This window comes from Strongylocentrotus purpuratus, unplaced genomic scaffold (assembly GCF_000002235.5).
Source record: "Strongylocentrotus purpuratus isolate Spur 01 unplaced genomic scaffold, Spur_5.0 spur5_scaffold_16, whole genome shotgun sequence".
Lineage (NCBI taxonomy): Eukaryota > Metazoa > Echinodermata > Echinoidea > Camarodonta > Strongylocentrotidae > Strongylocentrotus > Strongylocentrotus purpuratus.
Window position 1 is genome coordinate 4,000,946 of NW_022145601.1, and position 66,641 is coordinate 4,067,586.

General features: G+C 38.2%; 1 protein-coding gene across 2 annotated transcripts; it reads right to left on the reverse strand.

Annotated features, from left to right (window-relative positions):
- Positions 1 to 5,124: 5,124 nt before the first annotated feature.
- On the reverse strand, positions 5,125 to 52,546 carry LOC575956 (neprilysin-1). 2 transcript variants are annotated; one of them, XM_003725993.3, is made up of 21 exons: positions 52,255 to 52,546; positions 30,100 to 30,266; positions 28,511 to 28,627; positions 24,558 to 24,719; positions 24,048 to 24,131; positions 23,053 to 23,270; positions 20,705 to 20,770; positions 19,897 to 20,013; positions 19,279 to 19,365; positions 18,691 to 18,824; positions 16,754 to 16,976; positions 13,206 to 13,304; positions 12,630 to 12,707; positions 12,036 to 12,139; positions 11,636 to 11,688; positions 10,831 to 10,950; positions 10,382 to 10,512; positions 9,542 to 9,607; positions 8,811 to 8,909; positions 8,109 to 8,185; positions 5,125 to 7,558 (listed from the first exon to the last, which is right to left on the reverse strand). In XM_003725993.3, the coding sequence occupies exons 2-21, from the start codon at positions 30,254 to 30,256 to the stop codon at positions 7,459 to 7,461; spliced, it is 2,292 nt and encodes a 763-aa protein (XP_003726041.2). In that variant the 5' UTR covers positions 30,257 to 30,266; positions 52,255 to 52,546; the 3' UTR covers positions 5,125 to 7,458. The 2 variants fall into 2 exon arrangements, with proteins under 2 accessions (XP_003726041.2, XP_781407.3); XM_776314.5 differs by lacking the exon at positions 52,255 to 52,546 and adding an exon at positions 38,098 to 38,240.
- Between the last annotated feature and the right edge of the window lie 14,095 nt (positions 52,547 to 66,641).

Here is a 66,641-nt window from a genome sequence, read left to right on the forward strand (position 1 = left end):
CTCTCTCTATCACTCATTTGCCTACTCTTTCTCCTGTCTCTCTTTCTCTCCCACCTCTATTCTGTATGTATGGGTGGGTGGTTGTGTGTGTGAGAGAGTGTGGGCGAGTGTGTGTCTCCACCTTTTCTCTCTCTCTCTCTCTCTCTCTCTCTCTCTCTATTCATTCTCGTCTTCCTCCATATCTCTTTTATTTCCTCTTTATCTTACAAACCGATCTACTTTCCATGTACAGTATCACCATGTTTTATTAGGGTTTTGTGATTTCCTCTTCTTATTTTCATTTGTCATCCTATTTGCATGGATCCGGATATTTTCTAGGCACTCGCATGCAGCTTTATCGCATGACTTCTACTTATCCATGTTATCATCACCTCGTAGATTTACACCCTTTCTTCATTCTTTCTCTCGCACACACACACACACACACACACACCCACGCATACTCACACGCGCAAACGCACACATGCAACCAAACACGCACACATACAAATACACATCACTCACCCCTCTCACCCCCTCTCTTTCTCTGTCTCTCAGTCTCTCTCTCTCTCTCTCTCTCTCTCTCTCTCTCTCTCTCTAATAACATATATCATTTTAATTGTAACTTCACGTAATATGCAATTTTAAATTTTATTTTTCCCAAACCCCAACCACAGTTACACCCCACCATTATCATAATTAGTTACACTCTTACCTTCACCTATCTGCTTCCGTTTCCCCTCGATAGGAACGTAATGATGTTCTCCTGTTTCCCCCAACACAAGATACCTTTTTGATGGCTTTTATTCACATTCCATGGGAAATTAACAAAGCATGGTACATTTTTACAATTACTTGTTGTTGTTGTTTGTCACACCCCCCCCCCCCCCCCCCCCATCCCCTCATCATAGATTCAACCATATCACACCAGTTTATTTATTGTTTGTTTCTTACATATTATTGGGTTTTTTTCTTCACAATACTCCTCCCAAAACTACAAATATGCCCCAATCACATCATAATTAGTCACCCCTGCATCTAGCTGTCTGCTTCCGTTTTCCTTCCATGAAAATCTAATTGCATTCTCATGTTTTCTCCTCCACAATATCTCCGTTTTACAACTGCTATCTTGATTAGATCGTAACGTAGTGATAAGAGAGTTTAAGGTCAAATGATTTAGTAGAGATAGAATTTTGTAGCAATCATGGTAGATGTATAAGTGGTTATTACGTGGCTGTAATAGTGGTACTGGTACCAGTAATAATGAATGAATAGGCATATAGTTCTTAATAGAATGTACCGTTGATTGATCAAAGCTTCATGGATATTTAATGGAGGGAATCGTGTGGTGGGGGTGGTGGTGATGACCGTGGTGGGGCAGTAAAAAAAAAGGTATATACATATGGGGATAATGCTGTGAAAACAAAATAAAGAGTGAGGGAGGGGGGAATTCTTAAGGAGCTGATATCTAAGGTTAAGTCTTTGAAATATGTTTCAAAGTTTGACTTGCTCTGAATAACTCAACCACGGACAAATAAAATAGAGCATACCTTTAATCTTGAATCTATCGTGAACGGTTGGGTGGGACTACGCCACGCTTTTGATGTATATGTCACATAACTGTTCAAGCTTATCGATAATTCCCCTAGAACAGATGGCTTGACTACTACCACGGAGATACAATCTCCGTTAACTCGCTTATTACCATAATTTAAAAATACAGTTCACCTTATACATGGCTGGTGCACCGACGGTTAAAAACGGTTAAGGATACAGGAATGGTTGACATGTGGCGACATTCTAACCCAAGACAGGAGATGGATGGGATAAGGCAATGTGTTATCATCAGAAGTGACGTCGATAGATTGGGAGGGGTACATGTTTATGAGGATGTAATGCCCCCATTCAAATTGTTTCCCTCCCTCTCTCTCTCTCTCTCTCTCTCTCTCTCTCTCTCTCTCTCTTTTTTTTTTTTTTTTTTTTTTCTCTCTCTCTCTCTCTCTATCTCTCTCTCTCTCCCTATCTCTCTCTATCTCTATATCTCTCTTTCTTTCTCTCTCCCTCTCCCTCTCTCTCTCTCTCTATCTCTCTTTCTTTCTCTCTCCCTCTCTCTCTCTCTCTCTCTCTCTGTTTCTCGCTATCTCTCCTCCTCCTTTCTCGTTATGATTTCGTAACACCTGCGGTAAATTCAAGAATATAAAACGAATGTTCCCATTTTTTTCATTTTGGAAATATGAGGACTATTGTTTATATATTATGTTTGTCTTGCTTGTTGGTTTAATAGTTTGAGAGTTGTATAGCTAAATTGCAGAACATATTTGGTCCTACGTACCTATTTAAAATGGTCTTGGAACGGTCCTTCGCCTGATCCACAATTGGTCTAGATGAGGGGACACCATCCACTTGCTGGATGAAATGCGAAATAACAAGGCCGTTGATTAGGGGGAATGTTCTTGGAGAGAGGTCGTAATCATCTTCTTTTCGAATTTCCCTGCACCATCCTTCTTTATTCTCTATATCCTATTGTCCCCATCTACATTGTACACCAGTTTATATTGTAAAGCACGTGCCCTTTGATGGCCCTGCCATGTAGCTACGTCATTGACCTACGATGTGACATATTGGCGGCTAATTACACCTAAATCTGGTAGGACCATTAAACTGGTCACTGCACATTAGGGCAAAGACCGTTTCATCTTCTTCCAAAACGTTTACCTTTCACCTGCGCAGTGATTCGAAATCGTTAAGACTAGCGAACTAATAACCTATTCACGGATGTCAGGAAAGGAGATCAACCTACCACAGGACAGCTCAATCAACGTCAAACAAGACATTGATAATTATCTTCATGTTTATTCATTTTGTGATATATTGACGGGGGTAATCCACATACCAGATATTTTATTTATGACTCCCATCTTGGATAAGACGGAGCCGCTTGGGTGGTGCCGGAGGCAGGGGCGGATCAAGGGAAGGTGGAAGCACAATGTCAAGATATCTCTGACAAAAATATGAAAAATGACAAAGTGAAGCGGGTGCAAAATAAAAAATAAAAGGTCACAATCCCATTTCCCCACATCCTAAAAAAGTAAACAGGTCGTACTTTTACAGAGATGCTGCTCTTATAACAATTAATTTGTATGCGATTAGTTTTGTGCAAGTAAGCCATCTATTATTTTAATAAATATTTCCCTGTCTCTCTCTCTCTCTCTCTGCCTCTCTGTCACACACACACACACACACACACACACATACACACACACACACACACACACACACTCTCTCTCTCTCTCTCTCTCTCTCTCCAGTTTGTCTATATAAATATCTGTATCTCCCTCTTTCGTGCCGCTTGACTGTTGACTGTCCGCAGATAAAACTGTATCTTTAATCCTTTGATGCCAAATACACGAGATTTATACGGCGCCATTGTATTCACACACTACCCCCTTTCCTCTTCACCAGGAGCGGAGTATTAACGGGGAAGGGTGGGGAGGGGGTGCACCACAGTCTCCCATGGCGGAAAAGAGGGAAATACAAAAAGGAAATACATGTCGTGGATACGTAACCGGACTTTATTTTATTACATGATTTGCGGTTCGAGTCCCGCCCGATAAAATGGCGCCTGGACGGAATACTCTCCAGATAGTGGGGCGTGTGCACTATGATCTGCTGATTAGCAATCTAATGACCTTGATAATAATGATAACAACCATTTATGAACTAAGTATTCAAGCGCTATTTAAAGGTGACTTTTATTTCCATTGTCGAAATGGAGAAATGAGAAGTAGAAAAGGGAAGAATAGAATTTAAAGGGAAAAGCAAAGCTTAAAGGGGGTAACGCAATAAAAAAAGGATGATAGGACACCTAACCGCACCCTCTTAGTTAATCATTTTCATTGTAACATCCCATTTCATTCAACGAGTATACGGCCGCCATCTCCCCCCCCCCCCCCCATCATGACACCCAATTCAAGGCATGACCTACGCCACTACTCTTAATTACGATCAGTTCCTTCACCCCTCCCCCCCCCCCCCCACACACACACACACACACACCCTTTCATCTTTAACACCTCACACATCCCTGCCCTTATGCTCCCCCTTCGGAGTGTGGACCCACTGCTTTTAATTACTCTCACATCCTCTGACTCCCCCCCCCCCCCCCTCCCTTTCTTATCGTGCTCCATTATCATCCAGGTGCCCCCCCCCCTTATGGTCTGAACCCACGCTACACCACTGCTTTAAATACTTAGTTTACTAACCCCTCCTTCTCATATCCTCTACCCCCTTCATCCTCTCATATTTACCCTCTTTCACACGCCCATGCCCTTGTTGCCCTCCAATTGGTACCCCTTAAAGTCCTCCAGAACAAGATTCAAGCTATGTGATCTGTAATTCATTAGTCGTAACGTTGAAGTGGCATGTTAAATCATGCAACCCGCCATCGCTAAATCAAATCCACGATGTCTCGGCCGTGTCAGTAAACGGATATCCGAAAGGTCAAGCTAATCTCCAAGCATGTTCATCCTAGTTTGGATCATTCCCCACGGTATAGTAGTCTTTTTTGCAAGCGGCTTGTCATTTTTATATCTCCCAGAGCTCGATTGCTGTTGAAATATTTCCTTGCTTACAAAGTTAATTTGTACGTGAGAGATATTACATGTTAGCGCCTTGCGCGGTACTTATTAAACAAATGTGCAGTAGAAATACTTCTTTTATAGTCATATAATTTTTGCCTTTTTCATTATCTTTTATCATTTCAGTGATAGTAGTAGTAGCACAAGTAGTATTAGAAGAAGTAGTTTTAGTATTGGTAGTGGTAATAGTAGTAGAAGTAGTAGTAGTAGTAGTAGTAGTAGTAAAAATAATAGTAGTAGTAGTAGCAGTAGTAGTAGTAGTAGTAGTAGTAGTAGTAGTAGTAGTAGTAGTAGTAGTAGTAGAAGTAGTAGTAGTAGTAGTAGTAGAAGTAGTAGTAGTAGTAGTAGTAAAAGAAGAAATAGTAGCAGTAGCAGTAATAGTAATATTGTTTTTAAATTGTATTTTAATGTTTTGTTCATTGCCGCGCCTTCAAAAATAGGTTTACTCACAATTGTTAAACCACTCTTCTCACTCGTACTTTAAAAAACACAAATGACATCCAAAACATATTTTTGTCATATCGGTTATAATATCAATTTCTTTTTCAGTATCAAATCACAACATTTCACCGACTAGGCAATAATACATAACGATATAATTGTAATTAATATTAATACCAAAAGAAATGATATAAATATACAAGTGTATGAAAACATCTCTGAATTTGAACTTGAAAGTACATAATTTACACACGTCAATGAAGATAGTATGGTTAGCTGAGCTAGGTGCTGACAGTAAGGAGAGTATAAGGTGTCGCATAAAAAAGCGGGAGAAACTACAACAACGAGTATTTTAGAGATTTGAATCCACTTCTCACACAGAAAGAACTAGGAGTTTTTGTATTTCACTGCAAGGCTAGATAAAACTAAAATGATTAAAAACCTTTACCTGTTAATATGCTTGTGCTCAGCTGAAATACAGAATAGATTCCATTTAAATCGTAAATTAAATAATACCACAAAAACAGCAGAAGGTGCTACATTGAAATCACTATACCAAGCGATACAATAAATATGTATGTAAAATTCAAAAGACAAACAAATCTATCACAAATTTGCTATAGGTGTACACTATGAACGTTTTCCTTCTCTATGGTGCAACCAAGTCATGAATATGAGTGGTAAATAGATTTGAATATTATCTTGTAACCATGGTGATACACAGTGCTTCAATGGCCTATATTATCCTGATAATAAAAGCAGCATTGGTGATACAAATTTGATTAATTCTCTAATATGATAAAGTTCTTTTATAGGCCTTTCTAAAATCTACCAATGAAAGTCTAATAATAACCAAAAATACAATACACGTTTTAATTCAAGCAAAATATATCAAATAAAATTCAACCGTAAAATGCTCCTTAAATTATAACACTTATTTAAGTTGAGCACGCACTGCAAAAAAAAGTGTATCATTATATTTCTTTAAAAACATTATCATACAGGTACCTTTCTCGTCTCAATATCATTCAAAATATCATCGGTATATCAACCAAGATTTTCACACATGATATATCTTTACGAAGTTTGGATTTTCAAGGCATGTAATTTTTGTTTGAACAATATCTGGTGTAAAAAGTAAAGATTACAATATAGGAAATGGGCTAAACAATAGTTTTAATTTGCGACAAAATATCACGATCGAGCATCAAAATCGTATTCCATACGGCATTAAATTCATATTTGCTCATATTTGTAATTTACATAGTGCATATTTTGGTATAATAGCTTTAATCACAAAATTATATGAAAAACAATCAAACACGTTGCTCGACCTTGCATATATACAATATTGATAAACTAATGGGGTTTTTTTTTTATCCGAGGGGGGAGCATTGTTTCAGTCAAATCAAATCAAATAAAACAACACAAAAATATGTATGTTTTCCTTACGATTGTGCACACTTAAGTGAGGTTCAAAACAAAATCCCATTAAAAAAAATGAAAATGATAAGACCCTAATGCATGATTCAAGACAAGTGAAGAGCCTCTGATACAGATTTTATTCATATTTTTGAAATCAGTATTTTTGCAGCGGTTTAAAAACTCACCCTTTTCTAAAACGCCCTCTTCGTCAATCATTGGAACGATTAAAAAAGCGATTGAAGACATACCTTACATAATCAGTGAACATACACTCTGTAGAGGTGGGGCTAGGATTTAGGAAAAGGGGGTCCAATACCGATCAATATCAATTATAATATTATTCATATAATTATTATCACTGTTGTCATTAATGCTACTGGTTTTATTATATTCTGTCAATTGTTATTATTATAATTCTTAGAATTGTCGTTATTATCATTATTATTATCATTATTACTATTATTAATACCATCATTATCATTAGTATTTTTATTATTATTATCATATTTACCATACTATTTCTATTACTGCTATAATTCTTATCATCCTAAATAATAATTTTTACTATTATCATAATTATTATCTTCATTACCATCATTCTGATTTTTTTATTATTATAACTGTTATTATCATGCTCATTAACATTGTAGAAATGCTGACTTGCGGGTTACTTATAACTATATCAATAACATCTTGTAAGTATACAACTTCCTGAGCTATAATGACATATTACAGTTTCCATTAAACTTTCGTTTGTAGTTCCAAATGCGACCCCTTTACATTGATTTGCCTTTTTTTGAAAATTATATTTTACCAAATATGAAATAACAGGGCCGTGATTACGCTTGTTCATATACGTTGATGATTGGTTTCCCTATCTCATACGTCATCAATCAGGCTCGCTTGATTGTGATGTCATAATTCCCTGACAATGATTGAGAAGTAGTAGTAGTAGTCTTCGTTCCTGACTGCGTCATCACCATACCGTACAGGTGTCAGTGGGTACCATATAATCGTTGTCCTTACACCCAAACACTTTGGCGAATTCAGGCATGTTCTGCGCAGGCCCGATAGTTCTGTGAAAGAAGAAATGAGATTCCACAAAGAAGACGCGATGTTAAAACACATTGACGAAGTGCATTTATATCACATCACAAATAGCTCAAGTACTAGTAATAGGTAAAAACAAGAAAACTTTAACTGTTTCCAATTTTAACAGCGATAGGATGACATTAGCGCTTGTAATAAGGCAAATAAAAAAAGAAAATGCTGCATCTCGTCAAAGTAGCCTACATGTATTCATCAAGGGCGTGAGCATACACATCTATCCAGTATTGTATAATTACAATTCCTTTGGAGAAAACCGATCTTTGTCGTCTAGATAATAAAAAGTGAGATGTGTTTGCCAGAGAAAGAAAAAATGTCACATTTTACTTGTTCGATTACAAAGAAAACTCCACTCCCAAACATAAAAACAAACAAAATCATATTTTTCGTTTTTATTTATTTCCTCAAACTTTCACAATTTTTTTGATTTTTCTCAAAAGTCAACTTCATAACAGATTAGAATTGCAGTTGAAGCAGAGTGATACATGTATCTAAAAATAGAAATGACATCATAATCACCTGTATCTTCCGGGGGCATGTGATGCTGTTAATATTCTTGCCGTAAGACCCTCAGGTCGAAACGAACTACACCATACCTGAATAAGTGAAGAAGAAAAATCAAAGAAATATATATTGTGCTGAATTCTTTATAGTGAAATCCCAACGTTGATTCCTGGCAGTTTATTGTGTCAATCAGCTTACATGGAACGCAACGAAAGTACTATTCGGCAACAGTGGCAAGTTAAGGGTTAAAACGCTCAAATGTCTATCCCTTTGAGAGTACGTATTTACCCTTACTTGAAATATTTGGGCTAACCGTCACCTCACATATTATGTTAGCTATTTATTTCAGTTTTATGTATACAGAAAATTGAGAAAGATTTGGAATTGATATTATACGATATGATGTAATATGATATGAGATATGAATTTATTGTGAACTATACGCGATAGTTACATCACAATACTTCAAACATTACATTGAAATAGAGAAATTACTGTGATTATTCGGTCAATGATTTTGTCTATTTTCCATTTCTTCATTTCATATAATATGTTTTAATTTTAAAGATGAAATACGTTCAACTTTCCATCCCATCCAGGATATTCAAAGAAGAGGACAACGAAATGTATAACCTAAGGCGTGTATGTAACTTCCTTGCACTAGATCGTTATTGAGGGTGAAATCATAACTCGCTGTTGAGATGCAAAGACACGAACCTGTGCAAAGCTGAGGAAAAATAGTTGTTCCTGCGTCTGGTTTAGCCCCGGGAGCGTGAGCGGTGTTTCTCCAGTGTCTGCTACTATTGTCTTATATGCCTAGGATGACGTCATGGATGAAAAAAGTACAATTAAAAGTGTTAGCATCCCAATGCTTACGGATGGTTGCGCAACCGGTAAAACCTTTTTTAAAAAGACCGTTTAGTCAGTCAGTCAAATTCATCAAGCATTTTGCACGTGTTTAGGTACAATTGATTCGTTTACTTGTCTAAATTATGCATTATCTTATTAAGATGATATACTTTCAAAAACCATCCTTTCTGATTCTCCTCATTCTCCCATCTCTCTCTCTCTTTCTCCCTCTCTAGCTCTCTCTCTCTCTCTTTCTCTCTTTCTCTCCTCTATCCCCTCCCCTGTCTCTCACTCTCTTCTTTTCTCTCTCTCTCTCTCTTATTATTTCATCTTTTTCTTTACTCCCTCTTTAACGCTGTTCTCTTAGTATACTTAATTCCCTTCCGATGTAAAAAAAAAACATTTACGCCTATATTTCCCTTTCCTCTATCTTTGTATTCCTCAACCACTTCTCTATCTCTCCCTCGTTCACCCTCCTCTCTCTCTCTCTCTCTCTCTCTCTCTCTCTCTCTCTCTCCCTCGCGCTCTCTTCCCCCCACACACACCACATACACACCCACACACACCCCTAGTCTTTATCATGTACATGTAATACCAACCCTAAATGCTTGTTTGAGGCCTCCATTGTCTGCTATATTTTCTCCTTGCGTCAATTTGCCATTTAGCTGTAAAATATTAGGAGAAAGAATAACAAAAATATAAATAACTGGTTACGAGACAAGTAGCTCAAGACTTTAAAAATAAACAAAGAATGATGAAACTAACATTTCTTAAACAGCTTATCAAAAATATTTAAGCATGGTCAAAAAATTAGGCTTATTTCGATCGAGCTTTTGATATGTTCAGTATATCTCTTTAATACGAGATACGATGCGTATGTTTCAACTTTCTACTTCACGGAACACATCACGTCCACATCAAGACGGAATTGAATGTGTCCTCTTATTTGAATAACATTTATAACTGCTGGTAATTTTGTCACAGCAATACGTGCTCCTCATGAAATGTCACCATAACTGTTGAGCTAATCATGACATTAGTACGTGCTTAAAATGTTGTATTGTGTAAGCTCCGAAGCTCGTTGTATCGCGTTTTAACATCATATCGACGATTGGTGACAGATATCACCCATTAGAATCGCGAGTTGTTCAGAATGTAGCAAGACTTTATCACGAGATTAGTACGTGCTAAAAGTTAGAACGAAAGAGCTAGAAGATTAACATATTGTAATTGAGATTGTGAAAATCGGTGAGAAACATCCGTTCCTAGACGTTCGACCTTTTCGGAATGCTTTACGATCAATGCTGATATTTGTACGTGCTAAACACGATATTACAGGAGCTCTAGACCCCATTATATATTGTGCTTGATATCCCTAAAAGAATACATACACCTTTATCAATGTACAGAACATGCCTTGATTGTGAAAAACTACTTACATTCATATCGTTTTCAGGCATGACATATTCTGAATACTGATCCACTATACATTCAGCCCTGCCCTTAAATGCTTCAATAGAGCTGTTACTCCACCACTGAACTAAATTTCCATCCTTGTCATATCGTCTCCCTGCGAAGAAAAATGAAGGAAATGGACAAAGAGTTAGTGTGTCGTTGCATTTTTGGCACTTCATATTAAGTGCATAATTATACTGTTTCATCGACCATGATCATTTCTTTAAGTTACATTTTTACTAAATCATTTTCGTTACGTTACATCTGCCATTTAATTTTATGAATTGTGTGATCATTTTGTTACGTTACTTCTGTCATCGAGTGGTTTAATTCAGTGTGACATTCGACATGTATGATTATTTGGATACGTTGCATTTGTCATTGACTATTGTAATAGTGTGACATCTTGTGACATGTGTAATGACTGTGTTACCTCTGTCATCGAAGCCGTGAGTGATCTCGTGTCCGATAACCATCCCAATCCCGCCGAAATTCAGATACCACGGAAGTTCGGAATGGTAAAATGGCGGCTGTAGAATCGCAGCGGGAAACACTGCAAACAAAGGAAGAAAAAAAAAACATACTACTACGTATCTTTAATTTATAGGTGGATTGGTGGGTGCAGACTAGAGTCGCTCACTATCCCCTCCCCATGGATTGTAAAAAATTGATTAGGGCCTATGACCACCCCACCCCCGCTTCCTGCCGACGGAGATATTAGAACCCGCTCCTATACAATCTAATTAATCACTGTGACTAGGCGGACAGTCATTCCATAACACTTTTAAAACTGGCAACAGTGAACTTTTGGGAGTAGCTTTACTATGTTTTGTGTTTTATAATCAACACAACAATGTCATTCTCATTATCACCGCTTGGACAGGCGACCAAAGCTCATGCAACAAAGCATTGGCAGGAATTGCCATCTTCAAAATCACTGAACAGTGTTGGTGAAGCTTATCGAATGAGTTGTTAGAGCGCCATCACTTGATATGAAGCCGTACAATGTATCAGCAAGCATGTCGCATTGATAGCCAAAAGAACTGACGATCACAAATTTGAATCAAGTGTTTATCTAATCAATTTCTGTTATGGACATTTTTTTGAATCATCAAAAATTAACTGTAAAAATTCAAACATTTTTTTTTCTTTCCATTACACTTACAACTTTTATTCTTCTGAATACTGTCATAATCAGAAGCATTTTTTTGTTATATGATTATAAACAATATTCTTACCGATTTGGTTAGATCGATAGTATGCATTAACTACTGCGGGTCCAATCAGCCATCTAGAATCAAAAGAAATGACAACAAAAACAACGTAAATCATTAATAAGTTCTAAAGCGCATTAACAAATATTTCACAGTGATAGATCTGACTGACGAAATGTTGAAATTGTTCTTCAAGATGGAGTTGTTTTTGTAAATAATAATAATCAATAATCTCTTCCTTTTTCTGCTAAATAGGCTCTATAAAAATAAGAGGATCACTGTTACCCGCATGTTTTCTCTTCTTAATTGCGCAAAATGAAAATAATGCGACGCATGCTCCAGTGACAATTGCTGAGAAGTAAATCATAAAACGAGTTGATTGTCCCAAGCTCAAACAAATAGTGTGGTTTCATATCATGCTTACCCATCTCGATCTACCTCCTCTCTCAGTTTCTTCAGATTCTCGTTAGCCGACCAGCCGACGTAGCGAAGAATGTTACCAAAGTAATCGTTTAGTCTGAAATCAAGCTGTTGAAATAGTTCAAAATAATTACTATAAATTTTTCATATTTTATATAAACATTTGTTTATTTATTAATATTTCTGTCAATATTTTGCAGAGAAGGTTTGAAGGTGTTTGCTACATGTATTTGACATGATGCGTTAATACAATCAGTCAACATATGTTTCTAATGCACATATCTACATTAATACAATGCTGTTTAGTAATGGTTTTACGTATACAATTGTGAATTAAACTTCCGCTACGATAGAAGAAGACTTTATTTTAAAAAATTTAAAAATGTACAGCATTTCAGTATTCCCCTTAGTTTGAAAAGGCGTCGAAATGAATAGGCCTCGAAATCATGACCGAATTCAATTTTTTTTTATTAAATACATGAGAAAGAAGAACATCCCTGATCATTTTAGGTTGATATGCATACTCCTCAAAGTTACTTGTATCATACATTCTTTACAAGATGTATTTTCTATTTTAAAACAAATATATCCGACTCACATCTTCATACTCCTCGTTCAGCCTTTCTTCATCAAAAAGCCAATCCGGATATCCGACAAGCTCTTGCATAGCATCGCACTAGAACACGTATAACCGGAGGGGGGAAAAAACAAATGTATATCACTTAGAAATCAAGTATAACAATGATATTATGTATTGAATGGAAATGATTCCTATCGAACTTGCGTCCAATTCATATCAATCAAATGGTATTATCATAAATGACATGGAGAAAGTGTATTTGATTTAAGAGTGCTGTCAAGCTTATAACCGAGGAACTTTAGAAAACGTTTAAGAATCAGAACAGTTGTGGGCACGTGCAAACACAAGTAAAGGCTTGTTCAAATATGATGCGGTGAACCGCCGAAGAAAAGAAAAATCCTGCCGCGCGTTTTCATTCTTTTACATTGAAATGACTGACAACTGCACGCATCAAAGGTCCTACGCGTATATGTTCTGTGTTTTTAATGTGAAGCGTCTTAACTTTACGTCATCGTTATAAAAAAAAACAGCCACCGTTTACCACCAGATACCTTCACTTCAGGACTGGACAGTGTGTTTTCTTGGGGGTCTTACCTTCTCTGCCGCGACCTCTCGTGTGTTGTCATCCATCCATTCATTCTCCTTCAGCATCTCTTTGAAAGCCCGCTTCAGATATTTGATCATTCGTAGAGTCTGGAAAGACAGGTTACAAAACATATGGAGGGTAATTAATTGTTTTTTCAAGTCCCTCTTGATATATGCAGCGATGTCCTAGAAAGTGATCCGTTAGACTTTGAGTTCATCATATTCATCGTCTAGCTTTATACCAAAGATGTACATTCCAGTTCAGGACTTTTCTTCTTGTGTAAGAATATAATTGACAGTAGAGGAAGTGTGAAGGAGAGAGGGAGCAGGCGCGGATCCAGGGGGGGGGGGCCGAGCGGGCCTTGGCCCCCCCCCCCCGCAAAAAAAAAAGAAAAAAAGAAAAAAAAGGAAAAGAAGCGAAAGGGAAAGAGGAGAGAAAGGGAAAGAAAGAAGAGGAAGAAGAAAAGAAAAGGGGGAAGAAGGAGATCGAGGGGTCGAAAGGGCTTTGCCTCCCAGGCTGTTGACCCCCCCCCCCCCCCCATAAAACAAATAAGAGAGAAGGAAGGAAAGGGAAAGGAAAAGAGGAGATACTGGCATACTGATAGGGAGGGGGGGGGGGGTTAGTGGAAATCAAATTCAAATGTGGTTTATTTCTAATTCCACAACGGTGGATTACAAATAATGCTGAAATTATATCATTTCCGAGATTTTTCCTCACTTTTTAGTAAATTATACGTTTGTATGTGTTTGTTGGAAAATGACCAATTCCTAAATTTGCAGCCAGGCAAGAAATATGATCCTTAAGATTCCTACATGTCAGGGCCCGAGGTACGGTGGGGATCGGGAGCCTCGAACTCTCCCCCCCCCCCCCCTCCCACACTTTGTTTGAAAAGGTATATTAAAGAGAAATAAAATAGAATGAGAGCAAGAAAGAAAGAATAGTTAACTGCCAGTGTTAACAAATAATGAGGCATCAAAATATGCTCATCTGACCGTGATTAAATGCCTAAAACCCCTAAGCTTCCGTGGGCTCTGCCCCCTGGATCCCACCAAGGGCCCTACGGCGGGCCCTTAGATGCTCATCTGACGGTAATTTAATTCCTAAAGCCCCTGACCCAACGCCAAATAGTTACCTGCCAGTGTCACGAAATAATAAGGTATACAAAAAAAAATATGCTCATATGACCTTAATTAAACGCCTAAAACCTCTGAGCTTCCGGGGCCGGCTTCGCCGCCGCCCCAGACAAGGATTAACAATCGAGAACGGTACAGCGAATCGTCTTTTTTCTCTCATAATCTTATGAAACGTGAAGCTTCCGCGCTTTGCGCGGGAGGGGAACCTAAATTCAGACAAGGATTCAGAGGCGAGAACGGTTATACCAATCTTTTATGATTTAATAAAACGTAAAAGCTTCCGCGCTTCGCGCGGGATGGAGGGGGGGGGGAAACTTAATTCCGACGAGGATTATTTTCGAGAGCGGTACAACGAATCGTCTTCTTTCTCTAATGATTTAATGAAAATTAAAAGCTTCCGCGCTTCGCGCGGGAGGGGGGAACCTGAATTCAGACGAGGATTAAGAGTCGAGAACTGAACAGAAAATCGTCTTTTTTCTCTCATAATCTTATGAAACTTTAATGCTTGAGCGCTTCGCGCGGGAGGGGGGGGGGAGGGGACCTGAATTCAGACGAGGATTAAGAGTCGAGAACGGTACAACGAATCGCCTTCTTTCTTCAATAGTTTAATGAAACGTCAAAGCTTCCGCGAATCGCGCAGGAGGGGAAGGGGTTAACTAAATTCAGACGAGGATTAAGAGTCGAGAACTGTACAACGAATCGTCTTGTTTCTCTAATGATTTAATGAAACATAAAAGCTTCCGCGCTTCGCGCGGGAGGGGGGAGAATCGAAATTCAGACGAGGATTAAGAGTCGAGAACTGTTCAGCCAATCGTCTTCTTTCTCTCATAATCTTATGAAACTTAAAAGCTTCCGCGCTTCGCGCGAGAGGGGGGGGGGACCTGAATTCAGACGAGGATTAAGAGTCGAGAACTGTACAGCGAATCGTCTTCTTTCTCTAATAATTTAATGAAACGTAAAAGCTTCCGCGCTTCGCGCGGAGGGGGGGGGGAGGGAACTGAATTCAGACGAGGATTAAGATTCGAGAACGGTACAACGAATTGCCTTCTTTCATATAGTTTAATGAAACGTCAAAGCTTCCGCGCTTCGCGCAGGAGGGGGAGAGGGAGGGGGGAACTGAATCTAGACAAGGATTAAGAGTCGAGAACGGTACAACGAATCGTCTTCTTTCTCTAATGATTTAATGAATCGTAAAAGCTTCCGCGCTTCGCGCGGGAGGGGGGGAGAATCTAAATTCAGACGAGGATTATTTTCGAAAACGGTACAACGAATTGTCTTTTTTCTCTAATGATTTAAGGAAACTTAAAAGCTTCCGCGCTTCGCGCGAGAGGGGGGGAGAATCTAAATTCAGACGAGGATTATTTTCGAAAACGGTACAACGAATCGTTTTTTTTCTCTAATGATTTAAGGAAACTTAAAAGGGGGGAACCTGAATTCAGACGAGAATTTAGAGTCGAGAACTCTACAACGAATCGTCTTCTTTCTCTAATAATTTAATAAATCCTAAAATTTTCCGCGCGTCGCGCGAGAGGGGAAAAACTAAATTCAGACGAGAATTATTTTCGAAAACTGTACAACGAATCGTTTTGTTTCTCTCATGATTTAAGGAAACTTAAAAGCTTCCGCGCTTCGCGCGATAGGGGGGAACATGAATTCAGACGAGAATTTAGAGTTGAGAACTCTACAACGAATCGTTTTCTTTCTCTAATAATTTAATAAATCCTAACATTTTCCGCGCTTCGCGCGAGAGGGCAAAAACTAAATTCAGACGAGATTTATTTTCGAGAACGGTACAACGAATCGTTTTGTTTCTCTCATGATTTAAGGAAACTTCAAAGCTTCCGCGTTTCGCGGAGGAGGGAGGGGGAAATTCGCCCCTCCCTGCACCGACCCCCCCCCCCCCCCGCATCACGTCACTGTTGGTCACCATTACGTACCAATATTTGGCTCGCATAATTTCAAATTTGGGCCCCCCCCCCCCTAAGAAATCCTGGATCCGCGCCTGAGAGGGAGAGTGGTCTTTGGGAGAAGAGGGGTTAATGAAAATGAGAGAGCACATTGTGACGAACACACTTATTTGTCTTAAAAACAAATTCTTGAACACGATTGTAACTATATTTTATTTTAAAAAACAGCTCTAGGCAATGTAAATGGCTTGTAAATAAACTTTTGAAATGTGCTAACATAACAATTGTATGTGGCGTGATGCGAACATTATTACTATGGGACATACAATAGGGTGTTGACATTAAAAAGGGTATTGGCATTGCCCTTGAGATGATTTTTGGTGTGCCTTTTCTTTGTGATCATTTTCCTGTCTAATGTTCCTGTGTAGACAAACATGTTACCCAGGTCGTGTTGCCCTCCTCCTTACTCAAATATATAATTCTTGTTTTATATTATGGGGAATCGTTATATCTTACATTGTTTTTGCTCTCCCCGGCGAAATTCTCCTTCACGTACATCTTTCCGGTGGCGAAATCCATGGCGCCATTGATGCCGTCGACACAGAGTCGCCACCTTGCATCGTCTGCTCCCACGCCGAACATGACGGCGCGAAACTCGTCGTTTGGAGCCTGGAATCGTTTGCTGAGGTTCATAACTCGAAGCTTGGTGATCCTCCAGATCATGTAATTGGCCAGGATTCTAGAGGTCAAAATCGAATTGCAATGGGTCAATGAATTAGTCATAAATGTGACAAAGAAAAACGTTCAACAGGTCGTATAGATGGATATAAAACACTTAGTTCTTCCTCTCCCTCATGTAATATTGTTGTATCAAGATGAGTTCAAAAGCTTGTATATCCTTAATCATTTAGAAAAATAGAGTTTGAATTTCATGTTTAATTATAAAACGTCGATTATCCCACCTGCTACTAGATTCCAACATTCTATGTTCTGACATCGTTATGTTTCGACACCCCTATCTTTCGATATCCTTCTAATTATTAAGGCATTACTTTATTTTGGCATGCCCGTGTCTCCATAAATGTATGTTCTGACAGCCCTAAGTTATTGAAAAGTAGGTTGCCTGATTATATGGACGTGGAAACATAGAATTGTCAAGACGTACATGTACATGTAATGCCTGGATTACATTTGCCCCGGGCGCCGTACGATGAATTAGTCTACGATTTTTCGTAGACATCGTAGGAGGCTACGGGCTACGATGTTTGTGTTTACATTATCTACGAGCATCGTGCCATTTATTGTATTGGCCCTCGGGGGCAGGCCGGGGCAAATCCGTACAGAGGCTGCTCGGAGATTGTACGGAAATCGTGCAATTTTCATGCAGTAGCCGTGCAGTTTCCGCAGCCTCCGCACGGAAATCACACGAAGCCCGTGCAGCTCCCGTGCTAAGGTTGCGCGGAGAAGGCGCGGTGATCATACAGCAACCTTGCGATAGCTGTGCAATTGCCGTGCGAATGCCCCATGAGTCTACAATCTCCGTACGATTTTCTTTGCCCCCATGTTCACCGAAAAATCGTACGTTTGCTGCACAATCAGTGCGAGGCCTCCGGGCGATGCCCGTGCAGGGATTGTGCAATGCCACCTAGGACATGTATACGGGCTACGGGCTTACGACATTTTCAAATTTGTTTAACTTCTTGCGAAACAAAATCGTAAAGGTTGCGGAGCCCGTGAATTCGTACGAAAATCTCACGGCCGCCTCCTGCCACCGCACAGAGGCCGCACGGAAAAGGGGATACGAGCAGGATACGGGCTCCGTAGACTAATCGCAGGCCAAATGTAATCCAGGCATTAAGTGGTCGAAACGGAGAATTTCGTAACGTCGTAGGTTGAGAAACAGCGTGGCAAAACATAAGGGTGACGAAACAATGGGATGTTTAAAACAAAGGGGTCTCGAAACAGAGGGATGTCGAATCAGATGAGTATCGGAAAAGAGGGATGTCGAAACAGACGGGTGTCAAAACAGAAATATGTTGTAACAGAAGGATATCGAAACAAAGGGGTGTTGAAATAGAGGGTTGTCCAACAGAGGAATGTCGAAACAGGTGTCGAAACACAGGGATGTTGAAAAGGGGGGTGTCGAAACACAGGGATGTTGAAAAAGAGGGGTGTCGAAACAGAGGGATGTCAGGGCAGATGGTTGTCGACGCAGATGGTTGTCGACAGATGGTGATGTCGAAAGAAAGGGATTGTCGAATGAGAGGAGTGACGAAAGAAAGAGATGAATATCAAAATATCTGCGTTGTGAAACAGAGGGGTGGCGGTATGATATCAAAACGTAGTTGCGTCGGAATACAGGGTTGTTAAATTTGAACATAGTCGGTGTCGAAAAGAAATGACGTCACAACTTATAGAGGAGCTCCCTCTCTAATAGATAATTTCATTCTTACCGTAACGGTGTCCTTTGGACGAGTGCTAGAACGTCAGTGACGAACTCTGGCTCTTTATTGTTGATAAATTCATCGTCTGCTAATGGTTTGCTCACGTTGGGTAAAACAATGTCAAAGAATCTTGTCCAATCCATCTAGGTTAAAAGAAATCGTTCATATATTAAATCCAGATATGTTTTAATTTCACATAACGCAAGAATTTAATTTAAAATTAAGTTTTGCTGACAGAAACGAAGGCAAAATTAAGTACATCAAATCAGTTTGTTTACATGAAGAAGGAAAGGCTGAATTTAAATGAGATTAAATTAAATAAGCTTAAGTGAAAGCTATGCTTGAAAACTGTTTTTAAAAGATCATGCAGTAAGAATTACGAAAAAAGCAAAATTAATACGAGAATAAAGAGACCAATAGATATTAAATACAAATTTGATTAGTATTCGTCGGTAATCAACATTTGGATATACCAAGTATTCACAATCTTTTCCTTAGCTTTTAGACTATCAAAAATCCGAATGAAAAAACTCATTATTATGGTTATTTTGCTTTCCCTCAGAGATACGCGTCTACGGTTTTGACTGACGTACAAACCTGTGGGTAGTCTTGCATCAATCCGGTAAGGGTTGTAGGATTATATAGAGCATCACTGTCTCTCCTGTCTGAGGGAGGTACAGTTAACTGTTGATAAAATTATAGACACAACGTAGTTCAAAACAATTGACTGGGAACTATTTGTTACATGCTGATGTAATATTGCGGTTTAGATGGTAGGATTTTTACTTCATTGACGAACTTATATTGAAAATTCATTTACAATAAAAACAACAACAACAGTAACAGAAAAAAATAGACAGCTTAACATATCGTGCAGTTACAATAGTATAGAAGGCGTATGACAGTAAACTCAAATATTGGATAATACAAGGAGGAAAGAAGACACAGTATTCTCTCTCTCTCTCTCTCTCTACTTCTCTTTATCTTTCTTTCTCGCTCCCACTCTCTCTCTCTGTCTATCTCCCTCTTGCTCTCTCTCTCTCTGTCTGTCTATGTATCTCTCTCTCCCTCTCTCTCCTCTGTCCCTCTCCCTCTTTCTATTTCTCTCTCTCTCTCTCTCTCTCTCTCTCTCTCTCTCTCTCTCAGTCTCTCTTGTAATACGGATGGACGGCCTACACCGATCAGTTACGGACAAATATGAAATCACAATCTTACATTGGCAAGTTCTATCTCGAAATTGAATGCATCCCACATATCTGACTGGGCTACTTGTGCGTCTGCTCCGAGTAGCGTGGCTATCGTCACCATGAGCTTCAGATAGGCATCCTGAACCTGGACTCGACAAAAATAAATTCAAAATATGTAAATATATTCACGATGACGATAACAAATATACCCTGTGGAGCTCTTATAAGCAATCCAAAAAATGGACAAGTCCACGGGTTTAGTCTACGTCATTTTTAACAGCGGTTTTATGAATGGTCTAATGATCATTCGGGCTACTCATCGTTTCACCTTGTGCTTATTGGACTAATATTCTAGTTCAGCCACGAAAATCCCTTCGGCCCTTGCCAGTATTTGGAACATATGGAAAATAGATCAAATGGGAAAGACATGAATGCGCATTAGACCAACTGGAGATTAGACTAAATGTATAATAGACCAAAGGGCTTTTGAAAAACTGACAACAAGACGGAGTAAAAAGGCGATGGTGACTAAAGAATTGGCATTAGACGTAGTGGCATTTTCGTTGGTAGTCATTTGTTTTAGTCATCTTAAAGCCACACTGTCCTACTTGTAGCTACTTGCTCCCTCTATGTAGAAAAATGTTTAATCGGTGACCATTGGTCCCCATGATCTTCTATTTCTTATGTTAATTGAGAGCTGAGTTGATGAGATAACTACCTGTCCAGTGACCTTACAGGGTAGTCTAATCCCTCCTATAAACTAGTGCAGATAAGCTTTAATACACAAAACGTTACATGAAAATCTTCAAAAATATTATCAGCATATTTTCACTCACCTTTTGATACTTTTCCGTGTTCAAGAAATATTCCCTGCTGGAAATGCCGAGAGATGACTGGTCGATCTTTTAAGAGACAAAAATAGAAATGTAAAACAAATTAATTGTCGCTTTGTCAATTTTTTTGAGACAGTAAATTAATACACATTTTTTCCAATCAAAAGACAAAATCCACAATTTTTAAACTTCGGTTAAATAAGTGGGACCTAGGAGCCACAGTTCTAAATGACTGACTTGTGGGGTTTCGTCACCTATGATCATCATCATGTATTAGATGCGGTACATCCCATCTCTTCAATGACATTTTGGAAGAGCTTTGTGAAATAAAAATGATCATGTTGCCAACTCAAGACCAACTTGTTACACGTTTATGATATCTCAATTTTTGTGTTGGAAAGGTTGGCATGGTACTTCGGACAAAATAAATAAAGCCTATCAACCTAAACATTCAATAGCCTAATCTAGAAATAACACAAATATTGCAAATGTATACCGAAACCCTCAACATCGATACACATATTTCTAAAATAGTTCAATCCAATACGATCATAAAAAGACATGAATTTATGAATTACGAGCTGCGATAAAGGATAAGGATTAACTATTTCTCTTTCAAGTCATAATATGACTTACTAACTTCAAATGCGCTGAATAATATGGTACATACAACAATTACTCAAGCAGAAACTAGTATCATTTTCATATTCGTTTGGCAAGAGGCCCTTTCATAAATTCAGTAGTAGCCCAGACCCAGACGGAAATAATTCTTAATGTCCGTTTAGCAGGAACTCCCACCAAAAAAATCAGTAGGTATTCCGTCCTAAATGGACCGAATTTTAGGTCACGTTGCCAACAATCACTTCTAAAATTCAAAGGCTTACTCCAGCCGAAAGGTTTTAAATTTATTGCTGTTTGAAATCAATCGCTTCCAAAATGCAATAGCTCCTTGAACTAAAGCGGCTTGAATAAAATTAATATCATGTTAAATTGCCTCTGCAGGAGAATAATAATTGAAAAAATGCTTTGTTCCTCTGTAGCGCACTTCGTAACCGTAGTCCCTCTCGATGTACCTTTAATTTATACTTTATACAATTACAATAAACATTTATCAAATAGATAGGTTTTTAACGCTTTTCTTAAACATTTCGATATCTGTCTTATTGGGGAAATGTTCCAAAGTTTCGGACCTTCATATGCCAGTACTATGCAACCGTACTTTTTGCTGCTGTTGTTGTTCTTATATTCTTGTTCGTGTTGTTGTTGTTGTTGTTTTTCTTGTTGTCGTTGATGTTGATGTTTTTGCTCCAGAATGAATAGCAAGAATGTGTTGTGAAGATGATTGTCGATGCTGTGGTGGGATGCAAACTAGTAATGGTATACGATATGAGATGTTATATACCTCACTTAAGAAATCCAGCCATCTGATTGGTCGAAATTGCATTGATAAACTTTAACTATTCCTGTAAAATTCCCGGTAAAATTCCAAACCCATGTAATAGTTCTAAAAAATATTTCTAAAATCCCAGTAACCATGGTTACCGGGAAAATAGTTCAGTCTTGGTGAAATACCCATAGGTTGACATGTTAAAAAATGGTCTGGGCGATCGAGGATACCGTACGTGTGCGATGAATTGGGGCGGTAATTTCAATACAATTGAATCTCGATCGATCTTACCGACAATTTTATCTTGCATTGTTGACATGAAGACGAAAATAAACTTTCAAAAACAACATCTGCCGATAGATTTTGATCTAAGTTCGTGCCAATGCATTGAAAAAGTAAAAGAAGGGCCCGTTTAATGGAGCTGCCGCGAAGTATCCAGCACGCGAAGCCGTTTTGAATCCATATTAATGTATAAAGCAGAGAAAATTGCTAACTATGGTAACAGTGCGCGATGGCCGAGCGGTTTAAGACGGTGACTTTTGTCACAACATGATTGATGCGCAAGAGATCACATCCCATCTTCGCCTACATTCAAATTGTTTTTTATTTTTTATTTTTAGTCTACTCTCAAAGATACACTCATAAAAAACAACCGTGCAGATAAACTAGATAAAGACCAAGGTGGTGTCATAAGTTGACTCTTTTTTCGGCATATAAAAGTATTAATGACTGCTTTAATATTCGAGAAATAGTTGTTTCTCTCAAAGCAGTCATTAATACTATACTATTATTGTGGATGAAGTATCGAAAATAATATCGCTAGTGATATTCGTTTGTTTCGCAATGTATGGTCAACAAGGGATCTAAAAAAAGATCACGACGTTTCGTGCGCCGCTGCAACACTTCGTGAGGTGATAAACTGTATGAGATGTTTGCAATCTCAACCCTATTCCATCTTTCTTACCTGGAGGACATATCTTGACGCATTCTTATCATCGACTCCTACGTACGGCTCGATGAGCATGGAGTTACTATACTTGTTGACGAGAGTTCCCAACAACCAGACGAAATCGAAGTTGGATTCATTCCATCGACCACCGTAGGTATCTCCGAGGACCGGCCATCCACCGAGACCATGAAGGAGATCGCGTATGGGCGCGTCGTCGAGTTCTTCTATTCTCTCTGTTCGAAAGCAATATGATTACGAAGACATTGAATATGGTCGTACATGTATTTGCTAGGGGTTGCCTCACCAGTATGTAATAACTGCTATGACTGATTACCCTGCAATTATTACTACCCCAGTACAACCCATAATCATTTGAAACCTACCTGGCCCGAGAGGGACAAATGTTGCAAACACATAGTCCAAGGTCGAATAAGGGTCGAACCCGAGACCTCTCGTGTCGTTGAGGTCAAGAGGGACACTGCTATGTCACAGTGCTCCTACATTTCAAGCCCTTCAGTAGTCATGCGTATTGCATCATAATTTGTTGACACCAGATTTGGTTGAATTAACAATTAATGTGTTTGCGCGTGCAACTGTCTCTTTAACAGCAGCGACCCTGTTGCCCCACAAGAAATGTGTATCTCGAGGATGAGGGATATTTGATGTTATGATTCAAATTCCTTATGAAGGTAGGCTAGGGCACATTGCTTTACACACGACCTGATGGTCGTACAAGTGAAGTCCAATCTTGGTGATTGACGATACCTGTTATTGAATAAACACCTGTATGGTTCCCAATGAAAACCCACTATAACGAGCATTAGGCTGTAATGAAGCTATGGGCCCTATTTAATCAGTATTTAAACAATTTGTTTGTCCATATCCCTCACCCTAAACACAAGAACAATAATGGTTGCATTATTTCCGAGAATTCATATAGAAATGTATGAAGGAGCAGTATGAAATATTTGCAGAAAATAATTTGTGTGAGCTAAAAACCTGTATCTTACCTGTATCTATACACGCTGAATAAAAGTATTTCACTTTCCTCTCTGCTAACGTTTCACTAGGTTGTATCTCTGCCTCGAATAAAGCTGGAGGAAATAAACATGTATAGAAGGGAAGTGAAAATTAAAATGTATTTTTCTACGACATGTGAGGGTAGACTGCTTTAAATACTTGCAGATGCCGAGAGCTTCCGATTATTATCCCTCACTATCTCTCTCTCTCTCTCTCTCTCTCTCTCTCTCTCTCTCTCTCCTCTTTTCCCTTCTCTCTTTCCCCTTTCTCTCTCACTCCTCCGCGAACCCCCCCTCCTATTTCATCTTTAAATAGCGGTAACGCCCATAATTGGCAATATATTTTCAAAATTGTACAACAAAATAAGGCTTTTTGGACAAAATTATACATAATAAATCATTTTAACTGAAAAAGGACGTAGAACAACAACAACAACAAAACAGTGAAGAAATCCAATCGAAAGACAGCACATAGAGTATCAGTCCCGTTTCCATGGTTACCTTTGAGTGTGACTTGGAGTTGCTCCCTCAGCGTTGAGAATGATGAGAATGAGCTCCGGTATTCAGGGATGATATTCTTCTCCGTCCATCCTCCGCACGCATGCTCGAAGAAGTTATCACAGGGGTCCACATCCGTCTTCATGTTGTCGATCAATGATGCAGCTATTTGTAGTCATAACGGAGAGAGAGGCACACAAATATAATAATAATGATATTGGGTTCTTGTATAGCGCTCATATCTGTCAGACTTGACACTCCTGGCGCTCCATATTATTACCCCGGCTTTAGCAAGGCTGCCATTACGGCGCTCTATCATTACAAGGAATTAATTCCTGCCAGGCACCCATTTACATCACCTTGGTTGAGTGTAGCAAATGTAGATCAATGACTTGCCAAAAGACATTAGTGCCGCGGCGGGACTCGAATCGCGGACCTTGTGGTCCACAGTCCGGTGACGTATCAACTCGACCACGACACTTACCACCGACCACGACACCGACCACGATACAAAATATACATGTCTTCTTTCAAAGATATCGTTTTTTCCCGCCCCGGAAATATTATTTGAAATATTATGTTTTTCATAATTATTCATGGGACTAATATGCTTTCCTTTCATAATATTTGTCTACTCAAACACTCGGCCAAGCAATCATATTATTTGTCAATTTCTTCAGAAGTTCTTAACTGTCTAATTTAAACCAAATGCAATAATTGGCTAGTTCAAAATTAAGATATGAAGCACGAACACTTTGGAAACAATTTATTCCAAGTCTTATAGGTTTCTGCCAAGATTTGCCTAACTTGGCAAACGCATCGAGACAGTTGACTACATAACATTTTTGATTGAACTATAGGATCTATCTACATGTATATTCTTCCAGGACAAAATGACATTTTCTTTTATACCAAGACATTTCGATAACTATTTGTAATGAATGGTATATCAACCATTCGGAACACAACGAGGTGAAACACAATGATTAAGACAGCGCCCTCTAAAGATCGCGATAACGGGCAAACCTACCCCATTAAACTTAGTTCCACCGCCATTAAAGGGACTTGGTAACATTGTTCAGATGAGAGAAAATGGTGAATTCAATGCTAAATGTAAAATTTAAGATAATCTGAAAGTTTGAGTAAAAGCAGACCATTATTGATGATACAAATTGGGAAAAAAGATCCGATCGATTTCTTAATTCTCCCAACTCTATTCTTACAATTTAATTACATTTTAGCGGAATGAAAATTGTCACAAAGCAATGCATTAGCTTTATAACCCATTTCAGACATTTAAGTGTTGACAATTTTTTTTAAAGCCTGTTGTATGTCTAATAATTTTCATGGAAAAGCGGTTTGAAAAATTCGAAAATGGTTGGGAGAATTTACTCTAAGACAGAGTCGCACAGTGAATTTTTCCAGTTTTTCTTTTGCATGTTAGGGAGTTAGTAAAGTAGAAGGAAGATAATAAGTAACATTTCATACAAAAAGTCACTTTAAGCCAGATTGATATTGTTCATTTGTTCGATAACATCATTCAGTTTGATTTGATTGGAGATATATCTCATTAACGAAACAGTGTACAGGCTATATAGTCTCAAAGCAACATACACCATTAAACTTCAAGCTCACTCACACATGATATTTTGCGACACTTTCAAGGCTACCTATCATTTCAAGTTCATGTATTTACAAACGGCTACAGCTTCAACATTAAATGTAAGTTCTTACCACTTAAATCATTGGTCTGGAAACAACAATATTATTTGCCCATTGTTGTATATTGTATTTCGTTTTCATTAATGATGAATTTACATTGTAATGCATTGTTTAAGTTTCCCAGGTGTATTTAGGAGAATAGAAGATTGACATTGGGAGTTGTTCGCTAACAACACTTAGTTTGATTTGATTGGAGATATATATCTTTATAAATGAAACAGCGCAAAGGCTATATAGTCTCAAACAAACCTACACCATTAAAGTTCACGCTCACTCACACATGATATATTGCGACACTTTCAAGGCTACTTATTATTTCAAGTTCATGTATTTACAAACGGCTACAGCTTCAACATTAAATGTAAGTTCTTACCACTTAAATCATTGGTCTGGAAACAATAATATTATTTGCCCATTGTTGTATATTGTATTTCGTTTTCATTAATGATGAATTTACATTGTAATGCATTTTTTAAGTTTCCCAGGTGTATTTAGGAGAATAGAAGATTGACATTGGGAGTTGTTCGCTAACAACACTTAGTTTGATTTGATTGGAGATATATATCTTTATAAATGAAACAGCGCAAAGGCTATATAGTCTCAAACAATACACCATTAAAGTTCACGCTCACTCACACATGATATATTGCGACACTTTCAAGGCTACTTATTATTTCAAGTTCATGTATTTACAAACGGCTACAGCTTCAACATTAAATGTAAGTTCTTACCACTTAAATCATTGGTCTGGAAACAATAATATTATTTGCCCATTGTTGTATATTGTATTTCGTTTTCATTAATGATGAATTTACATTGTAATGCATTTTTTAAGTTTCCCAGGTGTATTTAGGAGAATAGAAGATTGACATTGGGAGTTGTTCGCTAACAACACTTAGTTTGATTTGATTGGAGATATATATCTTTATAAATGAAACAGCGCAAAGGCTATATAGTCTCAAACAAACCTACACCATTAAAGTTCACGCTCACTCACACATGATATATTGCGACACTTTCAAGGCTACTTATTATTTCAAGTTCATGTATTTACAAACAGCTACAGCTTCAACATTAAGTGTAAGTTCTTCTCGCTTAAATCATTGGTCTGGAAACAACAATATTATTTGCCCATTGTTGTAAATTATACTACATTTATCATGACGATGAATATACATTGTAATGCCATTTTCAGGAAAACCTTACTTGTCATTTGTTATATTTGTTATATGATACTAAAGCAAATCGTTACGCCTATCGATAGGATAATGTGTCAAATAATACAAACAATTACGTGCCATTATTAAGCGGACTAGACATTCAAAATGTATAAAAACATGCATACACTATTGCCAGCAAGCAAGTTTTTTTCAGAAATTGAACAACATTGCACATTAATTTAGTCAGGACAGATTAGAAGATGCTTTCAAGCATGCCCTAGTTGGACTGTAATAGTTGTCTTCTAAAGTCTTCCATATAAATATAAATTCAAAGGAGGTCAATAATCATTATGAAAACACCACTTTCGGAAGGTTGACATCAATACACTGTGAAAATGTTGGGCAATATTTTTCCAACACTTTACCCAACGTTGTGTCAATAGTCAACCCAACCATCTATTGGGCAATGTTTTGCCCAGTTGTATTTGTAAACGTAAGGACCCAACTTCACACCTGCATAATTGTTTCGTATTTTGACCAAAAGCGTGGTCAAGATTTTCCCAACAAGTAGCTATCGTAGTCGGGCAGTTGAAGGGTCATATCTTTCCCCAAATTTTGGTCAAAATACGAAACAGTTAAGCATGTGTGAAGTATACGTTTCCACGGTTTGGAAATTGAAAATTGGGGGTAAGGTAAAAGGTAAATTGTCCCTCATTGAACTCCAAATGGTGCGCAGGCTTCAACATACAGCTGAAATGTGAATGGGAGTGACTCCAAAACACCATTTATCATTAATACAAGTCTAAAGGTTAATTATCGCTACAATTATTATAGCAGTGTTCTCATTAGAGAATCTACGAATCAGAATCAAAGATCATAACAATACTATGCATTGCTCATTACTATGCACACGCCAATTGTTTATGAATAAAAATGAACAAATGGACGCGAATTATAACGCGCTGTGGATAGACTGGTCACATCTGAAAGATGCCTTGGGTCGCTAACGCAGTATTGCGTCATTAAATTGACGCTTCAAGTGCAACGGAGAATACGCATGCGCGTCATTCTTACCTGCTTTAACACAAGAGGGCGTGAGACATTGCTTCGGTTCAGGGCATGGTGAGGTTTGGTGGCCGGTATATGATCGTAATCTTGAAGAAAGGTTATCCCGGTCTGACGCGATTACAACTGAAGAAATTGCAAACAAGAAACAAAACACAAAGGGAAATAGAAATATCACTTTTTTCGTCATGATCATGATTCATTCTTATGGCTTTAAAGTCAGAGCAGTCATACCTCGGTCGCACTTGGTACTCAATAGCCAGCTTTCGATTTAGGCACCCGACGTCGGCTCCCGGTGGGGTCACTCCCCGCAGAGGGTGACACGTATGACCGTTACCACAAATGCAAATAACCCCCTTTAGCGGTCAATTTCAAGGACATTTTGTGAATTTTAACCCCCTTTTTTACGTCAAAACAAGGACAAAATCGTACTTTGGAATACCCCTATTTATAAGATTGTAAGGACACTTTCGCAAATTTACCCCTATTTTAACCTTATTTCAAGGACATTATTTTTCCCTTTTTTTTCCTTCCCGGTTTTCTCTTTTCCCTTTTCATGACCCCTATTTATCAACCTGTGCACCCCTATTTTCTATATTTCGAGAAATTATTTTGAAATTGACCCCTTTTCCACGATTTTGGTATTAAACGATCATGCGGTCCCTAAGTCACATTGAGTGACCCCACCGGGCGTCGGCTACTGGAGCGTAAAGACGGTGCCTTCGTCGGTCACGGGACCAATTTTTGAGATCAGGTGATTAAATCAGGTAATAAATTCACAGTGCGTGAAAATCTGATACGAAGAATAACATAAGGATGACAGAAATAGAAAGTTAGAACTATAAAACAAAAAATTACATAAAGAAAGGTGATATAGAACAATGGATAGCAAGGGGAAATTATAAAAACAAAGAATAACATAAAATAAGACATAAAGAGAAAGTGATAGAATGATAAAACCATGGCATTACATATTACAGAAGATGATAGGAGGAAGAAACAAAGAAGACGAAAGACTTGATGCATGGCTGATCGTCAACGAAACGGAGTTTTCTTTTTGTCAACTCTGTTTGTTGCTACGGCAGGCAGCCAGTGAAAATGAACTCGTTTAATCAAATTATGGAAATGCAAGCATTACTTTAAACAAAGAGAACTTTTTTAGTCCTGGCTCTTTTTTCCTATTTGGAGGTGTCATATGAAAGGGCAGAAATTGAACTTTCTAGTAATGTTATGATCTCTTTGAAATTCAGATACCGCCTGCCAAATGACTTTTTGGTATCCTCTCTTCAAATTGTTTTTAATCACTCATGCATTGAATATGCATCATATGAGTTGCATCAAATGAAAAAAGAGGATCTAAGCTTTACAAATATGTGTCAATTATTAATTATAATTGCGATTAAGTTACAATAAAACATTTATAATTCTCGGTTTCGTTTTTTCTGGGACGCACCGTATATGTAATTGGCGTTCCAAAACAATGTATTTACTGTACTGTTATATTTTTGTTATTGTTTACCAGGATTGTTTACCATATAATGACAATTAATAAATGTGAATTTGAATTTCTCATTTGCAGCTCGCATTCATCGTCTTACCGGTAGCTACTATAAGTGACACGGTGAGGAGTGCCAAGACGACAACGATGACGACCAGATTCCTGGTAATGACCTTGGGGGCTTTTCGTCTGACAACGACACCCTCATCGACGGCGAGTTTAGCCTGACTACTCGTCATCTCACCGTTTAGCACCATCTAATCCGATCTAAGGATAAAAACAGACATTCGACAGTAATCACTGATTTGATTTGACTTAACAATGATGACAATGATTAAAAATGATAATGATAAAAAATGATGATTATAATCTGCAGTGAACACAATGATGATAATGATGAAAATTAGTAGAAGTAGTAGTAGTAGTAGTAGTAGTAGTAGTAGTAGTAGTAGTACTAGTAGTAGTTGTAGTAGTAGTTGTAGTAGTATCAGTAGTAGTACTAGTAGTAGTAGTAGTAGTAGTAGTAGTAGTAGTAGTAGTAGTAGTAGTAGTAGTAGTAGTACTAGTAGTAGTAGTAGTAGTAGTAGTAGTAGTAGTAGTAGTAGTAGTAGTAGTAGTAGTAGTAGTAGTAGAAGTAGTAGTAGTAGTAGTAGTAGTAGTAGTAGTAGTAGTAGCAGTGGTAATAGTATAGTAGAAGTAGAAGTTGTCATAGAAGTAGTAGCAGTAGTAGTAGTTGTTGTAGTAGTAGTAGTAGTTGTAGTAGTAGTAAGTAGTAGTAGTAGTAGTAGTAGTAGTATATTTAAAGTAGTAGTAATAATAATCATAATGTTAATAATAACTTTATTGATTGATAATTGAACATAACTTGAGAGCGATGGGAAAGGAAACAAGATAGGTACATGCAAGCGCGTACACAGGGGGGGGGGGTGGTTTGGGGGGGTTAAGTGTGTGTAAACCCTCCCCCCCCCCCCATCACCCCCCCCCCCTTGGATTTTTTTTCAATTATTGACAACAACAACAAAAAAATTATTCCCATGGCAGACCTAAAAAGGTGACCTTACCCCCCCCCCCCCCCCAACGGAACCAAATGTTAATTTTCAAATTTCGAGACCAAAAAAAAAAAAAAAAAGTGTCCTCTTACCCCCCCCCCCCCCCCCCCCCCCCCAACACTTATTCAGCGGCTGGCTGAGTCGTTGCTAAATTTTCGGCCCGATTTATAAATGTTACCCCCCCCCCCCCTTGAAAAAATCCTGCGTACGCGCCTGGGTACATATATACAGTCAGTGAAAATAGAAATACGAATGGTGAGATTAATGTACCAATGTATCTATAGGTACATTGATAACAGGCTAGAAATTGGGATAGAGATAACATAGAAGAATAATAGATAAAAACCAAAAAACCGGTATAAAGGTAAAATAAATAGAATAAATAGAGAGAGAGAGAGAGAGAGAGAGACAGTCAGATAGGAATATAGATTGATGGGTAAATAAACAAACAGATGAGGAGAAGGAAAACGAGACAGTTAAATGCAAATATGGAATACTGTGATTTTGTAAAGCAACAGAGGAAAGAGTGGGGAGAATAAAGGGGGGGGGGTAATGAAGAATTATAATATGCGACGAGACAGAAAGTAGACTTGCGTGTTAAAGCTTGCCTCCTCCCGTCCTTACCAAACACACACAGTGGCCAAAACATATCTCGTTTTTTTAACGAAATAATTCTCACTGTACATAAAAAACAAAGTCGGAACACAATTTGCCCGCGCAACCGAAAAATGATTGAATTTTCTGTCGCTATTGGTGTTGATGACATGGTGTAATCGAATCAAAAAGCCGCATTCGATCATTTCTGCTTGGCTAGCTAACACACACATATAACACCAAGACATCAGAGACAGGCAGCACAGATATATACCCGTGCTTGCCTACTGCCTCAGCCCATCAAAGCCTTTCCTTTCAAATATGACATGTCGAGACGGTGAAGGCACAATTATAACAGTCAGAGACAAAAGAACCATCGATGCTTTGGTGTAAAGTGGTAGCGGATTTGCGTTAATTGGTGGTTCTTTCTGAAATCAATATCAAGGGAACTGCTTGCGGGTGTTTCGTAAAAATCAGAAAATTCCATGAAATCTCACGTTTATCGAGGATTTTTATCATTTTTAGGAGAAAAATAAATGTGTCAAACTCAAGATTTCCCACATGTCTCTCTAACAAAAAAGAGAGAAAGAGAGAAATATTATTGTCATGTTCGATTTTCTCAGTTTAATTCAAATGTTTTTAATGTTTCGTCAAGCTCTCTACATTTAATTTGTCAAGTACTGTACATACACGTACACAATAGGCATATTGATATCAATTATTGATAATTAAGATGTTTATATAAAAGTGATATGATTTACGTCTCACCTTCAGTATTGTTATGCTATAAAATCTGATAACCGTGAATTAATACCAGCAATGAAAGTGTATTACGAATTTGTTTCTTCTTCAAAACTCGCCAAATTTGTAAAAAAAAACAGTTTTTACTGTGCATCCGCTACACACTTCTGACGAACCATGCAAAAGAGAGAAAGAAAGGGGAAAATATATATCCGTTCTTTTTCACATCTTATATTCAGATTCGTTGCTTTGAAACTAAAGAGGGGAAATAAATCTGGGCATCAATGAGGATCTCGGTTCGAAATATTCCAACGAGCAATTAATGGTTCTAGTCCCTACACCCCCTGCCAGGGCGACGCCCCCATTTGTACCATTTAAGCGACCATGATAGCTTTACGAGAGATGAACCTGAACAACCCTGTCTATTTACAAAGGTCTAGGTCAACATAAGGAAAGTTAACTGGTGTTAAATCTATCAACTCGAGGCGAAAACTCCCTATAATTTCAGCTAATCGTCCTTCACCGACTTTTTTTCTTTTCTATTCTTTCTTCCCTTCGTTCTTTCGTTTGTTCTTTCTTCTTTTTCATTTCTTCCTGAGGCCTATAGATGATCAAAGTTTGGTGAACCAGGATAACCTCTGATACCAAGCTGAGAAAAAAAAGATATTGTATCAAACTAGATATTCACAGGTGTTTGAGCTTGTCAAAACACGACCTTGTCTGACCCCATCAAAGTCCAACTATGGTCCAACGAAAGTTCTAAAGCATTAGTTGAAGAAAATGGCGCAGTGATTGATTTAAGTGATGACACACAAATGCATTATCATTATAGTTTCTATCTAGTACAAATGTCGATCCAGACGTACTCGGGTTCCTGCGTCGGACATAGTTGCAGTTCATCGCACAAAATGGGTTTTAAATTGTCCATTTTTTCATTAAAGTTTGAGATAATAAAAATAACGAACACTAAAAATAGGAAATTACTTCACGGAAAATTGCTTATTACAAGAGCCTCAGAATTGAAATTGAATGTTTGATTGAATTTATAACAATTTTACCCCATAGACCTAATGGTCAAGATTTTTGGTGACTGATATATATATTCTTAGAAATAGTTTTGAAGTCTACGCCCCATTAATTAAGACAAGCTTAATGAGTTTCGATTTCGAGGTAGATACTGTGTGTGTGGGGGTGGGGGGGGGGGCACAGGCCGGCTTGTCCTTCCCCTAAATTCGCCACTCATTTTAAGGTCATCGGCCTTTATCTGTGTAGGCACGTTTTCTGTTTTTTCGTGTTTTTTTAAAACATTTTCGTTATTTCATTTGTTCGCTTTTCCGTTCTTTCGTTCATCCTCCCTTATGGTTTTTTTTCGAACTTTGATTTTCTCGTTCTTTCATTTTCCGTTTACTAATAGAATGAGAGTCACCAATCATATCATTTATATTGTTTGCTCGTATAACTCGCACCATGTTATACCTATTTTCTCCATCGTTTCGTCTTGTTTCGTCTCCTCTTTCTCTCTCTCTCTCTCTCTCTCTCTCTCTCTCTCTCTCTCTCTCTCTCTCTCTTTCTCCCTCTGTGTCTCTGTCTCTCCCTTACGGTGCATCTTCCATGAAGACTGTTTCTGATCACGGTAGCTATTGGGTTAAAGACTGTAGATTTAATTGATTAAGATTAAGACTGACAACGGCAACTTTAACCATGACCTTTGACATCTGAGGTTAACCTGTATAGCTTCTTCACCACATTGTCATCCTGTTTGTGTCTAATTTCTGGTCATTCGAACAAATTTGGTACATTTTGGCATGGACCTGCAACGTCGTATACGTACATGTATGTTTATGCAATGGCGTAGTCCTGGAAAGTATACGGGGTGGCACAGGGGCGTGTTCCCATCGCCTCCCATATCAAGGCGCATACAAGGAGCAAATGGGAGGGAAAGATAGAGAGTGAGAGTGAGAGTGAGAGAGAGAGAGAGAGAGAGAGAGAGAGAGAAAGACAGACAGAGACAGAGAGAGAGAGCTAGAGGGAGACAGAGATATAGAGAGGGAGACAGAGAAAGACAGAGACAGAGAGACAGAGACAGAGAGACAGAGTGAAGGGGCGGGGATGGAGAGAGGAAGGGGGAGAGAGGGGGAAAGGAGAATGGAGGAGGGGAATCATGTAAAGACGACTGTTCCTTAGTATTATATCCCCAAATCTTCTGAATTGTGACCCCCATCCCCATCGCAAATACTGGATTTGCCCATTATACAAACGAAATACGATTGATATGAACTTGAAATGTTTTGATATAAACATTGACTCCGATGTCATCCAAAGGGAAAAAACACGAAACATTACAAAAGAAAACAATTATATGAGTTTGTTAGCTTACGTATTTCCTGTGTTATTCGTCAAAATGTGGGTCAAACCAAAAGGTCAACACAAACATATACACGTAACTATAGTGCTTTGAACGTGCCCTATCTCATACGCAAAGGGGATGTCACAGATTTATTACATTATTTGTTTTTCTTAAATCCACTTACAAGTACAATTTGCTATGATCATGAAAGCGGCACAGACACAGGTTTGAACGTTAAATCACATCGTCGACGACAGGTATGTCAGATAACAAGCAAGAAAAGGGAATTTGTTGTGAACGAAAGTTTTAAGGTGTTAAATAAACAACTGCATGGGCATCTTGATAATTGTCTTGCACCTTGTTCTAAAAGAATGTTGATTTGACGGATCTGATTAGCACTATCAAGTTTGTCCCTGATTGTTGAATATTTCTAGACCTGAGTGTAAATTTGCTAGATTTAGCAGATAGACACTTTAGCATTGTCGATACCAATGTTTACAGAAACGTCAGGTGCCTATAGCAATCTTTAAAATAAAGTGCCCCTTAATTTCAAGAGCATCCATAATAAGGGCGTCACCCTCCCGCCCCCACACACACAGGCATTTATCATAGTGGTGCACAAAATTAAATGTGCCCCTCATGCCCAATTTCTAACCCACACCGCTGCGATGTATAACAGTATAAAAATAAAAATAGAAATAAGTGAATAAAACTTACAATATAACTGTGAAAAACGAAATATGAATGATGTCTACGTTTATATTGCACATGTATCCGTCCCGAGAGGAGCCAAATGCGCCTGCAAAGTACTATTATGACCCTGGCTTTAGCCCAGCTGCCTGTTAAGGCGCAAAATTATGAGGAATAAGTTCCTAGATACCCCTTGGTTGAGAGTAGCACACGTAGATTAATGTCTTAGTGCCGTGGCGGGACTCGAACCACTAAACCACTAACAATAAAACATGATGTTTAATTATGTCTTCATCGGAATATTTACCAAAGAACATTGGAAGGATGAAATTAACCAAAGGATGACACGATGCAAGACAAACATCAGCATTACATCAGATGCGTATCCAGACTATTTATGAATAGGGGCCAAAAGCTATGACGTTAATTCCTGCAATGTGTGGCACCCCCTTTTCTCCGTTTTTTTTTTTTTTTTTTTTTTTTGGGGGGGGGGGGGGGTGATTTCAATTGAGTTCCCTATGGTCCTTGAAAGAGGGGGCACACCTTTATATTGATACACCACTTCACATTGGGCTCCCGACCGATAATATTAGTATTACAAGAGCCAAAACAATAATTCCAAACTTCCACTAGCTTAGTGCAAGGATTGATGAGTACCGCTCATCTTCTATGGAAAACCAACTGTTATCATCGAAACCATGAAATAGGATGTATGTTTTCCTGTGGCTAGAAACGTAAATTGGAAATGGTGAATTCTATGCGTCTACGAGGATGATGATAAACTTTCTTCCTGTCCCTGTATGGGGAAATTATTTTTTCGCTTGATCAAATAATTTCAGGCCCGGCTTGGTCTCTCAGGTATAATTGTATTTCTCTATATCCGAGGGTATTTCCTTTTCATCGATGTACTTCTTTTCTCAGACTCTCAATATTAGATATGTATATGTTCGCTGTCCAACTTGGCGATGCTCCATCACACGTTTAAAGACACTCTTGGCCATTTCTGTTTCGTAATGTCTAAAATTCCATTCAGAGTTTTGTATCATAACTGTAGTATTACCCAGGTTCAGATCTCTCAAAAGTGAGTGTATTAATAATTTGAGGTGGTTGAGGTGGTAGGGTGTGAGCCTATCCCCCTTCCTGAGGTTTTGCAATCCTTGCAAATTTTGCAGTTTTTTGTTTGTTTACTTTGCTTACTGCTTGCTGAATATATTTATTTTTTATCAACCTCTGTTTTCGTATATATCCACCTCCCTTGTTTAAAAAATTGTCTAGAGACGCCCCCTTGAATACCATATCTAGTAATAATTCAATCAAACAATAATAATGCCATGATTTTTGCTTGACAGTTGGACCACCAGTTCCTCACAGCACCCATTCATCTCGGCTAGACTACCACGTATAGGTACATGGTGGTCCAGCGAAGGGGCGCACAGCGTGCTACGTCAAAGTTCAAACTAGAGCCAAGTTTAAAACAAATTGACAACATTATTATTTCCATCATAACTGTTTTACGACATGTCAACTTCATGGGCATCTCTTCAGCGCATTAAATAGATTATAAGATTATAATAAACAAAACCATACAAATACCACAACCAGATACACCCGTGTTAATATTCGTTTGAGAATTAACTACATTGTTCACAAATTTGTGAATAGGGGCAGGTATAGTCATCCCGTTTCCATGGTAACATCCGAGCGGAAAAGTATTAATATCTTCGATCTTTTGACCTAATTAGGGTAGCGATTTTCATCTTTTTGTTAATATAAAAAATTGACAACGATTATTGAATAACACAACGGCATTAACTACGAGGCCCAGAGCTATAGTATTAGCATTGTTGTTTTCGACGTGCATTTATCGTGCATGAACATGTGGATTTTGAGGAAACGTCATCGGACTGTGGATCACATGGTTCGCAGTTCGAGTCCCGGCGCGTCACTAATGTCCTTTGGAAAGTCATTAATCTACATTTGCCACTCTCAACCCAGGTGTTAAAATTGGTACCCAATATTCTGCTATTGCTAATGTGGTTGAATTGGCATGATCGTGCTTGTAAAATGGCGCCTGGCCCAAATACCCCTCAGGGAGTGTAGCATGTGTACTATCATGTGCCGATCAGCACTTGAATTCAATAACCGGGGTAAAAATAATTACAATGCGACGAGCTTATATACGTAGTATTAAGCGCGATACAAAGGCGACTAAAAAGGCGACTATCATGACGATCATTAAAGTATATTCCAAGAAAAAGTTGATGGATGAATTCATGAACGCATCACCCAGATTTGTAAAGCTCTTCAATTAACATTGATCAGAACTCACATGACAGTATTAAACAAGGCTTATTCTGGGTTAGTAATGTACATGGTTACAACTCAGTAGTATCAATAAAATTGGCGGTACCCGGCCGAGGTTACCCTATTTATGAAGTACATCCGTTCCGCGTCATACAAACGACGGACCCTACAAAAGCAACGGCGAGTAACATGTATTGAAATCTATCAAATGCGATAAAACTGGTTTCTTCTTTACGCTCGTTTATGAAAATCATACTTATATTTATTCCTTTCCGTTTAATTCAGTCATAGGGCAGGAATTTATGTAAGTTGTAACAAATAGGTATAAACAGATATCAACACATTTGGCATTGTAAATTGAGTTTGTACTCACCGAAAGTGGCCTCGGATGTTATGAGAATATAGCCTTTGTTGAACGAGGGAAAACACAGATCTGATTTGAGATGGTGTGAGTTCGGAAGTAGCGAGTTCCCTGAATTGCGTAAGTATTGATTGCAAACTGTCAGGTGTAGAGGAATATAGTGAGATGGGTCATGTCAACTCAAGCTCCCCCCCCCCCCCCCTGGGCCTTCTGCTCTTTCTCTCTCTCTCTCTCTCTCTCTACTTCTCTCTATCTTTCTCTTTCATTATCTCTCTCTCTCCCTCTCTTTATTTCTCTCTATCTTTCTTTCTCGCTACCACTCTCTTTCTCTCTCTCTCTCTCTCTCTCCCCCCCCCCCTCTCGCTCCTACTTTCTCTCTTTCTCTCTGTATTATTCTCTCCTTCTCTATGGATTCCTCTCTTTCTTTGATATCCTTCCTCTCACTTACTCTATTTTGCTTTTGTTTTGGTCGAGTGATAAGGATTTAAGCCTATGTTACTTCGAGAACTGGTCATGACCAATGTACCTAGGATCTATGAAGGCTGTACAGATATAGGGCATATCATCATTATCGGCACATTCAATAACATCACCATTGGCGTAGCCAAAGATGGAAGGGGCAATGACGGACCACCCCCCCCCCCCCTCACCCTCCCCCCCCCCCGCAATCAACAGGGAGAATGTAGCGATAAAAAATTGTCCCTATCAAACTACATTCATTAAATAGACTGTGCATGCCTCAAAATATATGTATATAAGTATATTTGATATGATATGTTTGATTGTAACAAGAATTTATTTATTATATTACCAGATCATCTTACCTTTTGTATTTGAAAATGTCGGGGATCGAACCCACGACCTTTGCATTCCCTCTCAAGTGATTAGACCGCTCGACTATTAAATACACCTCTTTTGTGGCTATCAATAATTGTGCAAGGCTGATGAGCATCGGAATGCCTAGGTCACATATAAACCGGGCCCCGTACGATTTTCCCTACCCGGCGGCTTACCGTGGATTTAGAGACCGTACGGGAACCTTCCGATTTTCATTTCTACGGCATGTGTGGTCACATATTCTGCGGCGCCCGGAAGGTGCCCGGTGAAAATTGGTCGAGTGAAATGCAAGGCGCCCGTAAGGGTGCCTGCCGGGTGCCTGCCGGTAAGCTTACGGGCTCCGTCCGATGAGCAGGTGCACCCATAGCTCCCGGAAGGTGCCCTGCCGTGGCCCGGCGGGGACCCCAAGGCGTCCAGCCGGGTGCCGTGCGGTGCACTGAACTATGTGTCCTCTGACATCCGCACCTTCTGTATTTAAAGCTGCGTTGTACATTTTGAGATGCCGCCGTGAGGGGCCAGCACGGGCAATATTCATTTTAAATGGTCCCGGACGGCAGACGCCCGGTGTTGTGCATATCACCCGGGGCCCTTGAGCGGCCCGTGAGGGAGCCGTAGGGTACACATACGGTACCCTTGAGCACCGCAAGGCGACCGTAAAGATTTTTCAAGAGAATTGACCCCCCCCCCCCCCCACAAAAAAAACATCGTGAGGGACCCGTAAGGTGCCCTACTAGCTACTTTTATTCGGCCTAACGTTCAGATAAAAACGCCGGTAGAATTGGGAGCAGCCAACTCAGCACCACGGCGCCCGTACGACTTTAAAAAACTGTCCCGGCGCCCGTAAAATTGTCCCAATTGTCCCAAAATGTCTTTTTTTACTCGCCGTACGGGCCCGGGAGTCTATATGTGAAAGCTCTATTAGGAAGGGCTAAACATTTTTTAACCTGACCAATAAAAAGACAAGACTAATTTAGGCAATTAAGAACAGACTAATTGACTACTTTGAACCAATAGATCTATATTTGTTAAATGTGCAACCTCATCAATTCACGAGGCGGTACCACTACATATAATACAGGAAGCGTGATTTCCTTAATTATAGCGTTGGTTGCAGCAACTGTTTATAGATAGTGGTTATTCATCAGGAAATGGCTACTGTCATCGTTGCCAAAGTACAAAACTACAAATTACAATAATAATTAGAATGGTATAAATATGATCAAAAAATGTAATGAGTTAAGAAAAGTAAATGTATTATGTTTTTCCAATTTCTTTCAAAGATCAGACTCAGAGACGTGTTATGAAGTAGACTTGGTAAACTAGTAGATGGCACATGGCCCGGGTTGTATTTCATTAAAGATAAACTATTACAGAGTTAGGATGACAGTTGTATCCTGGTGGTTAATTCAGGTAGAGAGTTATAGGTTGGGATAGCTCTAGTATTTGGTCCTTGGCTGAAGTTAGGGACTGACCGCATGGAAATTTTCGCCGGTGAATGGGTCGCACAGCCCCCCCCCCCCCCCCCCTGACTCCAAAAAGTAACTTCTCTTTCACCGTTACTCTTAATAACAAACTCGGAAATTTTAAAGAGGTCGTGCTGAGAACGAGTTAGGTTCATCAAAAAGTCTCGAAAGACCAAAAAGGTAGCCAAATTATCAAGCTTAAAGTAAAGACCCTCAAAACACATCCGAAATATTGAAGAGGGTCGTCAAAAGACACTCTACAAAAAGGGTATTGTAAATCAGAAAGATACAAGCCCTATACAGTAAAGTGAAGTGCAATGGATCCCTCATTAATAAACCCTCCATCAAATCTCACCAATGTGAATGGATCTTTGTCTCTTTTCATTCATCTCCATCTCTCTCTCTCTCTCTCTCTCTCTCTCTCTCTCTCTCTTTCACTGACTGCGTTCACAGTTGAGGACGCTTCTAAAGTGCCCTAATTGTAATATGGTTCCATAAATCAGAAGGGAACCCAAACATACAAAGTCAAGTGCAACAATTCTCAAATGTACTGTAAATCGTTTATCAACTCCCACCTGTACATACTTGAATGTCCTTTGGTAGATACCAAGGAGCGGTCAATGGCGTAGATAGGGTTTAATCAAAGGGGGCACAGGTAGCATGAACTGGGGGGGGGGGTCAGACTTTAATACTAAGAGGATAAAATGCAAAACGCGAAAGGATTGGGATGCGTGAGGGATTTTCACGTTACCGTACTCTCTTTCTTCTTCTTTCCCCCCTTTTTTATTCTCTTTTTTTTTCTCTTCGTCGTTCGATTACGGGATATAATTAGGCCCCCGTGCTACCCTGCCCGTCGCTACGTCACTGCCAGTGAGGGGGGAGGGGGGAGGGGTATTAGAAAGGTCCTCATAGTCAAACTCTAACAGAAATAATCTTGATCTTTAAAATTGTGTGCACTGTGCTGGATGGGTGTTAATGATACAAGAAGGGAAACTTTATGATAGGCGCAGGTGCATGCTATTAAACAGTCATAATAAATGAACATCCAATTTTGTTATCAATATAGGAATGGGAAGAAAATAGTAATAGGTACAGATGCTAACGTTGCATAAGAATTTAAGTGCCTTGATTTCATCATTATAAAATGTAAGGGAGGCTTGTACTAACTAACAATTTATACAGTTTCTTGGTTTAAGGCCTATCACTAAAATGACTATTATATTTCTAAATGTTCAGATCCATTAGGGATGTTTTGGTAGAATGTCTCTAAATACAAAATTTAGTTGGTTATCGAACAATAAGAGAATATGACGGTCACCTTGGGCTTGCACGTTTTCGATATAATGGGCATGGGACAGTTCATGTCATACAATCATGTATAGTTAAAATGTGCTATTGTGATTCACATGTACTATCGTTAGCACTTGTAAGTACACAAAAATAGAGAATAAACGTAATTAGCAGATTATGCCATACACATTCATTTATGCAAGTGTATGAGTATTGGTTGTCCGACGCATGGCCCTGCGACAATTTCCTGAACTAACTGAAATCTGAAAGGTAATACAAAGTTTTGGTATGGGGTCATGGATTTGGTTCAAATGAACATATTGGAAGCATGCGATCCTACAATATTCAGTGATCGTTGTCGCGGTTGAAATCGAGTCTAAAGTTATGAAATTGTAAATAATAAACTCTTTATGTTGTATAGCTCCCTCTCAAGGTCAAGATATTGATTAAGCTATAAAACAATGTTTCTTGACAAAAATCGACCAATTTACTATTCTCTCTTGGAAATTATATATCACGACTACATATTCTGAGATTTTCATGGTCGCAGCTACCATTGCACGGCCGTAGGCGCTAATTGAAATTTATCAAAATTTACCGGGAGCACCGGTAAATTTTTATATATTTTTTTCTCGAAAGCAGAAGTGTTTTAGGGGCTAAATTTTCTAGTGCTTATATACATACACAGCGGCATCCAAATATATACAAATTGTAAAGATTCACTATCCGCCCAATTTTCAAAGTTTCCCAAAACTTTGTATTACCTTTAACTTCAAACCTGGATTCGACAATTAGCAGTTAACAGCTAAATTATTCATATCCTTACAAAGTTTTGTAACTTTTTGAGTATGTGAAAAATGGATCCGTCCCGATTTATGTTTCGTGAGAATGTGATATATTAAAGCTTACATCTTAAAGTATTCAACAAAAGCCCTAATTCACCCAGTTCAATGAAATACAGAAAACATCAAATTTACAAGGTATGAGTAATTTAGTTTTTGAATCTGAGATGCACGGCCCAACGTGTTATCAGTGTCTGTGATATGGTTTAATATTGAAGCTCTAAAAAAAAAAAATGCGCTTCAAAATGATCAAGAAGTGCCTCAACAAAAATTAAAAACCTTTGAGGGACCGGTTTTACCATACTAGTTGTCCCCAATAGACTGTAGTGTTATGAAAACCGTTTGGCAAACGCAAAAATGTGATTTTGATTTTCAATCATAAACATCTTGATAATCAGACAGGCGATCGGCTTGTAAAAGTCATGGGGTTCCTGACTGACCTAAAGGTTTATAATTATCATTGCAGCATGAGCTAAATCAAGTAATTTTTTAAAGGATCTAAGACAAAGTTACCGGATCCCTTTAAACCTAATTCAAATCCCAAATCGCAACCCTTACCATATATATATACCCCTTACTTCAGACGAAATAAAGTCCGAGGTAATTGCCGCTGGAAAAAATATCGGATCAAATTATTAATGCTATCCTTTTTAATCATGTCTTTATTGTACCCTGCTTTATTCTCGTTTGCGCCGCATACAAATCTTAGAAAACATAAAATCAACACTTCTGCCCCAATTCACCGTCACATAACCATTTCCTGTAGAGTACAAAGGAATTATTTTCCATCGTGTGATCTGAAAATCCACCTGTTACGAAAACTTCAAATGAGCTCATTAATGATCCCCGGCAAGTCTTTCATAACAAACCCCATTCGAACCATAAATGAGACATATGAACACATGGGTCCCCTCCCAAGGGAGTAATTGTCTAAAAATAGAAACCTTCTTATATTTTGTCCCTCAGATATTGAGTCACTTGAGATAACTGGAGAGCGAGTGATTGTGTCTACGAAGGAAGCACAGAGTGGATGCGACATGTCAGCTGTAACTATCTGTCTGCTATAAGCCGAATCTGTCCTCCTTTGTTTTGTCAATCCTAAAAAGGGGACTTCCCATTATTCATGATGTCCTACCCCTCTCAGTCGTGTACATGTAAGTGCAACAATGCGATATTCCCGTCATTCATCGTTCAAGCACTCAACAGAAAATCACGCTAAAAGTATTTCATTCCTGGGGGGTGTTTCACAAAGATCCTAAGTCAAACTTAACTCTAAGTTGGACTTATAAAATGGAGAGCCATTTGTAGCCTTAAAATTAAATATATTCAAAAGCAAAAATTGAAGTATTTTAGACTTTTCATGAATTCCACATCAAGAACATGAAATCTCCTTGATGATAGAAAATATGAATGATTTGAATCAACATTTTATGCCTTCTAAAATAACTTTTACAAAATATTTTCAAAGATGCTAACTGTCTGTCTGTCAGTCTATCTCTGTCTCTCTCTCTCTCTCTCTGTCTCTCTCTCTCTGTCTCTCTCTCTCTCTCTCTCTCTCCCTCTCCCTCCTTCTCTCTTTCTTTCTCCTTCTAACTCTTTTTTGTTCTGTCAAAATCCTGACGTTCCCTCAAATGTCACTGCCATTCACATCATCGACAATGTTGCAAATTGGAGACTTTAAGCGAATAAACAAACCCTGCGGGTATGCCGGAATGAACGTTGATAGATCCTTCAAAATAAATCAATATTCCACAGCAAACTCGATTACATTGGTCAGGTAGTGAAACCTTTTTTTTTCTCAAACAATTTTACAAATTGAAACGAAACAACTTTATTTTTACCGATTAGAAAGTGCACAATGGACACGAAGTAGAAATTAAAATACAATGCGACTTGCTGTTTGGAAGCTTGGTATTACCAATTTCACGCAACAATGGTTATAATGCTGCTAGCTAAATATTATATGTTTGTATTTTGGATGACATTTTTCTTCACCCGTGCAATTGGCCTACATCAATCATTATCACAATGAACAGTGTGTCATAAGTTAGACGATCAATCGAATTCAAATTCCGGAAAAGGTAAAAGGCAAATGTTTAGCCAAAATCGGACAAAATGAGAAAATTATGATTTTTTAATCGCTGAGAAAATCTGGGAAATTTGATACTGGCAATTTTAACGTAATATGATTATGATGCCGCCATTTGGCTATATCTATTGATTTGATTTATTTATTTCTGTTTGAATTTCTTTTTCCTTTGCATTTTTACAATTATGTATTATCAAACAAAACATTGCAAATTTTACACATTTCAAAAGAATATAATGTCGAATAAAGTAACTAATCGAAAACATCAAACAGGTGGGTTGACAAAGTAAGCAAAGCTTGATAGCATGACTACCCTCAATGGATAAATAATAATACGAATATGGTGGAACAAATATTGGTAAACGGGGAAAGAGAGAGAGAGAGAGAGAGAAAGAGAGAAAAGAGAGAGAGAGAGAGAGAGAGAGAGAGAGAGAGAGAGAAAAGAAAGAAAGAAGAAAAAAGAAAGAGGGGGATGTACATCAAGATTTACAAATGTATGTGGTACAATGTAGTTGGATTTCAATTTGATATAAAAGATAAAAAATTTAAAAAAGATGCACATTTGAATATTGGGTGGCCAACTTGGTATAGCCTATATTCTATTCTAGTACTTTCATAATTATCCTCCTGACCATTTCATTTTAAAAAGAAGTGTTGATTTTATTTTTATTCAGAGATTACGACTAACACAGACAACACAAAATCATATCTTTTATTATTCCCGCTATAAAACAAAGGATCAATTTTTCATTTTGTCGCAAACAAAATATCGTCCTTCCATGCTTCAATGCATGTAACTTAAAATTGTGTCCGTAGATTGCCATTGGTACGATAAGTGCTCTTTAAAAGAGTACACAGAGAGAAAACAAATAAACATGTAAGTCATACGGTATCTCTAATCCATTTCATATAATGTATCCTCTTTTGTAAACTGAGGAATGAAATCAGCAGACGTGGACATTTATAGAATGATGAATTATGCATTGTCATCTCCACAAGTACAGCTCACCTTTAGATATATATTTTCTGTTTCTCAACCGCTCATTGAACCGCACGGTGAAATAGATGATGAAATAAAATATGTTAATCCCGAGTCTTCTAGGAATCTGAATTTCTAGAAGCGGTTATAATATACGACGGATTAGGAGAATGAAAAGGAAATGATTACAGATGATCTACTTCTGTATTGAAAATCTTCTTTAAAAAGGAGTATACAATCATTTAGACCTAACCCCGGCCCCCGGGACCAGACCACTCACCAGCTTAAGTGCAAGCTAGATAAATCTGTACCGTTATTAATGTTTTGTGTCACCATTGTTGGCACATTTGAAAACCTGGAGACCTATTTAATTTTCATTAGAGCGAGTAATAACGTAAACAAACTGACGCTCAATTTGTAACGATCGTATTAGTGTTTATAGCCAAATTGAGTGTTTTGGTAACTTGGCTAGATGATGGAAAGGTCGTGGGTTCGAGCCCCGGCACGGTACTTATGTCATTGAGCAAGACATTTTTATCAATATTGCTCCTCTCCACCCAGGCGTTAAATGGGTACCTGGTAGGATGTGAAAGTTGTTGTGGTTGGATTAGAATATGCGCACCGCTTGAAAGGCAACTGACTGGAGTGCTCACCAGGGAGTGGAGAATGTGCACCGTCATGTACAGAATAGCAATTGTCAATGAATCAAGTGACCGGGGAAACGATTAAAATGTAATCAATTTGGTCAGCTTTCCAATTATTAAAGAATAACATATCAGTTTGGATCACAAGGGATTAGGATAAACCAGTGAACATGTGAACATTAATTAATCCCATGAGTTAATCCCATGCGTTAATGGCATGACCATCGGATAACTAATTACTCTAAGGTAGCTTTCTCTGAGCAGGAAGCGATAAGGTGCGGAAGTGGGTATCATGGTAGCTCTGGGGTTTGAGGGATTTGTTGCAAGTCATGATAACATTTTTAGCTACGTCATTTAGATTAGGTAAATTGCAGCTTTCATGATTTACAACATTAATGATTTACGCTAATCCCACCCGATTTACTGTTTCCACGTATAGTACCTAAAAATACAGAAATACATGCACTATGATCGATCATTTTTCTTAATTAAAAAAAAGAGGATACATCTTTTGAATTTTGCGAGGATATCATGTTTCAGACCGCTGTTTGCATCAATATCAAGGAAATAAATAAATTACACAGGTCAAAGCTTTCACACAAACGCGTGAAAGGAAGTGTAATTCATTTATTTCCTTGCGTTTCACTGGATTTAAAATGTATTTTGCCAGATTGAAGGACAAAGCTGAAATTGAGTTATGTTTATTCTAGCATCACCCCCCCCCCCTTTTTTTTTCTCCGGTTCATGTAGTCTGTTTATTATTGTATTCATTTGCGTTTCTTCGAATGCGCACAATTATATAGACTTATTTTTCTCTTTTATTTATTTATGTGATATTTACAATACACTGCCCCTTGCTTGCGTAGTAAATTAAAATAAACAGTACCCCCAAATCAAGCTCCTATTATAGATCCCACGGACCTTTCTATGCCCCCGTAGGAAGGGGGCACTAATACAAGGATGTCGGTCACTGGTCTCCCAAGCCGCACCTCATACACCACGCGGCCCTCTTTGAGAGGAAACTCTTGAATTTTGCTATTTCCTCCTCAAAAGTTTCCTTCCGAGTATTCCACTCGAACTCACAAAGATCGCTCGAATGTAAGATTAAGGTCTTGCGTGACAGCTTATAGCTTTCCTACAAGACGTCTTTCGTGTTCGTTGATTGCATGTCCCTTGAATTTATATATTACTATTTATTCATATATATATATATATATATATAACAAATGAATGAAAACAAATAGAATATATATATTCTATTTGTTTTCATTCATTTGTTCTTTGTTTATTTATTCATTTTGTGTGTATGTATTCATTCGTTTATGTGTTATTACTATTATCAATTATGCATTTATGTTTTCCTTTATATATCTATCTAATCTATTTATTTATTCTTTTGGGGAGGAATGTTATTGGTGTGTGATGTCTTTGACTTGCACACTTTTTTTCACGCGTTTTTTTTCTTCCTATAACTATCATGGTTTACTTATCGTCTCAACCAACATGAGTCACGTCATTCTCTTGAGGAATAATTCTTCTAAAATTAACATGAAGGAGGTTTGCTGAAAAGCTATCGCTTGACAATGAAAACAATGAAGAGCTTCCGCCAACACAAAGATCCATTTTAATCTTTACGCATTAGATATAACCCGTCTTGGCTGTTACCTCCATTTCATATTATTTTTAATTTGTATTATTATTATTTTCTCATAATTTTGCCGTTCCTTCCGTAGACCTATTTATATACAAAGTGACGTGCATACTAGAACAGTATGAATACTGATGAGGCTACCCTGGGTAAACAAGACATATTATTATTTTTATTATTATTATAAAGGAATAAACAACCCCTTATATCATTTCCTCTTATTTTTTCTTATTCATACAAAAACAGCTCTTATTATTATATCCCAATCTATTTGTGTATCGTCTGTTTTATTTCATTCTCTAATCCAATATTTTCGGATCCATGCAAATAAATTAAAATTGAATATTTACACAACCTTGTTCTGCAATTGATATTTTAGGCAAAAAGCCATGAAGTTTTGTAAAACGAACAAGCCTAGGGCGGTTCATTCTAAGAAGCAAAACTACAACGTCTTTAATAGCGCCCTTTTATTATTCCTTTTGTAAATACATGTGGATATGATGTGGGGTTCCTCCCCTTTTAAAGTTTTTAGTTTCACAGGTATAGAACATGATTCCCGTCAACAGTCGGCTTTCTGGATGGATGATTTGTTTTTGTTCGTTTGCTAGTATTATATTCCTTTTGCAAATAAAAGAGCAATGAATTATTTGGCTTGTTCGGGTTCCACCCCTTAAAGAAGTTTTAGTTCATAAACAGGAACAATTGCCATGCCATCCCCTTTCCAGCTTTTCTCCCATATCGCTTCCTCACCCCACTCTACCCCCCCCCCCTCTCTCTCTCTCTCTCTCTCTCTCTCTCTCTCTCTCTCTCTCTCTCTCACTATCTCTCTCTCTCACACTTTCCCTTCCCACCCCTCCCTGCCTTTCTTTCTCCATGTCTGTCAATCTCTCTTCCTCTCTGTCTCTCATTCTCTCTTTAATTTATATTTGTCAATGCAAACTTTTGACCTGTTTCAAGCGGAACTCTGATCTGGTAAATGGAGATTAGGATATCAACACTGGAGTAAACAAACGACAATCATTAATTCACTTACCAGGTTAAAATACCTATGAATAGGAAACTGCTCCTTTTTTGTTAATTGTAATTTATGTAGTTAATGTATCATATGCATCGTGTGGCGAAGCAGGAATACCCCCATATTTTAATAATTGCTGAGGAGGAAATCAGTACATCTTGCGATGGTTCTACATTTAGCACAAGACTACCTAAATACATTAAGCCTCTACCCCACCCCCACCCCTCATTACACACAGCCCCCGTTAAAGGGAAAGGGAAGGGTTTTGCGAAATGCAAAATATAGTGCATGTATAATGTCATTAAGTATAGAAACATAAGCATGAATGAAATCTACACCTTCGATCAGTTAGAAACTTTGGATTACACGATGTTAGGCAAACATCAATCAGATATTTTTCGCATAAAACTCTTGATCCGTCTACTAAGCTTGGAATGAGATTTAGATCACGGCTTTAAATTTCATCCTTACATGTATATTCATGGTTTCCGCATATCTTTCCGAGTTCGTATGGTTTATAAATGGCAAACGGAAATGATATGACTATGTCAGTCACATTCGTCCTGGAAGCTGCGTTTATTAATAGAAATCACTAATGAATGTTAAATGAACTCCTTCATACAGTTTGTGGGCTAGTACTAGATTTCCATTCAAAACGTCATTAAAACAAATCAAACAAACACTGCGCATGCTGACTGATATGTTCCTCTCAAAAATAACATTTGTAGGCAATTATGATAAGTTCCACATGCCCTTCAACATGATAAACGGAACGCATAAAAAACGTTCATATACAAACTTTTAAAGATGGCACATCTAACTCAAAAAATATATATCTTTCCTATGTAAACCTACACAACTCATATATTAATCCTTATTTCAAAACACTTCATCTGACTACCAGGATTCGTTCTTTTGAACTCTAGACTATAGGTTTTGAAATATTGTATCACGTATTGCTATGCCCATTATAACACCATTGCATCATTTCATTGTCACAAAGTTGTAGGCCTCCAGTTTTTAAAACTTCCAGTCCGTCAATTTATCTAGGGTGGTATTCTTATTATGAAATAAAGTTTTTATTGTGTTTGAACCGCGAACGTGCCATCGTAAAATGTTAGAATTACCTTGCTGTTTGCGCTATCATTCTTCATAGTACGAGGCGAGACTGTGGGGGCTGCATATTGCTTCCCCAAGAACTCTGAAATTATAAATACTCATGCAGATGATGCAGCAAGGTTGTCCTTTCCTTTTTTTCTAATCTCATTTTGCATAATCATTTTGATGGCAAAAATAGCACAATCAATGTCATACGGTGTCAAAACATTTAGTCAATTGCTTGGCTCTCTCACAAAAAACTTTGAAAGTGGAAAGATTACTTTCGGGGAAATTATGAAGTCGTCAGCCCCCTGATGAAATTTGTTGACCGTCTGTCTGTCTATGCCATGCCTTTCTAGAGATTATACCTTAATGTAGGGGGACAAACTCCTTGAAAAAAAGCTTACTTCAAGGGCTAAAGGGGACTGTCACACCATTGCCTATATTATTGTACAAAACCCAACGTGATAATGACTTGGCTCACAGTCTGCATGGGGATTACTGCGTCAGTACACTGTAGGCGGTCCTGAGACTTTCAATATGGACTTGACCTCTGCAACCCTTTAAAACATGACATGTTTTTGTTCCCCTTTGTTCACGTGTTGAATGTCTAAGGTACATTATTTATGTTGTACATACTACATATATCGATGATGGATGTGGGAGGGGCATCAACGGCCCGTGCGCCCCCCCCCCCCTTCCACACACACACATACATACAAACTATCTCGAGACCCATTGCAATTAGCGTATCCTACAGTGCAGTATACATGTACAACAAATGCTTTGTCCAGGGCTCAGTTGTGTAATTTAGGGGAATGGTGCCCCCTAAACAAAATCCTGAAACTGCCCCTGCAGAGGAACATCATCCTCCTGTGTTACCTTGAGGTAATTAAAAAATATCAAAATCCACTTCTGTTAAAGGGATATCATTTTTAAAACCTGCATGGATAAGAATAACAAATAGGCTATGAGACAATGATTTAGACACTGAACATTATTATCTAAATAAGGCTTTAAATGGTACAATAAATCAGCTAAACTAGTGTATTTAATATCTTTAGCGCAGTACCCGGATGACTGATCAATGTTGTTTTCGTATTGCTCAGTCATCCTGGAACTTCTTGATCATCGAGTTTTGTTATTCCGCTAGTCAGCCTGATATAGATAATAATAATAATATTGTATGGCTTTGCTTACGTGTGATACAAGGATACGAATACTTTGCTCTCGCTATGACACTATGTTCTTGTATCACACGCAAAGCCAATGTCAATATTTTATAACAAAATTGAAATAGAATATCGGGCACAAAAACGTATACAAGAAACTATCGGACAGCATTTTACCATGATATACATCTTCATGTATATACTTAAGACAATGAGGAACAACATTTTTGTCAACGGATAATAAAGAAAAAAAGATGGACATGATTTAAAAAACAAGAATAAACGTCTGATTTTGATGCATGGAACTACATTTCTAATCAAACTTCATTAATTTCTGACGGAATTCACACATTGTCTAATATCCGTAGCCCTTTCTATTTCCTGCAGAGTTACCCGAACCTAAGGAACCTATTTATCTAATTAGGTTACTGAGTTAATCAACTTTCCTACCTAATCATGCAGATTAAAAACTTGTTTGTTCTATACACATCACATCAACTCTTTCCGGTTCAATTTCGGTCACTCTTAAAGTTAAAAAGGTACGACGTACATGTACGGTAATTAAAGTAGTTATAGGAAACATACCTGTATACATCCAGTACAGAGTAAGACAAACAGGCAATTTAATCATGTAAATGTAGCGTAATAATTTGTGTTGTTTTAGTTTACTTTATTGTAGTTAAGAATGTTATATTTTTGTGATAGTAATACATGTATGTACAGCGCCATGAGCGTCAGAGCCTGGCGGATACCGGCGCTATATAAATATCCATATTATTATTATTATTAAAAGTTTCAAAGATTGCAATGATTAGGCATTCGAAAATGATTGATAATTGTTTACGTCAAAAAAAATTCTCGATGACATTGGAAAAATATCAGGAGCAAAGAAGAAACAACTCGCATGCTGATAATGAAGAAAAACAATCAATTGATTTGCAAAGAACTACAAGTACGAGGGCATAATATGTAAATAATTACATCGAATATTCCTAAAGTAGCCAATTAAAATGGCAACTTTCTGCTCATTAGGTTTAGACATTATAGTACAATACACTATGCTACGCTAAGTATGTAAAAGTTATGACTTACTTTCTTGGCCCGCTCTCAGAAGAAAATATTAAAAACCCGCCGATTCTTTCGACGGTAAAGACAGTCAAGCGTTCTGCAATAACGAAATGCCAAACTTCGGACTTCCAAAAAGCTACGGTGTTTCAATCATTCGGTGATTATCTTTAAAAATGAGGTTAAATGTCGTTTATTAATAGTCCATAAATATCTCCTTACGTCCCCTCTATTGGACTTCTGTGTGCTAGAGCGAGAGTGGAAATAGTACAGTCATAAGAGCAGCACGGTGTGTGATAGATAGGTATCTAATCATCGGCACGGGTTCGATGAGCCGAGTTTAGCGGGTAGCAGAGAGAGTATAAAACTTTTCATAATGACTAGTCTCACTCCAGACGGTGGACAAGTAAAATATGATGACATGGTGAATGCTTTGTCCCCTTGTCTGTTTGTTGTTGCCTCGATTGAATTAAACATTTCCTTCGCCGATTCTTTGCATCTTTATGTCTTTTTTATTTTCGTATTTTCCCCCTAGTATAGCCTGTATTCTGTATATCATTCCACCAATTTATTGAAAGAAATATTATTTGCTAAATTGTTCGTATATATTAAGAGATATTAGCCTCTCTGGTTTATCATCAATGTATTAGTCATTTTCCGTTCAATTTGTTTAAAAATTGATATGAACGTTTCCTTCTTCTCCCCTTTTGTCTCCTTCCTCCCTGTTATTCCCTTCTCTCTCCTCTCGCCCACTCCTTCAATCTCTCTGCCACTTTTGTTATTTAAAAATATAAATCAAAACATTTTTCAAACCTGATCACAGGTACTTCCTTGCCTGCAAATATTTGTTTTACGAAATAGTGCACTTTTTAAATAGTGACCATCTGTTGATGTTTTCCGTACAATTATGAGGTTATCTCCAAATAATATTGTGACATTCAAGATGAACATTGTACCAACGTGGCTTGTTTAGTTAGGTATATAGTAAACATCCGTTAACTTGGCTCTGCATGTGGTGTTGACCATTTTGTTTTATTACGAACGTTGTGAAATACTCTTGCCCTTATGTTTATTTTTCAATAAAAACTTATGCAGCCTTGTTCAAACACTAGAGTAACTCATGGTGACGCATTTTAGAGTGATACATTCTGTCAAATTGCATGAATTACACGCTGAGTGTCATTCCGTTGTGACGGGATCTATTCGTAACACGCCCTTTCCGTCAATGCACACCACTCATCGTCTGAATGACCCCAATAATATTGCTGTGTGAATGCACCTTCGCAGTTCATGTACATCTTCAGTGCTCCGACAAATGTTTTGGCGACGATTGCCGCGGGTTTTATGTTGTTTAGGTTAGGGTTAGGGTTTATATAGGGTTTTAAATTAGGTTTATAGGGCTAGGGATAGTACTGTTTATAGTGTTTGGTCCAATGATGACGTTCGGAATTCGGTTATTACACTAATTATAGGATATTGACTATACGTAATTGTCTGTCTGTCTGACAGTGCGTGTGAACGCGACCGGGATTGCCTGGCAAAATACAGAGACACTGTTCTGCGCTAATTGTGTGACAGCTTTTTGTGAATTAAGAGATTTTAAGTCACGACTATCTGCTATAGTCTAGATGAGTTAGTCATGAACATGTTCGTCATGTTGCTTCATTGCATGTGTAGTTTTGGGCATCCCAGGGAGCTATGAAGAAGAACTCCAGGGTGAACAATGCAACCGCACCACCACAGGAAAGCAGGAAAATAAAAGCTGAGTGGAATCTCTTTCGATAATGATTCTGTTTTCATCTATATACTTAAGTTTTTGTCTTGACTTTTCCTTTGTTTGTTTGTTGGGGGAATAAGTGAGTTCATGAAGTGCGCTAAAAAGATTTATTTTTAAACGTATTCATGACAAAATTAAGTCTCTGCACCATCACATAATGAAAGATTGCCTTATTCTCTAGTCTCCCCACAAACTAAATTCAAGACCGGATGTTTATCGACAGTTCAAGTTTTTGCTGTTCATGTTAATGACTTTCTCAGAGCTATCTCTTCTTTTTTTCTTTGGATAGAAATTATGATTTTAATGGCCGTGCTGGACTAGAATGGTGGGATGTAAAAAGAGTAATGTGAAAGTTTTTTTTAAGAGAGAAAAGAAAGCTGGAATTCAGAAGAAAAAAAAGGATATAGATAAATAAATAGATCACTACGTTTTTAATCATTAATCCACTTTTGAGGGAAATTATTATTCCACTTTACAAGTAACAGGAAAAGATCTTTCATTACGCTTAGAGACTTTGGTGGTAAGCGCTTTATAAGCACCGTTTGTATTATTATTATTATTGTCATTGTCATTTATGATAGTGAATATTTTACTCTTTTTTGTAATAGCAGCAGCTGAATCTGACATTCTGTTTCTATTTTCGGGGGAGGGATGTAATTTCAAAATCATTATATAAAAAACAGAAACGCCGAAATTGTGTTATCAACTGAATTTTAGCAAATCAACTTTAGACGCGGTTAATCAATCCGCCTTTCTGTATACATATCCTATTCCAATATCATAATTCCTTCTCATCTTTGTTATAAAACGTAAATACTCCATAATGAACTTCACTTCAAATTTACCAAGGTCGGAGCCAAATATTTACTATCAGATATTAAATTCCACATACAAATATAATGCCATCTGAAAGGAAAATATATTATAGAGTTAAAAGGTTTGTTCAAATTTCTGATATTTACTGACTACACAATGTAGCGTGATCGATACAATAGAAACATCTTTTTACGTAACCTCGAATTTCGTGAAATCAATAAACCAAGAAGTCGTTTATGACAATATGATTAGTTTGTGTATATTTGGTCTAATTCTTGCTGTAAGTAATCTTTCGAAATATATCAGAAATTCTCCTTCCAATTAATTTCTCTTCATTTATGTCTACCCTTATTCGAAAACATATTTTCTTTATGCATCGCTCTCTTTCTCAGTCTCTCTCTCTCTTTCAATTTATGTCTCCCTCTCCGCCCCTCCCCTTTGCCTTCGCTTCTTTCTCAAATCTCCCTACCCTATCCCCCCCCCTCTCTTCGGTACCCCCTCTATCTCTTCTCTCTCTCTCTCTCTCTCTCTCTCTCTCTCTCTCTCTCTCTCTCTCTCTCTCTCTCTCATGCTTTAATCAAAGTCTTTTTTTCTCCTAATCCTTCTTCGACTAATAACTTAACAATTCATTTGGTTTTACACATTGCCTTTCTAACATTGTTCTTATATTTTGTTCAACACTACACTCATACAACTAGACAATTGGAAACAGAAAGGACGTTGCCAATAGCAACGCAATTGGAAGCTCTTTCCTTCGTCGTCTTGAAGTCACTGATTACGTTATACGCAGTCTACCGTACCAGAAATACTCTGAAGTGCAATATCAGGGTTACGATTCCATTTAACTCTGCCACAATCAGCTTTGCTTTATATTCCCCTCTCTACCTTTCTCGTTTGTTCTCTCCCTCCCCCTTCTCTCTCTCTCTCTCCCCTTTCACCTTCTCCTTCTCCCTTCCTCTTCTAGTTCTAACTCTCTCTTCTCATTTCTCCCTTTAGCTCCCTCTCTCTCTCCCCATCGACCTTCCCCCTCCTCACAGCTAGTTCTTTCATATCCCTGCTTTTATCTCTCTCCCAACTGAAGCATAATAATCTAGGGCAGGGAGAGAAATGCTTTGCCGTCTGGAATTATCCGTATCATATGCGCTTTATAGTGTACATGGATTTACTGTGTAAGATTTCACAGTATATCATTCCGCTTTTTCTCTTGTATACGTATGATTTAAAGCATTATCGGGAGTTGTCATATTATTGTCCTACTAGATTCATTCTTACTTTATGATGAAAATTATCAAAGAACAGAAAGCATCTTTGTTTTGTGTAAAGCTTTACTGGATGTACATTTAAACTGGGAAAATAAATCATAAATATCGTTTTTTTTTTCTTCCAGAAACCCCTCTGGGACAGAGTGGTCTTAATTTCCTAGCTATCTCTGTTACGTTTCCCTGCTATGAGGCTAAAACAATACAAGAGCATAATACAATTTGTTCTCGAACTAGTATTGACAACCAGTTTCTATCACATATCTAGAACGGATCATTATCTAATGGAATACTATCCCCACAATTTCTAATACTCGGAACTGCATATAACAATTACATTAGCTTTATATGTCATTTGTAATCATATCATGCTGTAGCAGATCCAGGTTTTTGAAGTAAAGGGGAGGGGGCGTAACCCGAGTTGCAAAGTTAACGTAATTCGTGTTCATGGCGTAGCAAACGTATGTTGAAGTAACCTGTAAAAGGAAAAGTAAAACGCGATCAAAAGTTTCAACATACATGCGACAGAAGTTGTAAAATATCAGAGGGGCACCTCTTGCGACACTACCCCTCCCTTCCACCACCCACTCCCCACCCTCCTCGGTCTAGATCCGCCACTTGCATGAGCTGATCGACATGGCAGGTGTTATACCCGAGTCGGAAGATGTGCCTTTCATTGATTCGGTTACACTTTACAAAATGAGAAGTGAATTCGACTGAATATATCGAACAGTTTCAAGAAGATTGGAAAGGGCATTTTGGAATTTTCCTTGATACCACACACGTAAATTGATTTCATTCGTCGGGTCAAAATGAAATGACTTCCTTGTTAAATAATGAAAAAATAGGCCAAATCCGTGCCGATATCGGTGAATTTGTTTAACTTCGGGACCATTTTGATGATTGGTTATACTTCACTATATTGACATCAAATGGCATTGCCTTTCTAAAATGAGAAAATCAATGCCCTTAATTTGTAAACTAGCTTTTGGATTTTGCAATGATTGTCGATTTTAGCGCAAATTTAGGCTTGTCACCCCCAACAACCTTTAAATAACAAAGGGGAAGTTATAGAAAAGGAAGGGGAAAGAGGAAATAGTAAGGTCTCCTCTTTTTACCCCCCCCCCCCCGCGATGGTCTGAAAGGGTGAGTAGGATTCCCCAAGTCATGTTTTCGTCCCCACCCCCTTTGAAAAGCCTGGATCTGCCCCTGTGTAAATTTTATACATTTGAGTTGAAGTCAGATTAAATAACACAGCTACGTTGCATTTTGAATAATAGCCTGAGGCTTATGATTGTAGATATTTCCGCAAATCACAACTCAGGAAATTCTTCATTTGCTTCAAATTTGATATATTTTACCCAATTTCACAGAGATGTTATGCCAATTTTCAGCTAACGATGTTATTTCAATAGACATTGGGTAACTTAATCTTTATCGAAACTGCGGAAGACTGGACATATGAAATTCATCATTTAGAAATTTAAAATAGTCATCCATATGTTGAAGATTTAAGAACAGTCGAAAACGAAAAGATACAAAAAAGGCAGTAGAGTGAGGCCTCTGCTGTTCCTATCTCGTAATGGGTACTGGTCTAGGGGGTATCGAAAGATTTTCCTTATCTTTTTTCTTTTCTTCTTTATTTTTACCGACAGAAGAAAATAATTTTCCAAATATAGCCATGAGTAATATCTCAGATTTGAAAATAACTGCCAGCTAGTGCTTTTGTAATCCACCAATTGGAAGAAAACACTGACAAATTAATGAAATAACCACATTTGCTTCCAACATAATTACCTAGATGTAGATACAAATACATATACCCGAGTATTCTGGCCAAGTTGCCGATTTATTATTTTTTCCCCATTCAAATAGAAAAATGATGCAAAACATGACTTCCCATTACATTCCTACAACTTCATTAACGTTCGCACCCTACCGAATACCTATTGAACACCTGGAGATCTAGAGGCAAGTGATGATTAATGTCTTGTCAAAGGACATCAGTGCCGCGGCGGGGATCGAACCGCGAACCATATGATCCACAGTCCGGTATACAATATCCGCTAGACCACGACACTTCTTCAGACCATGGCACCTCTAAAATGGCGCCTGGCCGGTATACTGCCAAGAAGAGGAGCATGTGCACTATTACATAAGGATTAAATTACAGTGATGAGCGCTTAGAAACGTAGTAAAATCTGTCGACAAAATCAATGTGACTATTATTATTTCTACAACTATAACTTTTAAAGGGTATGGTGTGGCGTCGATAAAGCCATAAAAAGGTTAGCGAGTTTTTGTGTTTGTGTGGATGTGTGTTTGTGTGGGGGCGGTCTTATTCGGTCCATGAAATTCAAGTAAACAAGGCCTTTGCTTTTGTATCATCTTCTATCTCATCCTTATTCATGTCTCCTTTATCCCTTCCCCCTTACTAACAGCCATTCACCCTTACAGTCATTCGTTGGAGGGGTAGGGGCGTTGGAGGGGGTAGCCCCATTTACACTTCTAGCTACCCCCATCGTGTGAAATACTTTTAAAATTATTTATAAAGAAGGACAAGTAAGAGCATAGTACAGGTTTTATAACTTTGAAGAAGAAGAAAAAAAACTCAGTGACATTGTTTTTTGTTGTCCTTTTTTATAACCGACAACCCTCGGGGAACTGGAAAAATCGAAGCCAAGTTCAGTCGACGAGATTATGTTACGGAACATTGAAACATGGTATGAAGCAAACATTGTAAGCAAGAGCAGAAAGATTGCCTGAGGCCCACAGGTGTCTCATGATGTTCGCGGAGCATTTTGGCTCGGTCACGGTGGAAAAAAGGTCGAAACAGTTTATTGATGTTTGCAGGATTCAGACTGAAGGAATAATAGGAGCATTCAATTAGCATGAACTTGATTCCTCCGTTGCAGGAGGGGCGGCGCTCGAGGGGGTAGGTGGGTGGAAACACCCCCGCACACGAAATTCAAAGTTTAAGGGGACAAATCCATGATGTTTAATCCGGGGACCTAATTTAGAGATCTGAAGCGTTACCCTGTCCTTGCATGTCTGGGAGAATGTTGAGATATCGCCATATTAATAAAGGCATTGCCTGAATAATTTTGACTACTTGTGGAGAACAAAAACACATAAAAAACATTCTTTCATTTTTGTATCAATTGATTTGAGCACTGAACAATTTGCTTAATAAATACAGTTTAAGATTGAAAATTGACCTAGGGCCCTAAATAATAGCACACTGTCACAAAAAATACCTGATTTTGGCCAGAATCGCTATTTGATTCAAAATGACTATGCAATCATTCTATTAACCAGACGATATGACTACATGTACCTTTACCTTTTAATCCTCTTTTGTTCAATGTACATGTACATGCAGCTAATTAATTTGGTATGACATGCCTTGTATTGAAAGACCGATCCCAGACCCCCCCCCCCTCCCAGTCATTGGCCTACTTTAATTCTCATTGAATTCCCCTATAGTAAGACGAGTGCCCCTCAATGCTAGAGGTACGCTACGCCACCGGTGAGAGGTGATATCTTTTAGTTGAGAACAAAAAGGGAAATGTCCTTAGATTTTGTTAAGTTGCTGTTTAAACTTTTTGCCAATTCAATTCGACAACAAAATCAACCACAATAACAACAATAAAATGAAAAGTCTTCTCTTCATAGACTGCTCTTACGCGGACACAGGAAGTATGTTTAGCTGATTATAATTATGTCTCATTTCGGCAGCACCCCTCCTACTTTACAAACAGTGATAAAGAGGCAACCACTTTCACTATTCTGATACGACCTTTAAATGCATAGCTTATTAATTAGTGCGTGATACATTCCCGCCCCTCCCCCGAACAAAAACAAAACAAAACGAAGCGAAATAGGAAAATGAATTTAAACAATAATTATAATGAAAAAGAAAGAAATAAACAATAATTCAAACAACAAAAATCGAATTTTACCGTGACTGATTTACGTAATCAACCCTCACGATATCGGAATAACAAACAAATCAATTATTTCACATCGCTCAACGATATTTGTCTATATTTGATTTATCCGCTTTCTCTTTCATCACCCATCTCTCATCTGACGTCATCATATTAATCCATTATTAACCGTTTTAGAAGATGACGTAAGAGACAGAGTGAAAGTACAACATCAGAATCGTGATGAGATCAGGGATCAACAACCTACAGGTCCCTCTCTGTATGACATCATGGGGGACATTTGGAATACAGAGGAAAGGTTTCTGAGATAACAAACAGTAAACAGTTTCTGCTTTTTTGTGTAAAAATAAATCTACTACCACGTTCATGTTTTAGACTTTAGGTTTGACAGGTGTAAGGCACACCGAAGATCTCAATTTGTCTACTAATTTTTAAAGAACATTAGTTTATAAATGAATGAATAAATATGTAAATAATTAAATAGATGAATAAATAAATAGATAAATAAATAACAAGTAAATAAATAATAAAGTAAATAAATAACCAAGACATAAACAAAAAATAAATAAATAATTAGATAAAATATAACCAGATGATTAGAAAGATCACTACAAATTCATCGGTGCACAAATGAAATATAGACAATAAAATCCGCATTCGCAATAGTTAAAATTCAAAAGAAAAATGCAAAATAAAATCCGTACTGTCATTCAGTGAAAACCACATTTTGGCCTAGTTTGAATGAAGAATAATGACAACTTGAAAAAGTACACGAAGGCAGGTGCTGGCGGAAAAAAAATCAAAGTAAATGTAGTTGCCATGGCGACGGGAAGGATGTGATGGTGGTTGGAGTGATGCTATTGTGCAGATGGTGTTACTGATGGTAGCAATGATGGTATTGATGGTCGTATTTTCATGATTCTTTTGAGTATAGTAATAGTAGTAGTAGTGAATCATCAATTGCGACTGCGTGGTGGTAGTGATGGTGATGATGATGGTGATGATGATGATGACGACGACGATGATGATAGTGATAATAATGATGAAAATGATGATGATAATAATGATGATGATGATGATAACAATAATGATGGTGATGATGATGACGATGGCGATATAGGGTAAGGTGATACCGTGATCTTGATTATATATTTAATCCGATGATATAATGCATTTAAATATTAACATAATATATGGGGGTCGCCACCCTCCCCCATGGGATGTGGCCTCCCCTCTACATACTGCACTGGATACAATATATTAGTAGGTATATACATGAATGATTCGATTGCGGTTGATAATCGGGTTACACTGGTAAAAGTGATGAGTGATTTGATAATTATGATGAGAATGATGATGCCGATGGTAACGATGATGATAACGATGACGACAATGATGTTGCAAATTTGATCATTTTTAAAACGCTATCAAATGTGAAGACATCTTTACATAAACACTGATAAAGGTAGAATCATTCCCATTTCCATTTCTTAAAAGCTGGGCTTTTGTTAAAGTTACAATAAGATCACATCGCTGTCCGAATATGGGGTGGCCGTTACCCGAATATCAGTTATATCAAACTAAAGTTTCCGGGGGCAGCAGCCCAGCCTCAGTCCCCGAAATCCAAGGAATGTAAAAAAATAAATTGCTAATTGCGGGTCGAAAAACATATATACAGACTGTACAGGCAGAAATGGTATCATGATTAACTTAGTAACTGGAAGATGTCAAAATATTTTCAGTGTAGAAAATAAGAATTATGTCTTAAAGGACTTACCAGAACAAGGTGGAAACTTCTCCTTCCCCTCCTTTCATCCGAGTTACGTAACAAAACTGGTATAAATCCCCCCTCACGGTTTCCTAATTCCTCAGCTAAGCATTGTCGCTGTGAGCAAGTAAAGCGACCAAGTCTCAAACTCCAGAAGAAAGAAAGATAATGGAGAGCATCGCGCAAGCTGCTCCTCTCCTCCGCGACTGGCTGATGAGAGAATGGCCCCATCTAGTCGATTCAACAGCATCTTATAAGATACGATTCAGAGGGCATCTATTATCACTGCATGTGGTGGAGACGAGCGTTTAAGATAGAATCAGGTCGACGCGCGGATGGGGAGAAGGAGGGGCGTCGATTGTGTTAGGGGTGGGGGGAAGCAGTTACATATGGGGAAGGGGCAACCACAGCGCTCTAAATTTCACATTAAGTATTAATGTTTCGTTTTCGAAGCCTGTTTTAACTTGGCATCCACGAAAGTAAGTAATTTGGTGTGAAAATCAGGCAACCTCAGATACAATATAGCCAAAATGTCGCTAAACCAATTGAAGAAGTTGCGCGGCTTAATTTGCCGCAAAGAGAGCCGTTTTTCTACTACTTTTTTTACATAAATTCAAGCAAATATAACAAGTAGGCCTTATAATTCATAAATGTGAAATATGTGATTGTCAATTTCTGCCGAAATGTTGGTTACGAGGTGTTTCCCCTTACCCTTATGCTACCCAATTAGATAAGGTACTCGCGAGTTAATAACTTTAAACATGTTTCAAAAACTGGTTATGAGCGTCAACTTAATTAACTTCTGTCTAACTATTGTCAGTTTATTGCCTCCGTTTCAAACTCATAGGGCACTTAAGGTGTATTGATCTATAAACCACGCCCAACGATGGTGACCCCCACCGCACAGGGGCGTATCCCGTCAGCGGAACCCCTCTTTATCACCATCTAGAGCCAGAGAAAGTGGGTCTTGGAATGTTTGAAATCAGTTCGGCGACCAAACATCTGACTTTGATTCCAGTTGGACTATTCCATGACATCTGCTTGTATGACAGTTTTACTTGAGAATTTAGATTTGATACAACCGCAAAATACTTTCGAGAAATAAATTCAAGGGCGATTTTCATACCCTGTACATGTCATATAAATAATGTTCTAATTGCGTAATACGTACATTACCCAAGACTGATTTTCGAAAGTCTTTGCTTTCGTGTAATTATCTGACTTGATTTTATAAAATAAAAAAAATCTGAAATACACCGATACGAATCCTTACTTTTGAACTGTTTAATGGTGAATAAATAACATTAGAACATCTTTTGACTTCTTTTATAAAAAATGTTTTTCTCTTTAGCGCTTACAATAATATACATGGACATTTCCCCATATCCCCTAGTTGTGATTCATATCATTGTAAGCGGGGACGGGGGGGGGGGGGGGGGGGGGGGGGGGGGGGGGGGGGGGCGCATCATACATGTCACCCCATGTGCTGTATACACATTGTATTGATATATCATCTATTGGAAACGCCACTGGATATCTCCAGCACAGAGGGACGTCTTCAATCCAGGACATTTTAAAAACGGGGGCTTGCAGATTTCCAGGAAGATGGCAACATACTAGGGTAGGAAACCAAAAATGTTAAGGGCAGATTTAGGATTTCTTTAAATGGGGGTGCAATACCCAACAAAAAATTGAGACCGGCAAGAGAGAGAGAGAGAGGAGTGAGGGAGGGAGAGAGAGAGAGAGAGCGAGAGAGAGAGAGAGAGAGAGAGAGAGAGAGAGAGAGAGAGAGAGAGAGAGAGGAGGGGGAGGGAGGGGGTTAGAGTATTTCCAGGTGTCTTTGGCTTCGGATTTAAAATTTAAAGGGGCACAAAAGGGATGACACTTTTATTTAATCAAGGTACGCGCGATTGGGTCTCAAATTAATGGGGCCTAGGTCCTAGCCCCCCCCCCTCCGAAAATACCTTTAAGTGGCCCCTGAGACATGAAACTGGAGCGTTGGGCAATAATCAGCGTTACATATTGTCTGCTCTGAATGCTTATATTAGTGATTGTTTTAGTTCTGTTCATGTAACAAACAATAAAGATGAGAAACTATAACCGGAAGACGTTTCTCCGTGCCAATTTCTTACCTCTAAAAGCTTAGCATCTCAAGTTTCCTGATAGCCAGGGCACTACGATGCGACATGTAGAGATGATACAACGCGCCAATTGAACAACGCTCCAAGGGGCGCGTTACTCATAAAGATAAAGACATCCCGCCCGTAGCGAGATTTGGAAAGAAAATCTCCTGTATTACATTTACATTAACTATAAATCATTCTGATTTCTTCTACCTAGGGTTGGCTACACTTCAAACTTTGATAACGAAACGTTAGTTGGGTGTTTATCCATTTTTATTGGTCCTTATAACTTGAAACGTTCCCTGCAAAGCGCCAAGTTCTATTTCTCGATTTCGACATAAAACGTTAACCTTAATGTCGATGTTTGTAAGATGATGCTCGACTATTACATAGACCATAACTTTTGATTAGATCAATCGTCGGGCGCAAGATGGGTCAAATCAATATTTTGGTTAGGGTAGAGGTTTTGTAGTCGTTCATGATTCGGGAAGTCATCGGCGCACTGACCCTGTAAATGGGACGGGGGCTCTCCCCCATAAAAGAACATGTATATTAAATGAAAGCAAGAAAATAAAAGAAGAGACTAAAAGAGATTGAGAGCTTGAGAGAAGAGGGGGAGAAGAGAAATGGAGAGAGAGAGAGAGAGAGAGAGAGAGAGAGAGAGAGAGGGAGAGAGAGAGAAAGATAGAAAGATAGAGAGGGGAAGACAGAGAGAGAGAGAGAGATCACGCCGCCCCCCCCCCCACCTTTGCCCCACAATTATGTTGTCAGCATGATTGGATGATTGATTAATAATTTGGAATATTTCAGCAGCCTGTGTTTTTTTTGTTACGCCTAGGAACACATGGGATCATCTTCATCAGGTTCATATGACAACGCTTTGGAAGTTTGTTAGAGACCCTGAAAGTTTGTTAACCCCTTTTTTAAAAAGCAGAAAACCATTATCTAATGTTTCATTCTAAATCTGGGTTTTTCAAATACACTGGAAATGGTTGAATTAATATTAATTACGGATCTAGTGGCGCGGACATGTAGGCTACCCCTTTTCATTGAATTGAGAATGACAGATGGAGAAGGAGGGGGGAGTGAGAGAAAGAGAGAGAGAGGGGGACTGAGAGAGAGAGAGAGTGTGTGTGTGTGTGTGTATTGGGTTTTTACAGACGTGTATCAATCAGATATGATTATTTACGTCTGGGACCGACCTTTAAACGTCACTATCCGAAAGACGTGACTCAGTTTCGAACCTGCGTCCTCGCTGAATCAGTTTGTAACTTCCACTTTTTAGCTGGATTACAGGCGCACGCCACAACGCCTAGAGAGAGAGAGAGAGAGAGAGAGAGAGAGAGAGAGAGAGAGAGAGAGGGGGTATTTTATTGTTTCTTTTTTATTTCCATAATAATTAGAAGAACAAACTAAAAATATTTATACAAAATTATTGTATAACTATGGCAGATAGCATATTTACATAATGCCACTATTCCTATATTCGGGTTGTATGAAGGTGAGGGAAGAAGCACCAAGGGCAAATGAAAGGCGGACCCCTCTTACATGGACCTACTATGTTGCTGTCATATTTTAATCACCTAGTATCGACAGGTTCCCCCCCCCCCCCCCCCCATGTTACCAATGTCCTTTGGATGGCTTTCAAACGTCGCAAAATGACAAGATCTCGCTTCAGGAAATTGAAATCGAAGGTGGCGGCGAGCCGGAAGTAATAGCTGAAAATAATAGTGGGTTGAACATGTATTCAGACAGAAATTGAATCTTTAGGGAGATACATGGTTTGTTTAAAGGTGTTGTATCCATGTTGCAGGCCAAGCATATAGAACAGTGTGAATACAAATGCATATGTTCATCTAATGAAAAAGGGAGAAGTTTCTATCGAATACAGGAACTAGAAACCGAATTTTTGTGTTATAAAGTAAGATTTCAACCAGAATTTTAGGCAGATCGCCACTTGATTATCATTTTACTAAATGGGGCGTCATGTGGATGACTTGAGATCCGTAAGAAAATCAAGTTTCTAGAATGAAATCAATCTTACCCGTTGGGTTCATCCTCTAAACGGTATTGGTACTGATCTCGTCAACGAATTCAAGTTTCGTTTAATCCTGCGGAACCTACGACTTTACTATTTCATACGCATTAATGTTTGGTATAATGCTGATCCATGTCAAATTCCATGATGTTAGCAAAACTTGGCTAATGAATAATTTACATTCAAATGTATTATTTAGGAGAAGGATAATATTTTTAAAGAGAAATCCATCTAAGAAAAGAATAGACAAAAGAAAAGGCAAAATAACGACAAAAACGAATAAGATGTAGACAGAGACGAAGAGGAAAACAAAGTAAAAAGGAAAAAAAAACCCGAAGAAGACAGTAGATCATTAAAACAAAATAAACTGATAAAAAACAAAGAATAAAAGCAAAAGGTAGTATAAATGCTTCAGTGGAAAAAAATATTAAAGTGTATAACAGCAAAAACGAAAAAAGGTCTGTAAGGATATATAGACAAATTAAACCTGAAAAAATAAAGAAATATAGAATGTCAACTGGCGCACTTTGTTTTACCTCAGATTTCGCCCTGGACATTCGAAACCCGATATGCCTATCAAATGACAGCTTCTGAGAAGTATTCTATATATCACGGCATTTTAATAAAAAGTTTCCAAAAAATGAAGTGCCCCGTATTCTTCTTCTTCTTTTTCTTCTTCTTCT

Excerpts from the sequence above, each read along its gene's own strand:
- LOC575956 (XM_003725993.3), bottom strand. The coding sequence starts at position 30,256 with ATGGTGCTAAACGGTGAGATGACGAGTAGTCAGGCTAAACTCGCCGTC. Across the intron at positions 28,628-30,099 it reads GTCACTTATAGTAGCTACCG|TTGTAATCGCGTCAGACCGG; the intron begins GTAAGACGATGA and ends CAATTTCTTCAG. Across the intron at positions 10,951-11,635 it reads CTATCGATCTAACCAAATCG|TGTTTCCCGCTGCGATTCTA; the intron begins GTAAGAATATTG and ends CTTTGTTTGCAG.